This window comes from Anguilla rostrata, chromosome 13 (genome assembly GCF_018555375.3).
Source record: "Anguilla rostrata isolate EN2019 chromosome 13, ASM1855537v3, whole genome shotgun sequence".
NCBI lineage: Eukaryota > Metazoa > Chordata > Actinopteri > Anguilliformes > Anguillidae > Anguilla > Anguilla rostrata.
This window is the reverse complement of record NC_057945.1, coordinates 32,650,551-32,721,664: the sequence shown is the minus strand read 5'-3', so window position 1 is coordinate 32,721,664 and position 71,114 is coordinate 32,650,551. Positions and strand designations below refer to the sequence as shown.

Below are 71,114 nucleotides of genomic sequence, written 5' to 3'. Positions count from 1 at the left end.
GTGGACAAGGAAGGCAAGACAAAACTAAAGAAGCACCTAAAATCTGAACCTGGAACTGATAGCAGTAACTCTTCCTTGGATATTGACAAGCTGGCTGCAAGAAAGCGGCGTTTTGGAGAGGCGAGCGGGAAGTCTGATCGACCTAAGAGAATCAGCCAAGAGGAAGAGGAGGGGAGGTTTGGGCTTAAGAAACTGTCAGACATTGGGGCCAGTAATGCGGTGGCAAAAGAGAATGAAGTTGACAGGAAAGTAGTGCGGAAAGAGGCACATAAAAAGGGACCCCAGAAGCCTAAAACAGAAAGGCTGGTTACTGTCTGCAGTCCCAAAGAAAGACAGCTGAGTATGGACCTTAAGGCTCGACTAGGAGAACCCACAGAGGAGACCACAGACCTCTCGGACATTTCTGGTACAGTAGCGAAGTCCCAATCGCATCCCAATACGGCGCTGATGTTCTCAGAAGAAGGGAGCTTAGACCATAATGACACGAGGCAGCCAGAGCAACAAAGCTATGTAGAGCTCTGTGAACAGGCCTTAGTAGAAGAGAAAAGCACAGGGGTGGGGCAGGAGCACGCGTCCCTGGACATTGACCACTCTCAGAGCTACCGCAAACAGATGGAGCAGAGTCGGAAGCTCCGGCAGCAGCTGCAGTCTGACAAGCCAGACAAACCTGGCAGCCCTAGAGGCACCGATACAGAGGACTTTGAGCACCGAAGCCTGGTGCATGAGGTAGGCAAGCCTCCTCAGGATGTCACAGACGACTCCCCGCCTAGCAAACGCAAAAAGGTGGAGGCCTTTGACTACGATCTGACCACCAAGCGAGAACGTAACTACCGAAGTTCCCGGCAAGCGAGTGAAGATTCCGAGCGCAATATGGCTTCCCCGCCAGGGCTGCGGCCCTTTGCCTACCATGAGGAGGAGGGTGCAGCTAAGGAAACTAAAGAATCGCCAAAGATGGAAGATAAAGTCTACCCACACTTGGATCTCTTGAAGTACAGTTTAGACTCAACAATTAGCAAGGCTCGGACCTCACATCAAGAGCTGCCTAAGCTGAAGGCAGCATCCCTGGGTTGTGAAGAGGAATTGCAACAGCGCTGGGAGAGCCGAGCGAAGCAGGACCCGCGTCTCCCAGACATGAGCTTCCCTGGCAGCCTACTGAAACGCGAGAGTCTCCGCCATCGTCTCTTGATTGATTTGGAGCCCGGGGAGGTGCCGTCTGACCCTGAAGAGGATGGAGAGCGCAAGAACCACTCCCCGAAGCCCTCCACCTCCCTCAGCTATTTTCTCCGGGACCGGAGGTTTTCAGAACTCAGACTGCCCACTTCCCTGGAAAAGAACAAGTTTTACTCGTTTGCACAGGAACAGACTATCACTCCAGATACAAAGGCCTTGCTAGAGAGAGCTAAGTCACTTTCCTCCTCCCGCGAAGACAACTGGCCCATCCTCAACCGAGATTCGCACGTTTCCAGCTTCCGCAGCAGCAAGGACAAGGACAAGGTGGAGTCTACGCCACGGCCAATTCCCTCCTGGTACATGAAAAAGAAGAAGATCCGCACCGACTCGGAGGGAAAGCTGGAAGATAAGAAAGAAGAGCCGAAACCAGAGGAACACGAGCGACAGGAGTTATTTGCCTCCCGTTTTCTTCACAGCTCTATCTTTGAGCAGGACTCGAGGCGCCTCCAGCACCTGGAACGAAAGGAGGAAGACATTGAGCTGGGCTTCGGCCACCAGTCCGGCAAGCTAGGAACAATGGAAGGGCAGCCTGGTCTGGGTGCAGGTGACCTACAGCAGGAGCCAGTGGTACTCTTCCACGAACTCTTCCTGGAGGTGATAGGACAACAACAGAAGGAGAGGGAACAGCGTTTGCGGGAGACGGAGAAAGCAAGCAGTGCGTATGGAAATGTCGGAGAGAAGCAGCACGAAGGAGAACAGCAGCCACAGCAGCAGTTGTCCAGCAATCCAAAGGCGGCTCTTGAGCCTGACCTGAAACGAACCAGCCCTAATCCTGTTGTTCCAGATGTCGTTTCTCCCCCAGTGCCCTTCGAGGTTTCTCCTCCACACGGAAAATATGCTGTCCAGACAGTGTCCCCAGATCATTCAGACTTGCCGATGAAGGAAGACCACTTAGAAGCTGAGAAGGTGTCCCCATCACTGTCCTTGCCTCTGGTACAGGACCAACCTCTTGCCTCTATTTGCATAACCCCCCCTGAGCCCACTGCTACAGAAGTGAAAATGGAGCTGAAGGAGGAGGTGGCTGAGGTCAGGATGCTTGCTGAGAATGCTTTGAATATTGAGCACTCCGATCTTGATGTAAAGCCTCCCACTCCTGGAGCCTCACTGATCAGTTCAGAATCAGAACATGTGCTTGAACCTGACCCAGAGCCCCCTGAGTTTCATTCTTCTGTCTCTCCTAAGCCTGAGGAGGCAATGGAGCATGTTAGGGAAGAGGAAGCCCTGACAGTGAAGGAAGAGGAAGTCCCACCAGCTAAGGCAAAATCTCAGGACGGCGAGGAGGCAGAGAAACCTGAATGCCCCCCTGGGGTGCAGATGCAGACCTGTGATGATATGGAGGCAGAGCCGGTGTTACCATCTAGGAAGCTTAAGAGCAAGAGGACCAAGCTGACTCCACCAGCACCACAGTCTGATGTGGTCCAAACAGCCAATTCAGAAAAGCAGGCCATCCGCAAGAGTGAACGCATCGACAGGGAGAAGTCAAAGAGGGTGTCCTCTCCTCGAGGAGACTCCAGGGCTGTCTCAGATTCTAGAGCTACGAGTAAATCACCCATCCACGCCTCTGAGTCGGACCAAAGCTCAGAACAAAGCTTGCCCCTCAGCAGGACACGCCGCCGAAATGTGCGATCAGTCTACGCCACTCCAGTGGAGGACGAGACCCCTCAGCATCCTGGCAAGGATGTGGCGGAGTCACCCCGTTCTACACGAAAGCGCGCTGGGGACAGAGAGACAACTCAGCAGCCACAGTCTCAGCAGGATACCCCGGCCGCCCCCACCACCACACGGAGAGGACGCCCCCCAAAGACTCGTACTCGGCGAGGGGAGGATGCATCTCCTGTGAAAGGTGACCCAGCAAAAACGGCAGAAGCAGAGGAGATTGACGGCAAAGATGCGGGCTCGAGCGAAGAAGTCGTCAAGGTGGTGGAAGGGTGGCGTTCACCTCGTACACAGAAAGTACAGCAAAATCAAGGGTCCCCACCTTCTGCTCAGAATAAGAAAGGGGGGAAAGCAGGGAAAGTACTTCAGAGCGTGACTCAGCAGATGGAGCTCGTTGGAGGAGATACCACAGCAGCCCAGGATCCAGCTGTTAAGCCTAAAGATGAACCCCTAGAGGAAGGTGAGAAGCCAAAAGAGGTTGATGCTAAGCAGCTTGACAACTTTACCTGTCAGACAGAACCTGAGAAAGAGAAGGAAACAATGGAATCAGCAGAGGGGAAAGTTAGTGAGGACAAAAGTGAGAAAACGGCACTGATGGTGGAGAAAAAGCCGTCATTGGATAAGTGTGGGAAAGTGAAGGCACCAAGGTTGACACGCAACACCAAGCCTACTGAAGAAGACAAATCTCGTAGTGTGAAAAACCTGAAGAACCGCCTGAGTGCAGATGAAATGAAAGGTGCACTGCATTCTGGTGACGAAGCATGTGAGCCTGATGAGCCTGCTTTGAAGACAAAGTCGCCAAGTATGTCAATCAACGATGAGTCATCTCCTGCTCTTGAAAAGGAGGTAGCTGAGCTCAGCCCTGAGGCGAAGGACGAACTGTCTGACACTGAGCCTCCTGCAGATCCAGTTGCCACTCTGCTTGCCCAGCAGATGGAACTGGATCTGGCTGTGAAGAATATTGCTAAAATGACTGAACATCCCACCCTGCCACCTTACAAAGAAGCCCCTGCAGAGCCCCCTGTATTGCTGCCTCCAGTTGTAGAGGAACCACAGTGTGAAATCGAGGAAGAAAAGCCAGCTAATCCTGCAAGTGAGACTGAATTAGCTGCTGCTATCGACTCTATCACAGCTGAGGATATTTCTGCTGATGCTGATAGCTTTGCCGCTCCTCCTACCTACACTTCAGTTATTCCCACTGCGGAGCCTCTGGTCCTGCCTTCTGCCGGCGAGGCGATGGAGCCAGAGACGAACCTGGCTATCAGCAACATCATGGATGTTGACACCGAAGTGCAGCCTCTAAGTCCTGATTCCAAGGCTGCAGAATCAGCTCGTGGCAGCTCATCTTTGGCCCAAGGGGAGTCTTCCCCACCGGAGATGCCTAAGAAAGGAAGTAAAGTTAGATCAAAAGCTCAAAAGAAGTTAGGGACCCGGAAGGGCGGTGCCAGCAGAAAGGGGGAGACCTCAGAAGAGAGTGTGTCTGAACCTGAACCTACCCCTGTAAAAATGCCAGAATCTGTTCCTGAAGAGATACCGTCACTGAAGCCCAATGCAGCTGGCTCCTTGACAGCAGCAACAGCTGTTGCTTCTTCTACCGCCTCCCTCAAACAAGAAGTGGGGCATGTGATCGTGGGGTCCATGGACACCCCCAATGAAGCAGAGCAACCCCCTGTGGAGCAGCCTGCAGCTCAAGAATCTGCCTTCCATTTGGGTAGCAAGAGTCCCTCTCACCTCAGACTACAGCAGCCACTCTCTGAACTTGCAGCCCCTCCCCTCTCATTATCTCCAACTCGGCTAAACACCATGGCATCAGGTTCTGGCAAACCAGCATCTTCGCCTGATTGGATTAATAGATCAAATGACAGTGGAGCGCTCGCTGCCCCTGTGTCACAAGCAAGCATGCCCTCACCACCTATAGGGGCAGCAGCAGCCAATGCAGTGGCAGCTCCTTCAGGAAACCCCGCCTTGCCCCCTGACACCAAAGCCTCTGATGTTGATCCTAGTTCTAGCACGTTGCGCAAGATCCTCATGGAGCCTCAATATGTACCTGCCTCAGGCAGCAGCTCATTGTCCAGCACACTGCTCACTACCTCCCTCGGTGACCCACGTGTGTCAGATAACAAGACTCAGTCTGACACAGTGATTGCCAGACCCTCTCCACCTGAAGACAGACCATCGCCTGCGACACCTCAACCTACTGTCCAGCAACCACCTCTGCCTCCTCCTGAGATACAACAAACCTTTAGTGAGAAGATGGTAAACTCTGTCATTGCCTCCACTGTAACTTCTGTTATCAGCCGCATCCCTGTGCCCTTTGACTCAGAAGAGGCGCCACGCATCTCGTTGAGCGACCGCAACGCAGGCATGCAGCTGCCAAAGCAGAAATACCGACCAAGTGGAAATGAGACTAACCGGTACCATGGGCTAGCTATGGGTGAGGAGGGTGCTGCTGTGGGACGTCCTGGGGTTGAGAGCACAGCTTATAGCACTGGCTCCAGCCCACGTCTGAGAGTTAATACTTCACAGGGTGTGGTTGTCCTGAGTTGCTCGGGACAGAAGACCGAGGGGCCCCAGCGGGTAATTGCCAAAATCAGCCAGATCCCAGCAGCTAGTGCAGTTGACATAGAGTTCCAACAGTCAGTGTCCAAATCCCAAATTAAGCAGGAGCCATTCACCCCTTCCCAGCCAACCACCCCCAAAGGCTCCCAAACTCCCACTGGATATGGGCACCCTGGGGGAATCCTCAGTCAGGCCTATAATACACAGCATGTCATTTCCTCCATCAAGCAGGAGAGCCCAGGTTCAGATAAGACAGACATGCAGTACCACCCTGGGCCTCAGGGGAAAATTAACCAGCAGGCTGGAAGCAATCCTCAGGTCCTAGTCTACAGCCAGGCAATGATACAGCAGCATGGAAAGAAAGCGATGGGAACGGAGTCCTTGCCATTGAAAGGTGATGTGAATAAGCCGTCTCAGCCCTCTAACATCAGTCCTGGTTTGAGTCCTCACCACCCTTCCCTAGCTGGTAATTATGTCAGTTCCAGCCCTGGCACCCCAATTGATAGACCTATCCCACACCCAAGTGGCATAAAGCAGGAACCACACTCTCCTCGCACATCAGGTCACTCGCCGTCTCCATTTTCCAAAACATGCCCACCTAACACCTCTACTTCCCCTATCGGGACTTCTGTGGTCCTGGGCCCTGGTAAGCCTAGTATGTCCCAGTACACCTCTGGTGTGCATCACCAGGAGCAGTCGGTCATTATGCCTCCGCACAGTGTCAACCAGACCGTTGCCATGGGGCACCTCTCTCAAGGCGAGGTGCGCATGAACACCCCTCCACTCTCTGCAATGGGCTATGGGATTCGTCCTGAGCCTCTGGCGTCCCCGCGCCCTGGGCCTCAGCAGCGTTCCACCACGCCCCAGCCAGCTGGCATTCGGGACCTCGTCCTGCAGTCGCTCCCTGGTTCTGCTGGGTCGGTCGGAGGCAGCGGAAGCTCTGTTTCAGGGGATGATGAAAGCAGACATTATCACCAGCCCCTGTGCAGGCCTTCTGTGCCACAGCTGCAGCCGGAAGTAATGGTGATGCAGCCAGACTACCGTGCACTACATCACGGTGGTATGCGGCTGGACCAATATGGCCTCCCCCCCAGGATCCTTATGCGCCACCAGCTGGGTGAGCACCCAGCTCCTGAATCCCGACAGACTCGTACCCCGGAGGCCGCCCCCTTGTCGTCCTCCTCCAGTGGCATCCCTTCATCCTCTTCCAAAACCCCTCCAGCTGGGAAAGGAGTGTTGGGGAGGGACCCCCCAAAAGCACTGGAAGCCAAGATGCCATCATCTCCTCATGGTGAGAGCAGGATTATGGGAGTTCACCCTTCAGTGCCCGTCATGGTGTCTCCTCAAGGGGTTCAGATGATGCAGACAGGGGCTGCAGGTTCCTTCTCTGAATACTCCTCAGTGTACCGGGATATGCGGGGCTTCCACCACCAGTTCCCTGGCCACTCCCCATTAGGGATCAACTTGGCTAGTCGCAGCATCACTCCCTCACAGGTGAGTTGAAACCAGCTCCTTCATAAGCTAAAAAATGTATGAGTAATTTGTCATGAAATGTTTGCTTTGGATGTGTATTGTGACTAGTAATTTTTACTTTCTCTGCACAGTAATTTTGTGATGTCCAGTGTTGAGATGCACACCAAATCTAGCTGCTGTTTATTGTTTTTTTTTTGTTACTGCTTTGTTCTAAGTGGTGTATTCATGGTTTCTCTCTCTCTCTCCCCTTTCCTGTACTTTTACCCCTTACTGTCTATCAGGGTCTTCAGGACGGGGATCATGGGCACCGGAGCAAAACGCCCTTGTCTTCTTCGGGGGCTGCAGCAGAGCGGGGTGAAGCCAAACCATCAGAAAGCCTGATTCATGGTCAGCCCGGGTCCGTGGACCTGCCCCACCTGCCCCGGCTGGCGAGGGAGACGTGCTCACCCACATACACGTCTCCCACGGCCGTGTCCCACAAGCTGGAGCTGGGTCCTTCAGCGGCAGGACAGAAGGGCTCGCCCTCGTTCCTGTCCAGCCCGCTGCCCTCCGCCTCTGGCCCGTCGCAAGTCCGGATGGACGGCAAAGCCGAACACACCGGACACCGGCCGCTTGACATGGTGCAGCTTCTTCTGGTAAGAAAGTGAACGAGGGAAGGAAACTGAGTGAGAGAGAGAACGAGTGCAGAGAGGGTCAGAGCGGTGTGGAGAGACCAGGCAGAGGATGCAGACTGAGCATTGGACAGGAGGAGGGCTAGTGGAAAAAAAACCTGTGGGTGCTGTTCGTTTTCCTGGCCTGTGCTCTTGTGTAATTGGTTCGTCCGTGTTCTTTTTTCGAGCAGAAGTATCCCATCGTGTGGCAAGGCCATCTGGCACTGAAGAACGACACGGCTGCCGTCCAGCTGCATTTGGTCTCGGGCAACAATGTGCTGGCGCATCGCTCGCTGCCGCCGCCCGAGGGGGGGCCCTTGCTCCGCATTGCGCAGAGGATGAGGCTGGAGGGGTCACAGCTGGAGGGCGTGGCACGCAGGATGACCGTGAGTAACCAATCCCATCTTTCTTTCCTCCGATGTCTTTTCATCAGATCAGCAGAGAAAAAGACTTGAATATGGCAACACCTAAGAGACGTTAGTCAAGATGGATGCGCTTTCTTATTAATCTCCCGAATGGAAAGGAGGTCATTTACAGTTCGGCCATAAGCAGATGTTATTATCCACTACAACTTACATAGGTAACAGTTCTTAACATACAATCTGTTTATACGACTAGGTATTTTACTGAAACAATGCTAGTGGATATTTGTCACAAGCAGCATATCTTCAGCAAAGCCATTTTTTAAATTTTTGATATTAAGCACAGAGATTTATTTCTGTAATCCTTTCATTCTGCATTTTAGCCTTCTTGCTCAGTTTATAATGTCAATAAAAACAGATTTGCAATCGCCACATTGAAGCAAAGCGGCCTGAATCAGAGCAATATCCAGCTTTTGCAATTTTCTTTTTCCTTAGGTGGAGAGTGACTACTGCCTCTTGTTGGCTTTGCCTTGCGGGCGTGACCAGGAGGACGTTCTGAGCCAGACCCACGCCCTAACAGGTGGTTTCATAACCTATCTGCAGGCCAAGCTAGCTGCAGGCATAATCAACGTCCCCAACCCTGGCTCCAACCAGGTATGCATTGCCTATGCGCGACATCACCTATCCTGACAGTGCCCAGCATGTCAGTGTCCTCTCGAAGAAGTACAAAATTCAACAGACACACTCGCACGTTTTCTCACGCACACACACACACACAAAGGCAAACACGCACGCGCACACAAACGCGTGCACACACAAACACAATCATGCATGCACTCACACACACACAAACATGTGTGCACTCGCACTCAGACACGCACACACACACACAACTGAGAGGGATGCAGGTGCTCTTGACTAACCTTGAAACTGCAACCTGTAATTATGTCTCCGAATGTAGGGAAAATGATACGCAAGTGAGACGTGAAATCAAGTGACAGACGATACCCCTATTGAATGCATTTTCTCCTCTGTGTCCCTCTCTCCCTCCCCGTGCCTTAGCCTGCCTACGTGTTGCATATTTTTCCGCCGTGTGAATTTTCGGAGAGCCACCTGTCCCGGCTCGCCCCTGATCTCCTCAACAGCATCTCCAGCATCTCGCCCCACCTCATGATCGTCATCGCCTCGGTTTGAGACCTCTGGCGAACGTCCCCCCTTCTCTTCACCCCCGGCTGGCGCACCCCACCTTCCTGCCTTCTGACACCCGGAAGTGACTTTAATCGGGATACGAAGAAACCATTGGGGGGGGGGGGGGGTCACATTTTGAAGGATTGTTTATATTTGAACATTTACAATCTTGCATTCACTCACTAGTCTCAGACTAGCCCTCCGTATGCTATATCTGTTCCCTGTGAAGACTGGGAAAGGTTGAACTAGACTTACAATGGTCTGTTTTATGATTGTTTCTCTGATAAATTTTTACTTTTTTTTTTTAGGGATTTCTTTTTTTATTTAGGGATTTTTTTGTGGGGGGTGTGGGTGGATCTAACAGGGGCTTGGTGATAAACGAGGACAGTCATACTTGGGTGGCCTTTTATTTGGGACTTGTTTTCAAAATGATTGTAATTTATCTTTTAATTTTCTAACAAAGTGAACCTGAAACAATTATTGCACTATGTTGGGGACAGCAAACAAGAAAACAAGAAAAAAAAAATGAAAAAAGAACCATGGACTAAAACTGCAAATAGTGAAAATTGTCAGTGATGTGTACAGCTTTTACTCACCAACCTCAGTTGTACAGTGGAAGAGACTACATTGGTAGGAAAAATATTTTCTGAGTTTTGAAGAGAAAATCATGTCAGCCTAATCAATCATTGTTACTTCTACTGGTTCTGTCATTCTACTTTGACTTGTGCTGCCCAGTCCTGTGTTGAGGACACGGCAGGGGGCTTTTGGAGTTGCAGTTTATACTTGATGCTTCTGCAGCAGATCACTCATTTTTTTTGGATGTTTTCCCCTTGTCCGTATGAATAGGTTTGAGTAAGCAGAACTCTGTAAATATTATAAATATTTAAGATGTACACCTGGAACTTGGAAAACTTTCCAAACCTTACAACAGACTTGACTTAACTGGCAAAACGCAATTGCAAGGCAAACCGGCGCATTTTTCACGTGTTCACAAAGTGTTTTTAAAAAATTGTGCCAAAACCGCCTTTCGGAGGAAAAAAATGAACAAACAAAACTAAAATGGTATGTAAAAAAATATTTTCATACTCCACTTTTTGCCTGATTTCTCACCCTTTATTGCATCTTGGGCTCGTCTTGTAATTTTCTTTCAATTTTGAGAGATTTGAAGTTTTTGGAAGTTAATTTATGAAAGATTTGTTTTTCGGTCCCAAAAAAAAACAAAAAAAAATCTTGGCGCTTCACTCCGTATTGCTGAGCCCTCTTCCCTGCTTGTCTTTCATTTTCTTCTTTTTGAAATCAATGTGTGTCAACCCAAATCTCAAAAAGGAATGTCGTCTTAGTGACCGCTTTACCTCACTGTAGCGTGAGACCGTGACCTTGAACAATGTTGTATATAATATTTTTGGACATTTTGTTCATTTGGATTATACTTTCTTTTTTTCCATAGTAGTCATTTAGAAAAACAGACGAAAAAAAGGCAGAAAAAACCAACCAGGTGTAATCTAAAACACAAAGCTAATCCTGTTTCTCACTTTTGTGGTGTAAATATTTGTACGACTGCTGGTCGACAGCTCTCATGGTCATGTTGAAGGCACTTACAATTTTGATACTCAAAAACAAGTAACGGAAAGCAAATAAGAGAAAACCGTAAAAACCCACCTTTTCTTTTTGAGCTGTCTCACCCTGATGTATAATTTTTATGTGTTTGTTACTGTACCTCTATGAGGCAACTTTACGATGTGTGTAAAATAAATTCATGTTGATTTACATAAATCGTCATCGTTTGAATAATCAATCGCCACGTTTGTTTAGGATTTAGGTGTAAATGTAGGCTACATGCAGTGTAGAAGAGGTGTACAGTGTGTTAAATGGTCTCATCCCATAAATCCGCTGAAGCTTAACCCTTCATTGATTGAGCCTACTATCATTACCGCATCACTGGAGTTCAGTACCTTTTCGTGTCTATGAAGAGTTGATCCAAAATGCCTAGCTTTATTTATGTCCAACCATAGAGGGCCACTGAGGTTGAAGGTTGATTCCCAGGTAGAACACTGCTGTTGTACCTTTACGCATTGCACTTAATCTGAATTGCTTTAGTATATATCCAGCTGTAGCTACGTTAAAATGCTGAATTTGAGCAAGTTATCCTGGATAAGAGCATCTGTTAAATGCCATCAATGTAATGTAACTCATTGAGTTGGGAATGTAACTGACTGAATAACTTAAAATCTGAAGGGGTATATTGACTAGCAAGACTGAATCCATTTTACAAGGACTTTGGGGTTAGTGCACCTATGGCCTGAGTGACCAAGCATTGGTTTTCTACCCGTTCCCAGAAGTAACAGTGCCCCCTGCTGGTCATTTCCAGCAGAATGCTGCTTTTCCTCAGGAGATCCTCTGTTCAAACCCTGACCAAGCCCAGCTGCACTTACATTAAATTACCACTATCTGGAAACCCCTTGGTCTCGGGCTGTTTTTCATGGTTTGGGCTAGGCCCCTTAGTTCCAGTGATGGCAAAATATGCTACAGCATACAACCATATTCTAGTCGATTCTGTGCTTCCCCAACAGTTTGGGAAGGCCCGTTTCAGCATGACTAAGACCTCGGGCACACCGTGAGGTCCATATAGAAACAGTTTTGTGGAAATATATGACTGGCCTGCGCAGAGCCCTGACCTCAACCCCATCCAACACATTTGGGATCATCTGGAAAGCCAACTGTGAGCCAGGCCTAATCGCCCAATCTGTGCCCGACCTCACTAATGCTCTTCCGGCTGAATGGAAGCAAATCCCTGCAACAACGCTCCAACATCTATCATAAAGCCTTCCTAGAAGAGTGGAGTTGTTATAGCAGCAAAGGGTGGACCAGCTATTAATGCCAATAATTTTGAATAAGATGTTGGATGTCTGGTGTCCACATACTATTGGCCATACAGTGTATTTCAAGACACCTGGTGCTGGACAGGTTTGGCTAATTCAAATGGGTTCAATATTTCATCCACAACATTATCTTTTTGTAGTATGAGAAGGTAAAACCAGCACAATGCATTGGTTAAGGAAACAGATTGCTGGTCTGACTGCATTTTCAGATCATATGTGGGACACAGCTGTTGTACCCTTAAGCATGCTACTTGACCTCATATGCATCTATCTTTGTGTTTAAAAAAATGTAAGCTATGGAAGTTGCCTTCAGCAAATCATGGAGTTTAACTTGCAGGTGATGGCAGTTGGAAGATGTGTTTAGAAGTTGGTTTGACCTGCATATTGGGTTTGAAATGTGACTTCCTTGGGGTGTGAATTGGTGTTCATTTCTTCCAGCATTCTTGTGCATTAACTCAGTGGATTATTTTATGCCTTGAGGCAGATTTGATCAGTGCATTCTCATGCCACCTCCTCAGTCTTGGAGTTAAGTGACAAGCTTGAAGGCAAATGAAATCCATAGGCTTTTGTTCATATGTATGATAAACATTGTTGGCAGGCTACCTTGTTGTTTCCAGGCCCAGCTATGATACGGTATTACAGAAGTTCAATAGGTAACTGCTCTATAGTGTTATTCCACTGCAAAGCACTGTGTAGTCCAGTAGCTTAGTAGCTGTACTGAAGTATTACTGCAGAACAGTTGGCAGGTGAGTTGGCACCCGCTCTGTTGTATTTCTGTAGTACATATTGTACAAGGTATTGAACCACGCCTGTGCAAAGACACTTAGGGTAATGTGACTGGTATGTCCACTTAATGTGGCTGGCATGGCTTATATGTGCCATGGCATAGAGTCTACTAGAGTCTGCAGAAGAAATACTACACAACTCTCAATAAACTGTTAATCAACTCACCATTAGTTGAAGAGGAATATGCTGCATCTCAGGCAATAAATGAAATGTTTAATTACGCTGATACATGGAGAGCCAGAAGCTCACTAGAAATGGATTGTGTCTGTCTCCTTAAAAAAATAGGACATGAGGGTGTTTCCTTGAAAGACACTGTTCTGCAGGAAAGGAACACTTCAGCATGTGGTGACTCACTTGGTGTTTGAGTGCACCCAAACCGTGCCAGGAAAATACACCCCATTAAATTACCGGATTACCAGAATCCATCACTGCTGGGGCACTTCCACATCATTTTTGTTCTCTCTATGTAGCTCAATTGATGCATTACTCTAATGTATACCCATCATTTTACAGCCATGGTTTTGGAAATGAGGGGTTAAGTCAGGTTTGCACTAAGAATTTGCTTTTTTTTTTGTTGAGCTATTGGCTCACTCAACCTGCTTTACAGAAAAATCACATGAGGTGTTTTCGCCTCTGGCGTTGTAGTGACTCACTTTTCAGTCCGTGAGAATTGGGCTCGGCAAAGCAGCTCATGGTCCGCGCAGCGTCCACATTAATGCATCCAGCGACAGCTTTACGCTTCTGCAGTGTTCCTTGGTTTCTCAGCCTTACGTATACTCTGTAGCTTATTACTTATCAACATCCCTTCAGAGGGATCGCTTACTGCATGTTTTCCTCAAAAAATAAGCCAGAATTAAGCCATCAGATGTACATACACCAAGACCATGACACAACACTTCGGCTTCCCCTCCGACAGGCGTGCCTATGATTTTAACTCCCTCACAGGAAGTCATATGCAGCACTAAATGGACCTTACAGGATTTTATCAACCCTATGAGTCCCTTTCCTCCTATAAAAGCAAAAATGATTTTGAAAATAATTAGCCAGGGATGTCAGTTCAGCCATACACCATTATAAGGTCCACTCTTCCACTGGTCAGACAATTAAACTTCACTACGTCCCAGTTTACACTGGCTAAGGGGGCTTTTCCATTCTCAAGTACACATGTACTGATGCCGGCTGGATGGGTTTCTTCACCTGCTTGGCCATTAACCGGCAGACATGCAATCAGTCCTGAAACTCCATGCAGCCGAGCCCCATTTAAAATAAAAACCCTGCAGCCATGTCTGCAATGCCAAGTCATTCGTTCGTTTTTCTCGGGAGTCTTCCTTGCTGTGCTGTGCTTTGAACGCTTAACTCTAAACTGCTTTCGAACACTTCGCAGGACTCCAAGGGATGTTTGCCGATGTGAATAGATAGCCGGCTGACCGCTGCCCAAAGCGACTGCCACGAAGGCAGCGATTGTGCTGCAGACAGACGAGTATTAGCCTTTTTCATGTTGTGTTTTTTTCATGTTGTTTTGAGGCAGTTCAGTCGTATCCCGGCCTTGGACCTGGTAAACAAAAGGCTCTTTTCTATTTGAATATCGTAGAGTTTTGCGTAACTCGCGATAGCGCTGCCAGATTTTATGCAGATCTGGCACACTTGTTTGCTGTAGTCCTAGATTTGTGAAACGTATCTCATATCACATTTTTCACATATTCACATTACCCAATGCAACAAGAGTGCTTTTCACAGATTTTGATCCCACGCAAAGCACAAAATGTGATTTTTGCACAACTGCTTGCAGTATTTCTCTGTACTGCATTTGTTTATTTGTTCATTTTTAAATAACTGAAAATCTTTCAGATTCATCAAAAATAATAAATACTGTTTCTTCTCATCAGTTTCTTGTTTAGAACATGCCAATTTATTTGTGGCAGTTATTTTCTTGATGAGAAACTATGCTTCGACTAGACAGTTATACCCTTTTTAACCACCAGAAGGCAGCACAAATTCACAAATATGAGAAGAATTTTAGACTTGCCTTTCTGGTGGAAAAAGCTTGCTGATGAACACTTCCGGGCAGGTAATACGTTTTTTTTATGATAACTATGATAAATTCCAGCCTATACATGACTATCAACGTCCTATTTTCTGGTTCACTTGGTGTCTTGTTAAATCAGTGGATTTTGAGTTAATCTAACCTTTCCATGCAGGTTTTGTCCGTGACAGTTTGGGTCAGGTTTTAGTTTCTTTCACCTTTGTGTCATTTCAGGGAGCCAACATAAGATGGCAATCAAAAAGACTCAAGTGAGAAAAAGGCAGGCCCACAGACTGCTGTGAATTACACCAAAAGATCACTGGCCTTTTTAAAGAGTGAACTGCTAAAGAAGCAGATGTCAGTACAGTGGCAATTCCTCTAGGCTGATAAAAAAAAAAAAACATTTTCAGGATTTGTGTTGTATATTTATCTAGTTATAAACATATTGTCATTGTCAATTTGTATTTGGCCATATTCTGTACGCACACACACACATATGCGCGTGTCACACACATATATGGAAGAAATGGAATTAAATCTAGTGTACAGTAGACAGAATCAGCCCTACTTTGGAGCCCTCCATTTGAGGAGGGCAATGCACTGATATTTAAAGATACAACAGCAATCCAGATTTATAGCACTCCTCACTCCTATAAATCTGGATTGCTGTTGTATCTTTAAATATCAGTGCATTCTCATCCTCAGATGGACTGAGCTGATCATGATCTGATTTGAATGATGGCGGTGGCACATGTCATTGGGTGAAGTGAATGAGAATTCTCTGCTTAACCTTTTAAGATGTTATATGACAAATATCACGTAACAATCACTACTGGTAATGAAAAACAATGGATTTCCGGAACAGTGAATTAGAATTTTGAAACATTACAAAAGACCTACTCTTCCAAGGGTGACGGCATTTGATGTTGGTCAGACACAGTAGCGTGGAACAGGACCGTGTAAGGGTAACAGACTCTACACAAAAGGGGAGGAGGGATTACCTTAGTCAAAGGTGGTTTGCATACATCCGCGTATGGGTGTGTGGCATACCTGTGTGTGAAGGGCATGTATTTGCCTTTATGTCTTTAGCTTGTGAGTGCATGTTTGCGAGTCTGCGGCAGCAATTTAGTCTAACCGCATTCAATCTAAGCTGCGTGGCATTCGCTCATCCATCAAAGTCTGCAGGACAAAGAGCATAATGGGAAGCCTGAGAAGTCAACAGTGTTTGTGTGGGGATGTCCTTGTTATTCTGCTGAAGCAGTGCCCATCAACACGGATCAGTCATCAGACATCCAGGGCTGTAGGTGTCACTACCAGAACGCTCCCGCCATCCAATGCCGTATTATTCACACGAGAATTAAGGAATAAACCGTGTAATGATGGGCCAATGAGCGTACAAACGTGACTGATCTAATACTGGGCCAGTGAGCTGAAACGAACCGGACCCTCCCTGAGGTTTCTGGGTAGAGGTCAGTGTTGACGTCTGATGGAACGTGGGAGAAAAGCCTCAAGAGCTTTATGCCCAACCGTGCGGAACTCGGTTCGAGACACCTGAAACCTGCCCCCTGAAAAGCGATGCTGTAAATTTGAGCACGCATCAGAGGTCCCCATCTGCCCCCCTACCCCCCACCCCGCGCCTCCACCCCCGAAAGAATTCTAATGGAAGCCTTTGGCGTTCGTGTCCACAGGACGCTGCTGTGAGCGGCCTGGGAAGCGTTCAGAAGACGATGCTGTTTTTCTCAGCGGTGGTCTGAGAGAGGTTGCCGGTGTCATCTGCCTGTCCGTTCATTCGTCGCACAGCGGCTCTCTGTGCGTGTCCACTCCCCCGGAGAGGGTCTGATCAGGCGACGCAACATTCCATTAAAAAGCCTCACAGAGTGCTTCGCTATTCCTCCAGTAATCCTCTTAGACTCCGTTGCAGGCAACGGCAAGTTCAAGGGCTTATTGTTCTTATTACAGCATCGGCTATCCCTGATTTTAAGCTTTTTTCCCCCCTGCGTTATTACGTGCGAGCGTCTCACAAATGTCTTTAAGCTCAGCGGTTTAGCACAAGATGGAGTGGGAGTGGGAGTGGGTTATCCCCGGCAAGTCTTCCATAGTCTCTCTCAACTCAAATGTTTTTTTTATTTTTTATTCTTTAGAAATATATCTTGGTGTCAAACAAACATGGTGCATTGCGCTGCATTGTTAGTCACCACCCTGAAAGCATGTCATTTGAGTCCAAACATGAGGGCAAGGATGTAGGAACATTTGGAGAAAAACAGATGGAGAGATAGATGGAGAGAGAGAGAGAGAGAGAGAGAGAGAGACAGAGGGAGAATTCTCTTTGGATGCAGGCGAGAGAGGACACTGAGGTTGGCTGAAGAGAAAATGCGCCCGAGAGCAAGTTCAAAAGGAGAAGCCTGAGACCCTCAGAGACACGTCGCTCCTCTCCTCTGTTCTTTGGTCACAGCAGGGAGAGGGGGAGTATGACGGAGAGGCGCGGGAGATTTATAGGGCCGTGACAGGGCGGGCGCAGGAATGTTAATTGACACTCCATGCCCAAAAGAGAGGAATATTGGAACGGAGGTATAGAGACAGGCAAGATGTGAGGAAGAAGAAGATAAAAAGCTGGAACATGGGGGAAGGAAGGGGGGGGGAGAGGCTCATAGCATCTCTCCCTACATCTTTCTTTCCTTCCCTTCCCAGATTATACCCCCTACCACCCGCATCTTTCTCTCACGTCCTAATTACAGGCCTAGTCCACAAAAGAGGAGATTGAGGGGCAGCAGGAGAGAATTAGAGGACTACAGTCTAAACTGGACAGCAGGCACGCTAACACAGGCACACACATTCACACACACATGCACACACACGCACACACACGCACACACACGCACACACACCTCGTAATGAACACAAATGAAAACGCCTACAATGAATGCCGTGGAAAGAACTGGGAAGAAAATCTTTCCCAGGCAAATAAAAGCTTGAAAAGGGGAATATCACGAAGGGTTCTTCAGCCAGGATTAACATCTCTGTCCTCTTTCTCCCTTTCTCCCTCCCTCCTCCGTCCTCCCTTCATCTTTTTCTTCATTGTTCAGCTGTGTCCATAAGCCCGGCAGATTACACAGCGGTTCACGCTCAGAAACAAAAAGAAAATGCAAATCACGATGCCGCCTCCCTTCGGCTCTTCGACGGCGAATTGTTCTACGCTCCGCGTTTTCAGCCGGGCTCGCCGCTGAAATTTTTTTTATGATTTACTGAAGGCTTCGAAACCCGGCCAAAAATGAACCCACAAAAAAAAAAAAAAAAAACCAACGAAAAAAATAAAATAAAATAAAACAAATGGTTGGAAAAAAAAAAACCATATGAAAGTAAGATGAAAAAATGACAGCAACAATGGTCTGTAATTGGTTCAGATGTGGGAGCAGCAAGCATGTGAGGTTGAGGGCCAACTGCGCTCCAGGCGAGCTTGATTACAGGCCCAAACGGTGGCTTCTCCGCGTGTGCGGCGCGTCGGGGGGTGGGGGCTGGAGGTGAGGTTTCTCTGCGCGGTGCGGCGCTTCACCTTACGGCTACCGCCCGAGTGCCAGCAGCCGCCGCCTCTGAGGCTCTGCTGTGCTGCCAGGGCTGTCACGAGTTCACGAGTTTATGACTGGCTGAGCCGGGTGGAATATTCACTATTTCTGTGCATTTAAAAAAAAGATTTTTTTTTTGAGAACCATAAAAAGCATTGTGCACGAAACAGAATACACTCTGGGCTGGATTAACCTTTGACTAGCATGTTTTTTTAAATTAAAGCCCTGACCACAAAAGGGCTCTGCGGCGGAGGGTTTGTGAGGCCTGCCCCAGCGGAGGACGAGGAAACGGCTGGCGGCGGATGTAACCCCTGCATTTTTTTTGGGGACGGATCCGGTATTCGGGCCGGCATTGCCAAGGCCCGGGGGGGTGTGAGTGACCTCCGTTACCCAGCATCTCTGCAGGCTTAGCGCATTCCTGCCGGGGGGGGGAACTGGGCTCCCCCCCCCCCCCCCGCACTGTGAACTCACTGCAGCACGAGGCCTGGGGGAGGACGTGCCACGGAACACGTGCCTCTCCTCGGGGCCAGAGCGACGGGCGCTCGGCTGGATCTGCTGGCTGACTGACGCGCCGCGGGCGTCCCTTCCGGTGACATTCGCCCAGTTTACCTGCGGCCCGCCGCCCCGCTCTCTGAACTCTCTGTAAATGTTTGACAGACTTGTCATGGTTGCTTTGGAAGGAGCTCAACTTCTGGTTGTTGCATCAATAAAACAAAGTGTTTGCGTTGAATTTAGAAGCTGGTACTGCCAGGGTAAGGGAGGACGAAACTCTTTTTGAGTGGGCGGTGTGGGCGGCTCATCCTGTTCCAGTGTATTTATGGGCCCCGTGGTCTGATACTGAATTTGGACTACACCAGTGTCAATTGGGCAGCCGCCCCGCAGGGTGATATGTATTTGACTCCAGCATAGCCCTGCGATGGAAGGGTTTCCGTTGGCCAGGATGACAAAATCTCATCACGCAACAGCGACCCCTGCTGGTCGGCCGGACACCTGCAAATCTGTCCGTTGAGCTACACGTGAAGTGTCTTCCTCACACTCATGTCTGTGTGAGCCCACCCTGAGCACTGTGGTGAGATAGGGAAGTGGCGGCTGCGATAATGTGATCCGCAGGCTGCATTGTGACTGTGATTGGCCGTTCCAAATTGCAGAGGAAAGGGGGGGAAAAGGATAAAGATAAAGAATAGACTGTGGCTGACACACGGATAGAAACAGGGTCCACGTCAGAGACGGTCCCGGGACGAAACCGGATCGCTCTCTGTGATGCAGTGAGCGACACAAAGGCACTGAAAAGAAAACAGTGACTGTGGCCTTTCTGCAAAGCATCTAATCCCCGGGCCTTCCTGTTGTTTTGCTGTGGCAGCACCCAGCTGGGGACTGCTCCAGGGGCATGAGCAGGATGAGTGTGTGTCTCTGTGTGCGTGCGTGCGTGTATGCACACGCGTGTGTGTGTGTGTTTCTGCAAGAGTGTGTGTGTGTTTGTGTGTGAGTGTGCATGTGTGTGTGTGCACGCGCGCATGTGTGTGTGTTTCTGCAAAAAGTGTATGTGTGTTTGTGCTTTGGCGTGTATTAGTGTGTAATTGTTCGTGTGCAGCTGACCCTTCATCCCTATCCTTCCCTGCTTCACCAAGGATAAACCAAAAAGAGATTTTGAGAAGTCACCTGTTCAGACATGCATTTTAAAAACCCCATTACTTATCCAATCTACGCTCCTTCCTGTGTCTGGATATATAACAGCATCCGTTTTATAACACGCTTCTTTCTTCGGCTCTTTGTAATCCTGTCTCTCTGTCCATCTGACTGTCGAAGTGCCCCACCCTCAACTCACGTTGTGAAAGGGATGCGTCACCCGCGCTAGGTAAATCTGGGTGTTTTCAAAGGGCGTCTTAAGGAGCTTTTTTTATCTCTGGGAATAAGGAAGGACTGTCATAAATACCACGATAACAGGATCTATATCTGTGTAGGCACGTGTGTTTGTGTTTCTGAGTGGATATTTAGCAATTGATTAAGCAAAATATGATTGCAATATACAGTAAAGAGAGTAAAATAGACTTGTATTGAATTATTTAATTTTGAGTTGTGCCTTAAATGGAATATTCAAAGCTCCACTAATACCGCAATGCACATTGCCCTTCATTTTGTGCAGCAAACTTAGCCGAGTTGCCCTTGTTTTATTGCACAACATTTGCCTTCATTTCAGTGACCGATGGACGAAAAAATGTCAAGTGAGATAGGAAACACATTCTTAAACTCATTTCTCAAGATTAAAAAAAGGAGACATTTTTTAGTGTCGGTTGGTTTGAATGTCAGCCAGGCTGTACTGTGGAGAGTCGGATGTCTTGTTTTTTCCGAGGCTTGGTGCACACGACGGCGTTTGAAGCTTGAATGGACAGAGTGGCTGTGCACTGGGGAGGAGTGGGGGGGTGTTTAGGGGGAGGGGGTCTTAGGCCGGGCCTTTGAGGGGGCAGCTGTCACAGGTTTTAAGTTGTTCCTCAGCCCCCTGGAAGGGCACTATCCTACATTACATCACCTCCTCTGCTCGCGGGTGGGAATTTAAGATGAAATATGAGCACTCCTCGCATTTAACGGTCATTTCTCAAAACAGATTTGATATATATACATACATATATGTGTATATATACATATATATATATATATATATATATATATATATATATGTATATGTATATATGTTTTTTGTGGGCTTTCTGCAGAAGCCGTTTTGACTGGAAGTGCCTTTGGGAGTTGTCACTGGGGCGGTTTTCAGTTTGCCACAAAAGAGACGGGCGGTTTTTTGGGTTTGGCGGGTTTCCGGGCAGCTTTCTTGCCCTGACGGCCGCGATGCCGAAACAGAGTCTCTCTGGGAGCCGGGAGAGAGCGCGTTGCTCACTGCTGGTGACTGGGCTGCTGGTGACTAGGCTGTGTGGGAGCGGGAGGTACGACAGGTTGTGGATTATTATGTTCAACCAAGGATTAACACTTCCTGAGTGTCCTGCTATATCAAAAGATAAACAAATGACTTGTTGGGAAAAGTCAATGCTGGGGTGTGTACACTGGAAAAGGTGTAAATTAAAAAAAGACAATAAAAGTGAAAGAGAAAAGGAAACTAAGTGCGAGAAAACGAGAGAAAGCGAGGGAGGCTTGATCTGGAATCCACACAGAAGCTTTACTGCAGTTAAAACGGTGACTCCACCATCTTTCAGACTTTGAAGGGGAGTTTTATTTGTTATCTGTTTACTTCCAAGTACTTGGGAGTTGATTGTGCAACAGACTAAAAGGGGAAAATGTCAAGGTTGGGTGTAAGAACTAATAAAGGGATTCTTCCAGGATGAGGTAAGACAGTTGTCATGTTTGAAAGAAGTTTAAGGGTGGGGGGTGGGGGGGGGGGGGTTCGGGGGAGGTAATCTGAATCCTTGAAGGCAGTATTGTTCAGGGTTGCTAAGAGTAGAGGAGAAGGAGAGAGAGAGAGTCGGGGGTGGAACAGGGTGTGTGTGCGTCTGTGTGTGCGCGAGCAGCTGTATTTGAGTCGCTGGCAACTCCAGATCGCTGCCTGATGATATGTAACTGTCCTTTCGGGGAGGGGGGGGGGGGGGTTCCGAATTCCTGGGGCTGAGGAATCGCTTGTAAAACACAGTGACTAGGTCCTTAAAACACGGAGAGATTTTATGATGCGTCACTTGGTGCAGTATGGGTTAGAAGAGGATGGAGGGTGGTGGAGTGGGCATCTTTGCAGCTTTACTCACCTCTGTCTACACAGATGTAGGTTCCACCTCTGCAGGCAGACTTCATAAGCCCTAGCGCATTACCCGTAGGAATACTTTTAGCCTTGGCAATTAGCAATCGGAAGAGTGAGGCTTTTTGAAGCCACCCCCACTTGAAGCGATTGCTTTAAAAATCTTACAAATAGAAGCCTTCAATTTGCCTGGGAACACTACCAAACACCTATCCTCGAAAAGATTATCTTTTTGAATTCATTGCCAAGTTCTGGAAAACACTTAATGTTTCTGCCTGTTTCTAAATGTAAATTACACAGTTAAAATCACCAGTGGTCTCTCAATATGGAGAAGACTGAAGAACTGCTTACTTACTTCTTACTTGACCTATTTTTTCATTCATTTGTTCGCCTTCAGGTGAATGCATTCATTTCAACCTAATCAGCAACCATTAACCTCACTCCTCTGGACACCATGTGCCGTCAATAGCTATTAAAAATGAGAGACTCTGGAACTAGAGCCAGTGACATCATAATTCAGTACACCATTGTATCTGTCAATACAGCACTTTCCTAACAAAAATGAAATATACTGGATGTATATTGAAGTAAAATCAACATACAGTAACACACAATATTTTTATAGCTATACTGCTGTGAAATATATCTATCATTATATTTTTAAGGAAGTCTACATACACAATATATTGCAGTATATTCCATTGCCAAAAAGTTTCTGAAACCACTTGTTAAGCAATCAACACATTAATCATGTGACATTAATCATTACAATCAATACCGTAGTCATCTCTGTGAATTATTTCATTCACCTCAGCGGTGTCCAGTCCTATCAAGTGATTGGATAAGATCATTTAATTGGTCACATTCCTTTGATTGAGCCCCTGCAGTGAGGCTGGGCGGATAAGGACCGGAATCTGGAATACGGGTTAAATGTTTTCAAGCGCGTTCAGAGCCTTCTGATGCATCTGGTTACAGTAAGTCAGTGCTATGCAATAATGCACGCGGTTGCCTGGATTGAATCGGATCTGTGTCATTGCTGACCTGGTGCTGGAATCCCCACAGGGTGATGCATCGTGGGACAGCGTTACGCTCGGAGGGAGAGTCTGCGAGCTTGCGCATGGCTGTGGTTGTGCATTCAAAGTGGAGAATAACATTTCTCTGGAACATTCTGATATGCTGTGATTAAGTAGCGGCGTTAAAGAGTGTCTCTCCACAAAATGCAACATAGCTGAGGCCCAGGACATGAGATATGGATCTTGATGTGTTTTTCAGTGGTTTCGAAAGGCTCTTTTGTTCATACCCTTCATGCTGTGAAATGATACAGAGATATTCTTGTCCCATCATCACTTTTTAACCAGCGCATTTTGTGGAAACGTATAGTGCACACCGCAGACTTGGCCTCAATTCTATTCCAGTTCAAACAATTCTGGAAAGAAATGAAATGAATGAAATCTCACAGAATATTGTGGGCATTTATCAATCCATTAATTCATTTTCATTTAATTTATTTGACTGGAGTGGAATTGACCCCTGACCTGGATACCAAATGACTCAATTTTTGGGGGGATTAATGGTGTTTCCTTTTATGAAGACAAGGGATTGCTGCGATCTGCAGTTTTTCTAACATAATTTCCGCCAGAATCATGAGCAGTTTTTAAGTTTCATGAATCACAGGACAAGCTTAAAATTGGACAGCAAGCAGACGATAAAAAAATGATATTCAATGACAAAATATGCCAGCAGTTTCCTTTCAGTTTCCTTTTTCCGGCAAATAACAATGAAGTGGCTAAAGCGCTACGGAACTGGAAACACATGATGGCAAAAAATATCCGAGCAAAAACGCGAAATGCCCTGCATTGGGCTGATGTACAAAACAGGGACTTTTTGAGCCATTTATTTCCCCCCATCTGCTGAGACCCAGCACGGTAAACGTCAGCAGAATAACCGGAAATCAACAGCCAGGCGACTCGGAATGAATGTTGCAAAACATGATTTAAGAATTAAAAAAAAATGAGTGGAATGCCCTGTGCACAATGGAAGCCGTTCTCATTGTTGCAACGTCCTCTGTCAGCCCAGGGTGGTGCGCGCTAAACATGCTAGCATGCGTGCAGCCAGCAGCTGCTTCTGTTCACGCTGCAGCCCACCAGCTCAGCTGTAGAGGAAGGCTGTACAGCTAACGCAGTTGCTGGAGGCTGGTGACCTGATTGAGCGAGCGTCACTGTTGCGTGGTGAGGTGGGGACATCTCGCCAACTGGAGCCTTCCCTTCCAGGACGATGCTAATTATGCCCCCCCCCCCTTGAGGATCTCCCAGCTGCCAGGATTGATTTCTCTGGGGAAATACCCTGCGAAAGAGGGGTTGTACTTTAAGGGGAGTAGCACTGCTCTGAAAACTACAGCAGTAACTTGACACTGTACAACACCCACGCACCCCCCCCCAAAAAAGATGGTATTTTGTGTTTGCTAACATTATATTCTCAGCATTAAAACCACGGGGAGAGCTAGTAAGGAAATAGCATGCTTGGCAACACTCACAGTAATAATCATAGCCGCATCCTGAGGCGGTGGCATACCAGCGCTCCCAGATTTCAGGACGCGCGCGGTCTGTTTACCTCAGCTCTGCCAGAACTGCAGAGAGGAACCGCGGCTTCCATTGAGCGACAAGTTCACTGGCAGTACGCTGGCTTTTTTCGAAAAAAAAGAAAGAAAGAAAGAAATGAAGAAGCTGTGTGTTCTGGGCTTTAGTTGTCTCCCGTTTGAGATGCGGGGCTCCTTTGGTGAAAGCCGTGTTTCTGATGTCTGCTCCGGGCTACGTTGCGCCTCTTTTTTGTGCGCATTGTGACATAATTGCTATTCAGCTTTTCGGTTCAACTGCTCCTTATGTCAGTTGGTCATGCTTTAATAACATGTCTTCAAATTCCCAGTAAACGCTGTCCAAACACACAGACATGACATCAGAGCACCTCACCCACCTTAGCAGATATTAGGTTGCACACATGGGGCAGATTAAACCTGTGGTGAAGTGACGGTGCTCCTATTTGTGGTCGAAGCTTAAGGGTGGTTTGCGAAGTTGAACAGGCTGCCTTTTTCTTTGTTCAAAATAAACTTATTTTTGTCTCTGAATGTCACAGATTATGATCTATACCTTCATATAGTGTTGAGAAATTCAAATGCGGATGGTGTTCCAACTGACCATATATACGCATCTGTCCACTTGGGTTTCATGTATGTTTGTACCTGATAATATTTCCAGCTGTTCTGGCCTACTGTAGCCTTACTGAACAAACCTACAGGTGTGTTGGCATGAATTCAAATCTTCTAAAACTGAACATTTTGATTTATGGGATTTATTTTTCTTCCAGTTACCTCACTCTGATGGACTCTGGATAAAAGCAGTTATTTGAAATTCTTGCTCATTGCGTTCAGTCCTGTCTGTTCTTGCATAGCCTATTACTACATGCTTTCTGTCACAGCCTTGACACTAACTATATCCTGGTGTTACCGATGGCTTTTTAATATCACTAAACTACCATATTGCAATTGGTAAGCAATGTAAGGTAGGAATTTATTGCAGTTTTATTATGTACATTGACTTTGCCCTGGCTCAATAAACGAAGCCTCGGTTTCATTTGATATCTAACTCGGAAACAGGTTTGTTCAAGTTTAACTAGTGTTTTCTTTTCGCTTTTTGTGTTCCAGTATCAAAATAATAATGCCTCACCAGAGATTTAAAATAACACTGAAGTTGACAACACGAGTGTAGCACCAAGAGAACAATTTTCAATTCATTTTTTAAAAACGTGGTCATAAAGACATTTATTCTTTCTCGGTCATGTCAATACTGTTGTTCTTCAACATGAATTTATGAGTCAATGGGCAACAACCCATGTAGCTTGTAAAAGAGAATTACATTGCATTGTCCTGAATTTGGCAGTTGCCCTTACTCAGATGCAAGGTTACATACCAAGTGTACAATGTGGAAAAAAGGAAACAGATATGGGTGTGGGTGGTGAAATACAACGATTACACATTACGTGGCATAATTATACAGTAGAAAGCGGAACATACATGTTCCTTTGTCTTTCCAGGCTGTTTCTCACACGCGTCCCTTCGTGCCGCTCTGTCGTTCTCCTCCGTCTGTGTGGTCAAGTGAGCGCCGTGGGCGCGGAGTGTTAAAAACACGCCGGGACAGGCTCTGCGGGTTCATGACGAATATGACAAGTTGGCACGGCTTTCTGCAGGGGCTGCCCCCGACGGACACCCAGCAGCACAGAGCCCCCTCCCTACCCCCACTCCACCGAGTCACCTGTCTCTTTTAATTTTGTCTCTTTTCTCATGGCCCGACTAGTTCTCCTGGGTTCACACTGTGCATTGGGCAGAGTCTATGTCACCGTCTTTTCTCTCTCTCAGTTTGCTTCCATTTCAGTTTCATTTTGGTGCATTGCCATGATAAACGTGTATTTGAATTGCATTGCCAAAGAATATACAGTGCATAAAACGATAGAGGCACAAATCAACACCAGACAAAGCAATAAGAATAAGTAGTTTATCTTTCAATGCACAGAGGCAGGAAGGAAGAAAAAAATGAATTAAATTTATTCCCCTTCAGTTTCCCTGCAGTTCTTGCTCTCATTTCACATGTCCTCTCTGTTCGCCTGTGTTCTAGACCTCTACCCCTCTCTCCTTGTCCCTTCAACTAATCTCTCACTCTCTCCCACACTCTTTTTCTTTTCTCTCTGTATGCTTTCTCTCTTTCTGTCTTTCAACTCTGCATCTTTGAAGTGTGTTCTCTGCACAGCAGGAGTCCTCCAACAAACAGAGCCTCCACTGAGAAGTGTGTGTGTGTGAGTATGTGTGTGCATGTGTGTTAGTGTGTGAGTATGTGTGAGTGCGTGTGTGTGTGTATGTGTGTATGTGAGTGTATGTGAGCGTGTGTGTGTTTGTGTTTGTTTGTGAGTGCTTGTGAGTGTGTGCGTGTGTGTGCGTGTGTGTATATGTGTGTGTGTGTGTGTGTTGGGTTGGCGGGGGTGGGGGCGGGGGCGGTGGAGAGGACGGATTGGCTGCGGTTTTTTGGGTTGGCTGTGGGAGGTTCACAGAGACAGCCCACACAAGTTTGACGGGGGAAGAGCGGTCTCACTCCCCGGCGGTGTTAGCTTACACACCTCCTGCCACTGCGGCACCTGATGGGAAGTTGATGGGCCTGCAGTTCACACCACAGCGACACTAAAACTGTTTACTGGTAAACTGGGGCGGGAGGGGGGGGGGCAGGGAAGTCCGGTGGGTGGTGGGGGGGGTTTCTGTTTATCTTGCGGACATTGCTAGTCAGTGATGCCGGGCCTTTCTCTGACTTTAACAATTCCGCCATTGTTTGTGTTATGCGTTGTCGTCAGGCAGCAGCAGATGTGATTGTGGGGCTTGCGAGGGAGTTAATTGGGTCGTGGGATGAGAGGGCAGAGGGCGAGAGCGTCCAATCACTGGCTCTCAGGAATCTCATTCATAAGAAAAGGCACGCCAGTCGGCGTGGAGCAGGTTTGCGTGCGTGTGCTCTCATGCGCCCCCCCCCCCCCCCCCGGCCTCTGTGTGCATGTGTGCGTCCATGTGGCGTGAGCCTGTGTGTACGCGTGATTGGACACGCGTGTGTGCTCCGCGAGGTCATCTGATCCTGCCAACTGCTCGCCACTCTCCGTACACCGGCTGCCACTGACTGCGCATTCGTGTGCCTTCGCTGTGTAGCATGTCTGCGTGTCGTGCGCGCGCATGCAAACAGGCTGCGCGTTTGTGTGCCTTCGCTGTGTAGCATGTCTGCGTGTCCTGCGCGCGCATGTAAACAGGCTGCGTGTTTGGTACATTACGGACTTTACATGTGTGCAATTGCTCCCATTTATTTTTTCTTTCTTTCTCTTCCTGTCTGTTCTCTTCAACTCATTTTCTTTCTTCTCATACCGTGTTGCAGATCTCACGCCCCCCCCCCCGAGTTTCTGAGTGACCCGCCCTGGCAGCTTAAGATCTCTCTTCCTGCGCGTTTGTGCGTGCTTCCGTGCGGGGCTCTCCTTGGAATGCGGCGTTCTCTCGTGTCAGCAGGCACCCTGTGTGTCTCTCTCTACTGCTCCCGTCCCTGCTGCTCCCGTCCCTGCGTGCTCTGTGTGACAAAAGTGCCGGTTCCCTGACTCAGCTGGCACCTGTCCTCCGCTTCCCCACCCCCCACCCCCCACCCCTCCCGTTACACACAGCTGTGGTCTCACTCACAGCCCTCCTCTCCCCCAGTCCTCTGTGAAGCAGGAGGAGGGACAGGGCGGGCAGTACCAAGTGTGGACTGCGGGGGAGGGTGGGGTGGGGGGGGTGGGGGGGTGGGTGATGTGCCACAGGGGGCAAACAGCAGTGGCACATGCCCGACGTGCCAACCTCACCACAAGATTGAACAATGAGCTTCCTGTCATGCCAGCTGTGTGGTGTATCAGCGGCACCAATCTGGATGGGTCTGCCTTGTCTTTATCATCATCATCATCATCATCATCACCCTGATTTTTCTTCAACAATGACAAAAGGGCTAAAATACAAGACAAAAAATCCAGTACACAGAAACAGGTGATCTTCTCTTAAAATACAGAGCCTTAATAAAGAAACATGGCTTAATGCTGAATGACAAAATCCTTCAGAGGCAAATGCGAACACAAGCATGCACACACACGCACGCACACTCACACACACGGACAAGCACACATTCGCACACACATGCCCACACGCACACACACACACACACACACATGCCCACACACTCGCACACACATGCCCACACACACACACAGACACACCACACATGCCCACACACACACACACACACACATGCCCACACACACACACAGACACACCACACATGCCCACACACACACACAGACACACCACACATGCCCACACTCGCACACACATGCCCACACACCTCACACACGCACACACACACACACACACACACACACACCCCACACACACGCTCCCTCTCGTGTGGCGCTCATCTGATAAAGCGCATGACTGGGCACAGTGAATGCAGGGAGGGTCATGGGAACGGCAGCGATGAGCCATCATGTCAGGACTCCCTCCCTCAAGCACAGCATCTCGCCCCAACCCCCCCCCCCCTCCCGAAAGTCCTTATCTCCCCATCTCACCACCAAACCACACAGGGAGGGATCGCCAGCAGTGCAAACTGCGAGCGGCGTCCGCGTCCGTATACCCGTCCCCACGCACGCAGCGCGCGTTCCGCGAAACGCTGGCGATCTGCGCGTCGCATAGAGGGGCTGAACTTCTGTGGGGGCGGGCCTCGGGGGCACGCTTATTCCGTCCGGGCGAGCGCACGGAAGATCCGTGCTGCTGCCTCGCCGTCGCGTGATCCCTCTGTCTGCGTGCACGCGCGTTTAAAAAAAAAAAAAAAAAACGGGAGATATTTCTGTCTGCTGCCTCTCTGGGTAATGGAATGTCGTGACGGAGGCAGCGCGCCTTCGCCGTGCCAAGGGTAGACACGCTACACTTGACATGCCGCGATGGCCGCGCATCGTCCTCCGATAAATATTGCAGGAGGGTACATCCTGGCGCATGCCACACTCAAACACAAAAGGCTCACGCATTCGAGAGCAGCGCAGTACAGCATCCATACAGTACCGACTGGGGAAGCCCTTCTTGTGTCATTTTCATTTTTTTCTCCCATTTCCTCTCTTTTTCCATTTGTTTTATTCTTGCTTTAATTAAGTGTGTTTTCTGCATCGGTATTTTTTAAAGTCATTATGTAATGTGATAAGCGCTAAACGTTGTGTTCTCTGTGCTTTGGTACACTGTGTGTAATAGCTGGTCTGTCATTAGTTGTCTGCTAATTAGGACCTTGCACTCAGGAAACACGTAGAGATACATACCACAAACACGTAATCGCACACACATGCTCTCACACACACACAAACACATACACATTCGAGCACACACACGCACACACGCGCCTACACACACTCACACTGATACACATTCAAGCACACACACACACACACGCCTACACACACACACACACACACACTGATACACATTCAAGCACATACCACGCACACACACAACACCGCCTACACACACACACACACAGGCACCCCACAGGCTCACACAAACAGGGAGCTGGGCCGCCCCTTGTGAAAGACAAACAGTAAACAAGGTGCTGCTTCCTGTGTGAGAGAATGGGGCACTGTGAGCCTGGCTGTAACACAAGGCCGGTGCAGGCAAACCTGCGGCCGACACACTGACGCCCATTGTGTCCAGCGCGAGCCACCCTCCACTCCCCAACCCCCACCCACATCCCCCCACACCTCAGCCCCCACACCCCCCCACGCCCCAGCCCCCATGCCCTCCAGGAGGGCAGTGGCCTTACATCCTCCTCTTTCTTCACCTCCGCTGAAAGATTTCCCCAAGCTGCGCACACAAACACACACTCGCGCACACATGCATATGAGTGGCTGTTGTCGTCTTATTTGGATGCTCCCTCCCTCCCTCCCTCCTCTTTGACACACATTACACTTTTGTTTGTACATTACTTCCTTCTTCCTTCTTTAGGTCGTTTTGCGGAGATGAATACCCCAACATTTACGAGCCGTTCTGCTGGTCACTGAAGCTGAATCTGGAATTGAACATCTTGTGGGTTAAGATGTGAGACATACACACAAACTGTAAGCATATGCACACACCATCACACAGGGAAATGTTTGTTTTTTTTGGCATGAAAAATTTTGATAGCCAAGAAAATAACAACCCTTTTGGTATCATTTGGACTTTCCAACAAAATTTTTTAAACGTGCCCATAATGGCCCCCTGGCAGAAGATGCAATGATATATCTTCATGCCATACTGTCTGTGAAGGGAAGGGAGGGTGGGGTGGGTCAAATTTGTTCTGTGGAGAACATCTAGGTGAATCCCCCTGATGGTTGGAATTTACAAATTTACATTTCATTGCGTAACATTTATTTGGCAGACGCTTTTATCCAAAGCAACGTGCAATGGGCCTCATTCACAAAACATGCTTACGATGACATTTGATCTTAAACTGCATTTAAGAACGTTTCCAAGAACATTTCGGCATTCGTTATTTTTTTCCTATCCGTATTTGTTCGTGGCTGTTTCCTTATGCAAAGGAAACATGAACAAGATTGCGCATAAAATTCACAAACAGCCAGCATTCATCATCTCACACACCTGGCTTATGAATCCCATATTGTTTTTTCGTAGGAACATTTTTAAGAACAAAAGTAAGAATAATTTAAGGAAAGTTTTGTGAGTGTGGCCCAATAAGTGCATACCAAAGGTCATTGGAACAACTACAAAACACAGGTCCAATAAGGTACAATACTCATCATGTAACAGTTATTCATAGCCATGAACACATTCAGTCCACTTCACACAGTAAGCATAGGCTAGGTCAGAAAGTTGTGCTAAGTCAAATTAGGAGGTATGGCGACAAGCTGAAACATCAAGATAACGACACAAGTGCAGTACGTGCTGGATGGAGACGTAAGTGTAAACATTGTTAATTTATATTATGCCAAATGTTATCTCATGAAATATGCCTTCTACTTTGCTTAAGCCTTCACTTCAAAGAGTCCCGACTGCTAAGGGTTTATATGAAATGCGTAATAAAACGGTGCAAACAGAGGAGGCCGAGGCTCATGATTTGCACATCATGTAAAGTGAATTATGCATTGGATGTAAGCGCAGGGGACTCTGTACCCGTGCGAAGGCGAACAGAGGTATAAAAATAAAAAGGATTTTTAGCCCCAGGCCTTTAGATGACTGACGGCCATTCTCATTAAAGTCTGACAGAGCGTGGATGTCTTTATTGCGCTAACTGAAAGGCAAGTTTGGGGTTCATAGCCCTGATTGGTTGCACGTTTATTATGACTAAAATCTACATGTTTTTCCTGAGAATGGTAAGACACCGATTATACTTTTTCATAGAAAGAAAAAAATGCCACTGCAACATGACACCATGAGCAGGAGAACGGAATTATATCTCGCAACATTCCATAGCATGCCCTTCTCCTCAGTCTGGAGCCAGGCCATCGACACTGCACTCGGAATCTGAATATCCCTTTTCAGCCCTTCGTACAAAACACTTCACGTTTCGGCTCAAAACTGCAAGTCACTGGTTCCTGCTACGTTTATAGTTTTTATCCCAGCTTTATCGCAGCCTTTCCAGGGGCGGGTACGATTAAAGGCCACTGACTCACATCACTTAAGTCATCACATAAGGCTGCGTTTCCTATCGTTCGCCCCTGTCGTTTCTGAAATTCTTTACTCCACCTCTCACCGATGGCATGACTAACCGGAGCTAAACGGGGATAGCGATCGTTCTAAAGGAGGGGAAGGTCGGCTCACCACCGGTGGCGCCGGCTTTGAAGTTGTCAGTTGGCTATGACGCCGCGACTCCGAACGCTGCCGTGGTCTCTGGGCAGGTTTGCGCGTGTCATTTTTTTTGTCAGCTGAATACTGACGAAATGCTCTGACTGGTTCGCTCGAAGGCTGGGATTCACACCCTCTCTCGCTTGGATTCCCACACTGTGGCAGAAGACCGCAGAGCATTTATCAGTGGCGGCCATTTTGGTCTTCACTGAAGTGACCCTAGTTTTTATTTCGCATTTTGCCCACCTTAGTCGTGGCAGCTTCAGTGAAAAACGACAGATGGGAGAGGCTCCTGACACTGATCGAGGATGCACTGGTATGCAAATGTCTCAGAGCGCAACTATCAGTCACCCCGTCCACAACTCCTCTGACCTTATGGACACTTTATAGAAAATGCAAAGTTGAGGGGAAGAAAGAAAGAAAGAAAGAATGCTTTGTCTCAGTCTGTTAGCAGAGCGCGTCAAACACTGGCTCCAGGAACACCCAGGTCTTCAAATGCACGTGTCAGAGAAAGGGCTGCCCGCCTGCTTTAGACCAAACCAAGATATCCACGGGACTTTGATGTAAAGGAATAATCTGTGTTTGTCCCAGGAACCGGTGAAATGTTACCCACATGGCAGTTATACGTTAATGATCTGCCAATTAAATGTTTGTGCTTGAAACCCATAACGTCATGGTTACAGATAAGGCTTAAACATCTCATGTTACCCTGGCAAGTGAGGGGAAGACATTATAAATGTCAAAGTAAACACACATTCTTTCCATAACTCTGAGCGCAGCCAGTAATTTATGGGTTGGGTGTTAACAGGCTCAATACTGCTGTTTCCATCATAAACGTCTGAGAGAGGAGGGAACAGGGGGGCTTTGCGTGTGTGTGTGCGTTTGTGTGTACCTGTGTGTGCATGTGTGTGCATATGTGTGTGTGTGTGTGTGTGTGTGTGTGTGCGTGCGTGCGTGTGTGTGTGTGTGTGTGTGTGTGTGAGGGTTAAAGTGTGGGAGTTGTGTGCTCCTGTGAAGTATTCAGTTAAAAGCATAGACTCCCAATGTGACTCACTGTGCTTCACTATCAGGTTGGGTCAGTTGAGGCAGCTGCAGCTGCATTTCTCCCACCGATGGAAACAAATAAATAAAGCACGTGAGTGTGAGAGAGGGGAAGAGGGAAGAGGGAAGAGGGGCGGAATGGGATCAGGAGCGGCGGAAGATCCTGTGGACGTCTGAGGTCAGCTGGAGGAAGTGCTAAACGGTTTGAACACCACGCCAAGACCGACAGCGGTGACAAAACAATGAGAGAAAGGAAATCCCCCCCCACCCCCCACCCCCCGGGCTCTGGTATTCCCCGGCCCTCCCACAAAGTAAAGTCACATTCAGCCAAATTTAATTCACATTTTCCGATCAAATGAAAAGTTCACGATCAAGTCCAGTAAACAGTCGCAACAATGGCAAGGTTGTTTTGAAACCCCAGTGGCCAATGGAATGTCTCGGCTGAAAGGGGCTCCCTGATGGAAATGCATAATCTGATATGCCGTATGATATATGTGAAATGTTACCCTTATGACTGTGCTTGATGCCTTCAAGGTGCAGCTGGCCCTAAAAACGATCCATCAGCTCAGATCTCCGGCAGTTCCTGTGAGATCATACGATAGCTGGCGGGCAACTGTGGATTAGGCATTGGTCTCAGCCATCAAAAGGCAATGTTTCACTCACTCCAGTATTCTCATACGAGACAACATTACAGCATTTTGACCAGATTTCTACACACGCACACACACACATGAACACGCACACACGCACACACACGCACACACACACATGAACACGCACACATGCACACACACACATGAACACGCACACACGCACACACACGCACACACATGCGCGCACACATACACACAGACACGCAAATGCACACAGACAGACAGACAGACACACACACACACACACACACTCACACACCCATTCTCACGCATTGTTCACTTGTTCCTGAGAACGAGTTGCTCGGGGCAGGTTGATAACAGTGCTCCTGTGTCGTTCCCTGTCCGGCTGCTCCTCACACACACACACACGCACGCACGCACTCACACACACATACACACACACACACACTTACACACACACACACCTCGCCCTGCAGTCTCCAGCCCTGGCCCCCTCCTCTCCCTAATCCCCCCTCCTTTCTCCGCGTTCTTCTCAAATTCAGATGATCTGCTTTATTCATTTATGAGTCGGCGTTGTAAAATGCGGAGTGCTGATCTCCTGAAAGGTCTTCCTTTTTACAACGTGACAGCCGAGCCCCGCAGATGTCCTGGCAACCCTCTGTTTTTATCTGTTTTCCCCCCTTGGTTGCAAAAAAAAAAAAAAACTACAATTTTGCTGTGTTCAAAAAAAAAAAAAAACTACAAAATGGAGTCTTGGAAAAAAAAATACATATCTATGTATGTCCTCCTAAGACCCGACATATTCATTTTTGTCCTCTGCACGGTGACATGAGCCTCTGATCTCATCTAATCTCAGGAACCATATATTCTATTATGTTGAAACATACCCTACAAGGGACATTCAATAAAAATAAAATAAATAATATTTTTGGAGAATATTGTCACTACAAAATGTTTTCACACAAGACCCTTGTGTTAAAATCTGTAATTAAAAAAAATTTTAATACATAAACTATTCTCAGTGTCTCAGGACGATATGTAATTGATAACTTTTGTGCGCATTGCTGCTCAAACACTATAACTGGCACAGACTTGAAACATGTTACAAAAAGGCATTAAGGAATTATTGAGCATACTTATTTTGTACAATCTACTGTGTGTTATTGTGCTTATAAAATTACTATTTTACTATTTTAAGAAGTAAAAGCATATGCATGGAACATTTAACAGATTAAAAAATAAATAAATGTCATAACTGCTATTTAAAAAGTATTTATTATTTAATTTAATACAGGAGCATGCAGCAGAGCGGTGGATTTTAGGTACTTATCTGAGGAAATATGTGAAATTTTGAAATTGACAGAGTAATTTTTGCTTCTACCATTTCTTTCTATTATAAAATAGTACTTTACTAGATAGTACTAGAATTAACAAAAATTCAGGCTGGTTTATTTAATTTACCTCAGTTAGTAGATAAATTAATTGTTGAACATTCTGCTGAGAAACTAACTACTCTTTCTCAGTCAACTTGAACATGTGTCCCAAATTCTTCCTTTATTTCAGTAGATCAGTAAGTTAAAGAAATATCTTTACTTACATCTTTTTTTGTTAGCACAAACTTGCCGCCAACAATCAGCTCTGTCACAAAGGGGCCTTAAGTAAATCGCTATTTAAGTGACGTCAATTCAAGATTAATAATCAGTTAGCAGCTCAGTCAGAGTGAATTGAGCTGGAATGGAAGCCCAGCGTGCACAGCAGTACCTGGACTCGGGGACGAGTGACACGGCTTTGAGTTACTGAGTAAACAGCCGGAGGCCGTGGGCTGCGGGACACAGCCACAAACCTATTTGCAAAGGCAGCTACTGTGTTGATCCCAAATCCACAAAAACCCCACCTGCGTCTTCCAACACAAACACGCTGCATTTCTGCTACGAGAGGCTGCTCTGTCCGACGGCATCGTCGCAGAATGGAGAGCTTAAACCACAACAACTGATTTATACGTTCTTTTTTTAAAAGTTTTTTGCTTTGTTTGTTTAGGTGCAGCGCACGCTCCTACGCTGAAAAGTTTTAAAAGAAAGAAAGAAAGAAAGAAAGGAGACTGCTGCCGTTGGAGTAAGGGGGGAGGAGGGTTGGGGGGGGGGAGGGGCATTACAAGAGACGTTAGTGGCCATTATGGTGCTCAATGACCCCCGAAACTCAGAGGCTGGCCCCTGGCGTGAAGTGCTTTGTGGGGATGAATCCGGGGGCAGCAGGAAGCCTGACGAGAGGAGGTGTCGTTCCGGCTGGGAATCCTGCGGGCAGGGAGAGGGACTCGCCACTTCAGCAGTGCTGTCTGTCACTCAGGTGTGACCGGGCGCGAGCTGGATTACATGCTGTGTTGTAATGGTTATACATGTAAAGCTGCATCTGACATATGCGAGGTTGGCGTCAACTTTCTTAGTTACAAATTCCTCCCAGCACAAGGAATATGATGTATTTAAGTTATAATCATATTTTTTTTGACAGAATACCTTCATGAATCACTGCATACCCAAGTTTCAAATATACTGCAGAGTTTCAAATATACTCCTGACTTTAATTTTTATACTGCTGTGTGCCAGAGTCTCAGACAGTGCCAGGATTACATTCTCCCCAGATAAATTAACATGGACTATAAATCACACAGACATGTCAGCATGCTACATTCATCTGTCATTTTAAAACTGATCACAGCATACTTCATCTGTTTACTTTGCAGATGCTCTTATCTGGAGCAAGTTTCAAGGTAGTTACTGTGTGATATATTATTAACGCTTTGAAGAGAAGGTTTTTAGGAATGTTTTTTTTCTAAATTCTAAGTCAGTGTTCTGGAATTCCATTGCTTTCAATCACCAGTAGTGATTGTTACATCAGCATTAGAATGTTGAGTTAAGAAAATTTTAACGCCATAAAGGGATAAATGTATCTTGAAGAGGCATCCAGAACAATAATAGCTACAATATTACACTAAGTACCCATAGCTTACCCATCAAAAACAATGCCAATGTTAAAACACCACAGCAAACAAGTACTGCCAAGACAGACTCAAATCATGCTAAAGAGAACAGAAAGTCTAACACTGATTTATTAAATGCAATATTACCTCAAATTACAGATAATAGGTGTTTTGTGGTACCAGACAATGAGTAGTAGAAGAGCAGTGTAAACTTGCCTCATAGTACCCTGCTCACAGAAAACACACCTACACTGGGAACTTAGCATTTAAATGGACCCTTGGTGCTTTGGGAAATTTATAAAGAAGTCGGCGAGATGGGGTCTCTAGGTCAAACACAATTTGAGGAAAGATTTAGGGCTCTCCAAACGTCGGTGCACCACGCAGGCACGGGAAGAACAGAAGGCTTCTTCTGGGGTGAGAAGCCACCGCTGACCCTTGTTCACGGGCTCCTCACGCTGTTGTGTGTGCCATTTGAAAGGCCTCATACGAGATGCTCTAACTCCACTGGACACAATACAGACTGATCTCACCCTCTGTTACTTCCAGCATTGCTTTAAAACATTTTTACAAGTGCAGCAGGACGATGAGAGAACAACAGATAGGTGGCTGTGAGCTTTTTTGAGAGAGAGAGAGAGAGAGAGATAGAAAGAGAGTACATCAATACATCAACTGGATGTAGATCTCTTATGATTCCTGACTAGTGAGAGAGAGTGAAACAAGCCAGGGGCTTTTTGGGTCTCCGTATCTCAGCATGATCCAAACCGGCAGCAAAGTAAAAAAGGAAATTAAAACCAAATGACACCATTGAAACTGGACTCTGACCCTTTCTCTCTAAGCTCTGTCAACAAGTAAGATCAACAGTGGGCTTCACGAGCATGTGTGTGTGTGTGTGTGCGTGTGTGCGTGTGTGAGTGTGTGTATGCATGCGCATGTGTGCGGGTGGGTGTGTGTGTGCGTGTGTGTCTGTGTGTGCGTGTGTTTGTGTGCGTGCGTGTGTGTGTGTGCGTGTGTGTGTGCGTGGGTGTGTGTGTTGCGTGTGCGCATCTGTGCTTGTGCGTGTGTGTCTCCACACGGGTCATTTCTGACCAGAGAATAAATCCCTTTCAAATCTCTCTCCGTGGCTTTGTGAAGATGACTTGATGTGTTTGGTTCTCAGCTCAAGAGGCTGAGCGAGAGAAGAGGGAGCCACAGCACAAAGGCAACTTGACTCCGGAATTCCTTCCATCAGGAGTTGCTAGGCGATGCTATTGTTTATTTCTTTTTTATCCATATATTTATACGCACGCTGGAGACCCCTTTTAAAGCTCTCTCATTAGTAGTCATACATTCATACCAGCACGCCCTCCCACTTGACCCCCCCGTCCCACCCCCCCGTGGGAATAGGTACTGAGTTGTTAGACAGGGGAATAGTCTAACTGACTTTGTTAACAAGGAAAGATAATTCAGCAGCCTATTCAGTTCAAATGATGGTTTATTTTTATGCCCTAATGCAACAATGCTTTTGTGAAAATTAAATGTATTTTCCATTTGAGTGCAGGTGCTCAGATGGAAAGGTGCTATATGCGTTTCTGTTTCTTCTATTTGTGTATCCTAGTTTTATATTTTGTCAGCCGTGTGAAACAGAAGGTAGAAAAGAAGTTAATAAATTTAAAATTTTTGACAGTCATATTTTTTGAGGGCACCTTATTATAGCAAGTCAGTCAATTTCCTTTTCCACACCAAAAATACTTCTTGGTTTGTAGTGAAAATTTATTTATTTATTTATTTATTTATTTATTTATTTATTTAGTTATTTATTGCCAGTTTCTTGTCTGGTCTGCATAAACACAGCCTGGCTTACAAAACAAATAGAAAGCCATTCTCGTAGCTCTGTAACCGTCTTGCAGCAGAGCTATTTTGAGAGAAAAATTACTCATTTGGTTTCACCCCTATAAATAAGACCGGTTCCAAAGACAGCCGTAACCAAGGTGACTTTTATAGACAAATACAAACTTCCTGTGGAGTGACAGTCGTACAGGTAGTGGCACTCATGCAATTAGCGCAATCCCGCGGCCGCCCCGCCTCAACACCATATATGGAATTCGAAGGCATTCCAGCGGGCGGGATTCATGACGCCACTTATTCCTGAATGAGAGTTCCGAGAGGGACTCTTCGAGTACTCTTCAATGCAGCTCCGTACACGTTTGAGTTAGCTACTCTTCAAATTAATACCTATTTAGAGAATAATAATAATAATCGTTAAGAAATGGATTCGTGTGGGATTAAACGCTCTTTACTATTCTTTGTATTTATTAACCGTGTATTTATTACTCTGCAGTCTAAAGGTAAGCGAAATTTTCTACCATTCGGATAGTTTGAACATGCCAGCAAATCAATTACGTTCGCTAGCTACATAGACTAAACCACATGGTGTGTGGAGGAATACGTTTAGATTGCCTACGTTTTATGCAGTGGGTTTGGATCTTTGATGTAGCCTAAATGACAGTGTTTCTTTGTCTTTCGTTATTATTATTTAATGTTTAAAATGGTTGCCTATATTTTCCTTTAACGTGGCTATGGCAAACAAGAGTGAAGATTAACGAGACATCACCTATTCTCTCATTTAACACGAACAATGTGCCTCGTCCATATACATATTTTCTATTATTATAACGTGTAAATATGTAGGGCTACATAGCCTAGTTTGTCTGCTAAATGCCAAATTGTACATTAAACTACTGCAGCCGAATTCTGTCGTTAAGACATGACTCCGAAATAGTTGTCAGTCACCTTTGCCTTGCTGAAGCAATAGCCTACGCTCGATCTAGTTATTTTTGGGCATTGGGATTTTTGTACTGATGTTATTTGCATTTTAAAACGGATTGAGGCACATTTTTGAATTCGGCTTCAAGTTCATTTAGCCTATTCCAGTCGGTGTGAATATGTGGGGTCTTTAAGGTTTACCAATCAGTGAATCGAAAGAAATTGCAGTTCCAATACAAGTGCGGTGGTAATGACGGTGGCTTCTGGAACTTTTCTGCTCCCGTGTCGCAACATTACTAAAGTTAAGAGTTAATGTTCAACACACGCCCAACATCTGTCATGCCTTTTACTAATACCGGCAGTTTTGACACTCATTGCCTCGAACGTTTTGGCTATCACTTAAAATAACAGAATCACATATCTGCTCCGTTCATACATTCACAATCGTATATTAAACTACGTGTTCAGGAGGGACCGACCCGTCGCAATCTGTACATTCTACATGTTGTAGACTATATCTTTATACAAAATAAGTAACCTTTAAGTAACCCAACTTCGGCAATTTACTATTAAGTATAAGGGGTTTTCACGTAGGATTAAATAGTCCGTTATATGTCTACCCGACCCATATATCTACCCAACTTCTCAAAGATTTTTCTGGACTTGACTATAGCCCATAGTTCAAATGGGTCGATAAAAATTCGAGCACATGTTTAAAAAGCACATTTTGCCTACTTATAACTATATTATGATTCTTATTTAATGACCGCATGTATACAATTGTAGCCGATTCATTTTCATGTCAAGCTTCACATCATAGCATTTAAAACAAAGATGTGACATTTATAATTGGAGAAAATCAAATAAAATCACATTTTAATTAGTTAAAAACAGAGTTTTATTTTGTAACCAAAAGGTTGTGGCACATTTAATCTGATTTAGGTCGCTAGTTGCGCTATAAGACAAGAATATAGTCTGTAACCACACTCGTTTACTTAATAGTAGCCCAGTTTAGGCTACATTGTGAATGGCCAACGTTCGCAATTATCAAGGCACCTCGGCGTGGTAATTTTGTCATTTCACAAGGGAAACAAAAAGTGAAGTATCGCTAATATTTCCCTAGATAACTTACAATGATTCTAAAAGGTAATTTATATTGTGCTTTAAAGAACTTCAGTTTGATTTAAGAAGCTATTACGCACAGCCGATTCATTGCCTCTGACCGTCTCAATACAGTATTTAACTTGTAATCACATCCTCCATGCCGTCCTTGTAGATTGATAAGGCGCATCGACGAATGTTTTGTCATTTCTCAGCGCGTGAACTGACAATGAGCGATTTAAACATTCACGCCTGATTTAATTCCGTCAGTTCCAGTCAGTCTCTGGAGAGTCGAAGCGTGCGTTCCCAAGAGCTGAGACTGCAGTGGACAAAATGTCTAGAATGATTTATATGCTCTAATTCTGTGGCTAACAACTTAATCTCTGAACCAGGACACAAGTAATGGCGATGTGGTGACTCTCTTTTTTTAAGCAAAAACGTTGCCGATTTTAATGAATTGACACGAATTACGAATTCACGAATTAGTTTGATTTTAATTTGGCTAAATCGAAATAGAAAATAATAGCCAATGCGATTTCTGATTGTGAGGATAATTAGTCCCACGTTTAATTTCAAATCTGTCCCATATTTCAAAATGAAAATGGCACAAGACGACTTCGACCTTTGAGGACAGTCCTACATTAAAATAAAATCTGATCAATTTGCCTTTTACCACTCAAATTAACTCGGTCAGACCATGTGGCTCGTGCGTTCGCGAACGTGCAGGGCTCCGGCGAAAGGGGCCTCTGGTTTGCATAAAGATGGAAAAAATAGCTTCCTCTCCATGCTAGTGCTGTTTGCAAGCTGGTTGCCTATCTGCATGTTTCTAACACTTTAATTAAACAGACAACAACAAAAATATATGATCGCACAAACAGTTTTGCTAGCTGTTTATTCAAGTTTCAGTTACTGTAAAATATTCTGGAGGGCACGGAGATTGGACAGATTAAACTCAAAACTCTTAGAACCTTTGTACAGTTCCCCTTGAAAAAGTGCAAAACAATTTATAAATAATTATAAAACAAATAAAATAAAATAAAAATAATTGATAAAGAGCCCAGGGAAAACAATTGTTAATAGTTTCTCATTTGGATTGTGGTCATGAGTTTCATAACAATGATGCATATTTTGGTCTTAAATAATAATAAATAAAATGAATCCCTCTTTTTCCCTGCAGAAGTACTATTGGACATGAAGTCGTCTGGGGGTGAGCTTGGCTGGTTGACCTCACCTTATGAGGAAGGGGTGAGTATTGCCTAAAGTTTTAAAGTGAGATGTCGGAGAGTTTCAACTAGACCATCCTATGTTTTGAAATTCATATATATGTACAATATAAAACTACAATCAGACACTAATGTAAAATTATGTATTTGAAAGATTTTCAGAGTTTTGTATGAAGCAAGCAGGTAGTTTTAGGCTGTTTCTAAAATGTGAGGTTTCACTGGCAGACATGTATGTAGACAATGATATTGATTGTAATAAATGTAATAATGATAAGTGAATATTAATGGTAGAGACTACAATGCTAGAGACTACAATGCCCATCTAGACTAGCAGATTTGTGCTGTGTTTCTGCCTCTGGTCTGCCGTAAGGGAAAGTTGCAGTGAGCTGCAGTGAGCTCAGAGGAGGAATACTTGTGGCTTGGTGTGGGTTTTGAAGCCCTGCCTTTAAAATGGTACAACCAAAATTGCAATTAACGTGTCACGTCAAGAGCTGTGTTACACATCTCTGTGAAATGTTATTTTTTAAAAAGGTGGTTAATTTTTTTTTTCTTATCTCAAAAAGGGGCTTAAGTGTTTTGATGGAAAAAGATAAAGGGTCTCTTATTTCATTCGTTGATGTGCTTTTTCTGTGAGTAGTCGGCCTAATGCATTTGTGTTTGCATACTTAGCATTTAGCAGTGGCATAAGAACTAGTTCATTTCCATTTGAGTCTGGAGGGTGGGTTCCAAAGTGTGAGGGCCATGTTAATTGGAGCAGGGAGTCATGTGACTTTTCGAGGGGTCAGAGTCTGTATGCAAGTCAGGGCATGTTGAGCAGAAAGATTCTTCACCTGAAAAGGGGTTGATGGTGGGTATGTGGCTCGATGCTGTTGCTCAAGTCTGTACTTTTTTTTTGTGTTTTTCTGCTCTTTAAAGAGCGTTTCTCCAGAAGTTTTCCGGGTGTGGTAAACAGGGGTGAAGTGGGCCGTTTCTTCCTGTCATAATGCGGGAAGGGAGTTTGTCACTTGGTTACTGTTTTCAGAGGTGTGTGTTTTCGGACATGCAGGGGCTCACACCCACTTGTTGCACGCTTGGAGCTCCAAATTCTACACTACGCTGTCCAACTGTTCAGTCGCACACATTCGGGAAAACCCCATAAACTCCACACCACCGATGTTGGAGCGCATATTCCCGTGTGAATTTGCAGAAGGATAATAGCTGGCACAATAAAGCAGTCGAGCGTTCCCCCCTTGGCTCCGCCCAAACAAACAGGTAATTGCCCCCCAGCGTTGCAGTCAGTGATGTTACTGATAATTCAGTTATTGTTCATTGAGTGCTGCTGATTTAGAGGGGAATTGAGGTTACACTTAAGAATCCACCAGGGTTCCCCGTTTTCTATGCAATCGTGAGGGTAATACTGACAATTTAGGAATATGCTCTCTCTCTCTCTCTCTTTGGCTGTGCTCCGAACAGTGGTGCAGATTTCAAGCACTTCAAACGTCCCCCTCCCCCGTGTTGTCACAGGAGACTTGATCTTAATGGAGTGCATTCTCCACTGCTGAGAGGAAAAGAGGAGTAGAGCAGGAGAGTGTGTGATTTTAACTGCGTTTGGGGAGTGGTGGACAGGAATGCTTGTTTGCCTCCTTTGTGACTTGGATTGTGTATTATATTGTGCGCTGGATTACTGGTGTTTTCATAGATGAACTGGTGAAGTTTTTATTCTTTTTTACTTCTTGCGGAACACCTAGGTCTGCAGGCTTATTTAAAAAAAAAAAAAAAGTATGTCAGAAAGAGTAAGTTTGGTTGCCTAAACATGCAATGTGACTTTCAAGACTTAAAGATTTCTAAAGGCTTGGTGAAAGAATAATAAAAGGGGAAAAAAATTCTGTTTTATTACATAATTGAACCCCACTATAATTATGCTTCATAAAAAATGAGTAGGCTATCATCATGACAAAGCGGGTTTGTGCATACTGTACGTTCTGCTGCCCCCGTGTCTCTCAGATGGTATTTCTTAATGTTTCAGGCCTTGTATTTCATAAGGGAAAAGAGTTGGAGAACAAAAGCTTTGATGATATTTTAAATTGCTCTCAGAGATTAAAGAAAAATGTTTTTTTTACTTTTAAACAAATTGAACAAAAACGACTGTGGCAAATATTAAGCGAGCCTTGCAAATGCATTTAAGAAACACGTAGTTCTAAAACAAAATGGAATTAAACAGAAATATATCCACACTGAACCTCAAGTTGTTCTTGTGAGATTCCAATTAACATTTTTGCCCAGCACGCTTAATCAGACTAATTTACACATATTGCATTGCAGATTCCATACTCATATTTTTCAAAACCGTATGTAAAGCCAACTGTTTAATGTAGTACTCTCAATGGAAATTACTTTTATGCAGATTAAACTGATGAGTATTGGAACGAGTAATTGCGTTTCCAAAACAGGCTCCTGTTTAATTGGTGCTTTTAAGAGCGGAAAAAGTCACTGTTAGCAGTGGGGTTTTTTTTCCTTTCTTTTTCTTTCGCACGCACTTAATTGCATCCAGATTTATTGGCGTCTCTTTAATTGGCTTATAAACCCGATTTAACAGGCTGACGAATTTGAACGGTTTTCACGGTGGAGTTCGTTCCCCCGTTGCGTGCCACTTACTGCTCGGGAGTCCCATCCGTGCACCGCCAGGCGGTGAACCCCACCGCACACGGAGAACCGACTGTGCCTTAAAAAAAAAAAAAAATGTCTGCCAAACACACCGAAACCCAGCGTGCGTCCAGAAACCGGTCTTTTCCGTGTCAAAGCAGCAGGAGTTAGGCCCGGCAGTGCCGCCCAGAATCTTCAGCTCAAAGTCGCCTAAGCCTCCCCGTGCGTTAGGCGAGTTTCAGACCACGGAATTTGGATGCCCTTCTCACGTTTAACGACGGTCTTTGCTAAATAACCGGTCTTTCAGCGCCCCAATCAAGCTCAAACTGTAATGACTTCTCTCCGAAAATTGAGCATGTGTCTGTGACAGCTAAATCGCAGTAAAAATGGTGCAGTGTGTGGTAGCCATTAAGCAATTACGCGAACAAAGAGCGCTGTGAGGCGGTGGCGAGAGCTCCCGGCCCCTGAAATTCAGTAAGACTTCGGGTCTGAGCGCCGCCTATCAGCCAGCAATTGATTGACATCTGGAACTACTGGAGATTCCGGCCAATCGGTGGCTTCCACTTACAGAATCAACACCCGGTTTGGCACGAACGGCGGAATTCTGTGGGTTTCCTTTGGCCGTCATTACTCCGAGTGCGTTTGTCAGTTTTTATGAACGCTTCTCTCTCTCTCGCGGTCTGTGCCAGGTCTGTGGCGGGTAAGATTCGCGCTGACTTGCTGCTCTCCTGTTTGGCAGTGGGAGATCGTCCAGACCGTGGTGAACGGCTCGCTGCTGTACACCTACTCCGTGTGCAACGTGGCGGAGGGCGAGCAGGACAACTGGCTGCGCACCACCTTCATCCAGCGGCGGCCGGCGGCCTCCCGCGTCTTCGTGGAGCTGCAGTTCGTGGCGCGGGACTGCAACACCTTCGACGGCGCCTCGCTCACCTGCAAGGAGACCTTCAACCTGTTCTACGCCGAGTCGGACGCCGACGTGGGCACCAGCTTCCGCAAGACGCAGTTCCGCAAGGTGGCCACCATCGCGCCCGACGAGATCACGGTGCGCGGCGAGGTCAACGTCAACACCGAGACGCGGACGGTGGGGCCGCTCTCCCGCAAGGGCTTCTACCTGGCCTTCCAGGACATCGGCGCCTGCGTGGCGCTCCTGTCCGTCAGGGTGTACTACAAGACCTGCGCGGCCACCGTGCAGAGCCTGGCCGCCTTCCCCGAGACGGTGGCGGGCGCGGAGAGCCAGGCGCTGCAGGAGGTGGCGGGCGCGTGCGTGGAGAACGCCGTCAGCCCGGAGCCGCCGCGCATCTACTGCACCGCCGACGGCGAGTGGGTGGTGCCCGTGGGCCAGTGCCAGTGCCGGGCCGGCTACGAGGCCGTCGGAGACTCCTGCCGAGGTAAGGTCTAGCCCCTCCCTCCCCCATGATGCTTTGCTGCCGCGTCGGCCGTCTCTCTCTCTGGACGTTCCCGCTCTCCGTGACTCGTGTCGCCCCTTCGGCGCTGCCTGTGGAGGTCGGGTTTTTGTACGAGGGGTTTTCGTAATGTTTCAGAACTCCTGCTATACTGTCGGAAAGGCCCTTGTTCTATTTTCGGAGGTTTGGCTCAGAGCTCCGTGACACAAGAGGAAATGGCTAATGTGTTCATTCACTGCGGCCGACACGATGAAAAGGGCTCGGTGTTGAAATTTGGCCCCCAGCCTTCTCTGGACTGTGTGATATTCTAGCTGTGTGCGTTTGTGTGAAGTGTGCGTGTGTGTGTGCGTGTGCGTGTGCGTGTGTGTGTGAGAGAGTGAATGAATCAGTGTGAGGGTGTTGGCATGTTGGAGCCTGAGGGGAGTACCTGCTGTGGAGGCTGCCACCTGTTTTGACTAGGGTACACGCACACACACACACGCGCACACCCAGATGTAATATAACAGGCACGTACCACTGGAAAATGGCACATACCACAGGTTTATTGACACACACGTAAAGTTGGAGGCTTAATTCTCACCGGTCCTCCCTTGACTGTGTGTGAGAGAGGTAGTGAAGGAGGGAGTGAGGGAGAGAAGGAGAAGGAGGGAGGGAGAAAGGTGGGGAAAGGACGGCGCGGAGGACGGAACAATGAGCCGCTGTGCTCGTGGACGTGCTGTCCTCTCTCTCCGTGCATTCCTGCTGGATTTATCGAGGATCCTCCCAGATTACCACAGGACTGAGGAATTCTCTAGGGAGCGGTCTGGGTCAGCGACTCAGTCAGTGCCGGATGGGAGAGAATGACAAGGTTTGGGTGAGGGGGAGGGAAGCGGAAGAACAGGAAGAGGGGACCGGGTGTGTTTGTGTGTGTGGTATGGGGACCGTGTGTGTGTGTGTACTTTATGGGGACTGTGTGTGTGTGTGGGATCAGGGACTGTGTGTGTGTGTGTATGTGTGTGCTTTATGGGGACCGCGTTTGTGTGGGACGGGGACTATGTGTGTGTGTGTGTGTGTGTGTGGGACGGGGACTATGCGTGTGTGTCCCGTATGGGGACTGTATGTGTGTGTGTGTGTGTGTGTGCGGTATGGGGACTGCATGTGTGCGTTTGGTGGGGACTGCGTGTGGCTCATTCTCTTGCGCTGACATTGAGGTGTGGCGGTTACTGCAGGTGACTCACTCCTGACACCGTTCCTGTGACACAGTTCTCCTGACCTGAGGCCTGTCCCAGTCACCAGCAGCCTGTTTCACAACTGACCCCAATACACCGTCTGAACAGGAAAGCAACTGACACATTTACACAGAAGTGGGAGAGGGAGAGGAAGAAGGAGGAGAGAGAGGGAGAAAGAGACGGAGAGAAGAGGAAATAGAGGGAGAGAAGGAGAAGGGGAGGGAAGGCCAGGAGGGTACAGTGGCTGTAAAAGTGTATCACATGTATTGCTAAAGTGCTCGGCGTAGCAGAATGTTTAATGTTTAATTATACTTTCCCCTCTGCCCCCCGCCCCCCCCACTCTCTTAAGAGTGCGGCTGTTCCGTTGCTTCTTTGTGGGTGGCCAGAATCGCGGGGGGCTGAGGGAGAACCTCGCTGCTCCTGCTCTCACCTTTCCCCCCCTCCGTTCTGATGAGGGAGACGTGGCCATCGCTGCGCTCAGAAGTGAATGAAACCAGGAAGCGCCCCCCCCCACCCCCCCACCCCCCTGTTTGTTTGTGTGCGGTCGTCTGGACCGTTGGGAATGCGTTCGCTTATTGCCTCTGTCTGCTGGCTGCCACGGTGACACTTTTCGGGAGTTTGGACATCCCGTTTCGCAGGGCCGCCATTAGAACCATTTTGGTGCCGCTTTAAAAATGCTGTTTATTCTCGGCAAATAAATAGATTTTTCTCCGAGGCACCATCAATCTGACCAAAAAAATAAATAAGATACAAACGCAAACACTGGAACAAAAAAAACACAGAGGCATAACAACGTCATTTAAAAAAATCCCATAAGTTCTGTTTACTGGAACGGTTTATTTTTATTAGTTTAGGAGCGAGACAGTGAGATTTAAAAGGGCGTAAATAAGAGGTCTTGGAAAAAATAGGTAAGTGGTGCGGAAAGGAAAGGAAAGGAAAGGGGGGCGTGGGGTAGGCAGTAAGTAAGTGTGGCGTTTGTTTGTGGAGACGTGTGGTGTCTGACGCTGATCACCGTGTAATTGGCATAATGTGGCGAGATTAAGCCAGAGACCGTGACTGTCAGGGCGGGGAGGGGGGGGGGGGTGAATTACTCTGAGGGGCGGATCCAAAGGGTGACGGTGGAGTCAGAGCAGCACTAGAGAACAGAGCGCCTGATAAAGTGGAGAGGAGAACACCCGCCTTTTCACTGGAGTCGAACTTTCGGACCGGTTTTAAGATACACCTCTCTGTGTGATGCTAGTGCTGGCTGTTGTTTCAGTTCTGTGTGAGATGCTGTATCTGGCAGGTCCCAGCTCCTTCCCTTTTGTAATGCACCTGGCTGCAGGATGTGCGTGAAATAGTACAGCTGACAGTTAGTGGAAATGGGCAAAACCAGAAGCTTGTAGTTTTGTATCTTGACTGGAGCGAATCTGTTTTGTATCTTTGCCCCATGCACATAACCTGAATGTACTTAAGGGCTATATATATATATGTGTGTACACATGTGCTTGCCTGTTTGTGTGTGTGTGTGTGTGTGTGTGTGTGTGTGTGTGTGTGTGTGTGTGTAAAACGTACGCACCTCACATCTCTTTGAACACTAGTCGTCTGGTTGGGGTAATTCGATGTGAAGACATCTTATGCCCCTGGGCTGTTGCCTCCCCAGTTCCAGACAGACGCACCCGGCCCCATTAATTCCTGTAATGTGATTGTGTAATTAATCTGAGTTCCGTGATCTGGTGTGTGTGTGTGTGTGTGTGTGCGCGCGCGTGTGTGTGTATCTGCAGTCATTCGAAACCCGGGTCCTTGGCCCGGCTCCACTTAAGGATGAAGGGAAGGTCTGACAGATTGGAAAATGATCCCACTCCCCTGGGGTAATTACACGACTCTCCTCACTTTGTAATTAGGAGGGATTCGGCAGCCCACAGAGCGCATTATTGTCTTCAGGTGGAGTGAGACGCTGTGTGAGGAAAAGGTCTGAGCGTGGGGTGTGGGTGAAAGAGGAGTGGAGTGGGGGTGGGGGGGGGAGTCATAAGTGCTTATAAGAAATGATGTGCAGGCTTAAATGCCATAATACCTTAAGCCCATAATTTTCTCACTCTGTGGCAATTTCTGTATCCGTGCGTGCGTGCGTGTGTGTGTGTGTGTGTGTGCGTGCGATTTGCGTGCCTGTATGCCTGTGTGCGTGTATGTGTGTGTGACTAAGCATACATATGATTTGCGTGTATGTGTGTGACTAAGCATACATGTGATTTGTGTGACTGAACAGAAGTGTGATTTGCATGAGTGTGTGCCTGTGTGCGTGTGAGAACGGCTCGCTCGTGAGAAACTGGGTGATGTAGGTGCACATTTGGTTAATGTTTCGCCATCTTACTGTACCTGCCGGCACATTCTTTCCACAAATGCGCACTCTCTCAGGGTTCAGGAATGCCGTGTGTGTGTGTGTATGAGTGTGTGTGTGGGAGGGGGGGGTGTGTGAGAGGTACAGAGAAATGGAGAAAGGGTGGTAAAAGGGAGAGATGACATAAACGAGCATTCAGAGCTGTAAAAATGACACATACGCACACAACTGACACATTTAAACACTTTTTAAAAGTAACAACAGCCACTACAGTACATTGGTTGCTCCATAAGGTAGCCTTGTGTTAAAAAACTGATGATACCGAAAGACAAAAAAATTAAGAAGAGCCTTTTGTCCAAAAGAAAAATGTAGGGGGGGCATTTCTATTTGGGGGGGGGGGGGGGGGGGTGGTTGGAGCACGCAGACATAAATCGCTCAGCTGCCAAACTGAAATGGTGTACTTGAAAAGAACGATGAAGAGTTGGTAGCGACCGTGCACTGGGAGGGGAGGGGGGGGGGGGGGGGAGGAAGAGGCGTGTTCTTTGAGAGGCCTGCTGTGCTGTTGCCAGGGCGGCAGCCCCTGGTAATTCCGGAGCGGGGTGGAGGAATGCGCCGGAGGAGGAAGTGAGCGGGAGGGAGGAGAGGGAGGGGGGGGGAAAGGAAGGAGGGCCAGAGCGGTGACTTAGCGCTCGGAGATCCCCCGTCCTGTCGGGTGTTTCTCCGCCGCAGCTGATTCCTGCTCCTGGGCCCGGGAGGCGAGTATCGATAGCGCGCTCGCGACCGCCGTGACTAGCTCTGACTTCACCTGGCAGCCACCTGCCCGTTTCCAGTTCTCAGAGGCGCTTTTTTGTAACCGTGACGATGCTCCTCTGGCAGTAGGTCAAAGCTAACCTCAGACCACAGGCATGCTGTACACACACGGGCCCCGTTTCCCAGCGCAGGGGGTCAGTTTAGGGCTGAGCAGTGCCCTGCTGCTTTCCTGAAACCCCCTACTGTCTGCTGCTTTGGGCCACTGAATTTGACCAGCTGCTGATTGGCCCGTAGGCTGGCTGGCCTCTACCCTGATTGGCCGATACTCCAGGAATGTCAAACACATTTTGGGGTGGACTGCTTTTCTGGTTTTGGTCCCTTGGCTAACTCTCGCGGCCTCATTTGACCAGCTATTTAATTGGCTGTGTATATATAGACCTCCCCACATTGCCCAAACCAGCCGGTTCAGTGGCCTTGTGGACATTCTCTGGCCTGAACCCGGATGTTTGTGGGGTTAAAACCCAAGAGAGTCATTACCGTAGCGATTCCGCTTGGTGCTCAGCTGTGATGGTGATGGTATATTTATCCATCGAGTGCTTCGTTTCAAAGAAATGAAAACAAACACCGGTCCCGTGCTGAAGGGAGCGGAAATATCATTGAAATATCAGTGATTTGCAGAGAAAATGGAGGAACTGAGGAAAAGAAGTGTGTAATTAAATGGGAGAAGGGGGGGGGGGGGGTCTGAAGATGAGCCAAAACACAGGGCCTGGGCTTTGTCCTGACACCCCAGCTGTAAATCTGTCTGCGGACGCAACTGCTGTCGACATCCAGCAGCACCACATCCTCACCCCAGGAGGAGCACTTCAAAGTGGGGGGGTGGGGGGGGGGAGCCCGGGAGCCCAGGAGGGGCCAGGAACCCGAGTGGCTTTCCTGACCGCGGGAGAGGGGGGGGGGGGAGGGGGTGGGGCGGAGAATTCCGCACCTGAAGCGGAAACCAAACGGGATCCGGAAGCGGTCTGTCGTCACGGCTGAAGAATGTGTCTGAATCCCAACCCTCCGCACTCTCCAGCGGAGCAGAGAAATGTTTGCGTTTGGCTACTTATCTCTACGACAGCTTCTTTCTGTGTGACAAAGATAAAGGGGGAATGCTGATTTTTTTTTTTTTTTTACATTTTAGGCATACTTTTTTCCAGACATAGTACGTTCTCCCACATCTACATGTTGAAGTATTTAAATTGAGTTTTACTTCTGTTATTGTTTATGGAGATAACGTTCAGCACAAAATCATGGGTTTTTGCTATTTTACGCCTCAAGGCCTTTGTGTGCTGTGCTTGCATTGCATTGTGGTCTGGTCACTGCCCCCCCCCACCTCCCCCCGAGCAGGAAAACTCCAGCGGATGCTGGACGGTGGCTAATCCTGACCGGCCCGCATGACCCCGGCCCACATACAACCCCCCCCCCCCCCCCCCCCCCCCCACGCTTCCATCCCGTCTACTCAGGGATTTCCATTGTCCTCCCATCTTCGTCCATTGATTTATTTACTCGCTCCCTCGCTCTCTCTCTGTCGATTTTGCGCCGCGCGCTAACGCGCCGCCGGTTCAGCTCGTGGCCCCGGAATCCCTGCGCCCGTCGATAAGCTCGGCCCTGAGGCGGGAAAAACAAAAAAAGAAAAAGTCCTTCAGAATATACGCCGACTGGGGACTTGTGTTTGTTCAGCAGGGGGGAGATACCCCCCGCAGCTAATGAGCAGGGTATCGAGCGCAGATGTAGCGGTCTGAACGAACGTTAGCCTGTCGATAAGCGCGAGCGCGGCGCGGTAGCGCCTCGGCTGGCGCTGGGAGAGCTGGGCGAGGGCTTGCCCCGGGGAATGTAAATACAGGAAGGCGCGGTTCTTTGTCCAAAGTCTCTGGAACGAGTCTCGTCGGACTCGCTGTCTGGAGTTGGAAGGTTGATAGTCACCTTGAAACTTAACTGCAAAGTCTGCTGTGGTGACGTACTGCTACAGCACATACTGTATCCCCTTCTGTTACGCTTTCTTTTTTTCTCTCCGTTCTGCTCTCTTTCTCAGTTCAGTTCCGAGTTTGATGATTGACATTTGTGCAACAATGTATCATTTGTTCAAAATATTTCAGACAGTACTTTCTGACAAAAAAAAAAAACAGAATTGAAAGGAATGATGCAAACAAGCTAATTGCTTTTACTCTGTTCCTCTCTGTCTCTTCCTCTCTCCACCTAACACTAGAATGGGGGGGTCGGGGGGGGGGGGGGCAGCGGGGATTACAGAGGTTATTGTGCACATGAACGACCAGATGAAAGAGTGAGCGGAAGTGTATAGTGAGCACGTAATTCCCTCACAGCTGTTCTATTGGTCTGGTAATCCTTTTGACTGATGTCCTCCGTCCTCCACACACCTTCCCCACCCCCTCACCCCACCACATTCCCCCACATCCCACCTCCCATCCCCCCTGTGACCTCCTGGTTTCCTGCTACAACTACAACTGCCCCGTCCTGCTCAGAGTGGCAGAGGTTAGCAACATGTGGCCGGACGGCTCTCTCTCTCTCTCTCCCTCCTCCACCCCCCCCCCCTCTCTCTCTCTCCCCCCCCTCCCCCCCCCCCCCCCCCCCCCCCCGGCCCCGTTCAGAGGCTAGGCCTTAAACTATGCACACCTGGGGCACACGGGCAGGAGTCGGGGCGTGGGCAGAAAGCTGGGTGGTCAGGAAAAAATGGGTAGAAAGGAAGCGGGAGAAGGAGGAGAAGAAAGAGAGCGGAGAAGGAGGAGAAGAAAGAGAGCGGAGAAGGGAATGAGGGTGAAAGTCGGTTTCTCGGTTCCCTCCTCTAATGCGTTTATGCTGACGATGAACTTTCTGGTTTTCCTCATGTTTGTTTTTTTTACTGTGTGGCCTCAGCTGTAACCCCTTGGCCTTACATGAGTTTCTGGCCCTGATGTAGTCCCTCGCTGCCCCTCTCTCTCTCTCTCTCTCTCTCTCCTCTCTCTCTCTCTCTCTCTCTCTCCTCTCTCTCTCCTCCCTCTCTGCCCCCGTTTGTTTTTACTGTCGGTCGTCCCCACCAATCCCTGCTCTGCCCTAGAGGAGCGGGGTTAGGAGGGTGAGGGGGGGGTTCCTGCCTGCTTCTGCTCAGGGTAAAATGACATGGTTTGTTCCCTGCCCTTGTCCTAATGCCCGCGCTACCCCCCCACCCCACCCCCAGTCTAACTCCAGGGGGAGTTTGTGTTGCCTCTACAAGAGTCCCCCCCCCCCCACCACCACCACCAGATCTCTCTCTCCTTCTCGATCTCTCACTCCCTCATTTCCGCCCCCTCACCAAACTCATTCCCCCCCCCCACCGTGGGGACCCCCCACCCCTGACAGGTCACAGTAGCACAGAAGTCCCACAGCTAACATGGTAAACAACCAGCGCTAAATTAGAAAAGCCCCCGGAGAGGCATGAGAAAGGGGAAAAGGGGAGAACTTTAAAAAAGAATCATTTTTCACACGCTGCGAGTGTAAACACATCTGTCTCTCCTCTTCCTCGAAGCTCGCGTCAGGTCTTCATCTGCCTGCCAGATCACACCCATTTCCCAAAACCGTTCTGTCACCTTATATTTCTCTTTCTCTCTTCCTCTTTCTCTCTCTCTCTCTCACTTTCTCACTCTCTCCCCCTTTCTCCTGGTCAGCCAGACTTGTGCTCTTCAACAGCCTCTGATTTTCCTAGTCTTTCTCTCTTTCTCTACCTCCCCCAATCTCCTCCTCTCTTCTGTGTTTTGATTGGCCCCTTAAAAAAGAAAGGAAGCACAGCTCTGGTCTTGTGCTTCTGCTTCCTGTTCCATCAGGCTGACAGGATGAAACCCCTGAATCTGATTTAAAAAAAAAAAAAAAAAAAAAAAATCTATAATGCACAACTAAACGCAACTAAATTGCAGGCTTTCAAAAACTGCTGCATTACACAGTAAAGAGGACACGAATGTATTTTCTTTGGTCAAACATTCTATATTTGCAGATTTAAAAAAAAAAAAAAAAAAAGCCCTAAAACTCAAACTTTCACAATGATTAAAAGCGGCAGTTAAATAAACAAAGAGACGGTGGTGGTGCTGGTGCCCGTGCGCTGGGGGCTGAAGGGCCGAGGCGGCAGTGCTGTTGATCTTCGGGGCCCCGCCGAGCTCCGGGGTGGGGGGGGGGTGAGGGGGGCGAGGGGGGCGGGGCGGGGGCATATTCTCGCTCGCTCGCTCGAGTGCCTGAGTGGCCATTCAGAGTGACATCTCTGCCCCGAGCGCCAAGTGTCTCTCCCCCCCGGGCCCTGAATGCAGAGGCATTCCCAGCACTGCTGTCCGCTCTCCGAAGAGCCCGCACACTCACAGGTGGTGCGGAGGGGGGACGGGAACGCAGTTTCTTTGAGGGTGGGGGGGTGGGGAGTGGGTGGTGCGGAGCGGGGACGGGAATGGGGCTGGTTTGAGGGGGGGGGCGGGGTGGTGGTAGTGGGGTAGCAGGATTAGGGGTAGGGGTACAGTACAGCAGCTGTGTGCCACCCCCCCCCCCTTCGCCCCCATATGAATGGGGCAATTCTCTCTCCTCTTTTCTGCCTCCCAGCAGGGATCTCTCTCTCCCTCTCAATCTCTCGCTCCCTTCTTTCCTGTCATACCGACTGTTAATTAGTTGCTGTAAATGTTCAAGGGAACAGCTGGTGGAGAGAGAGAGAGAGGGAATGAAAATGAAAATGGGTTTGCAGTGCTTATCCACTGGGTGCATTCCTGTGCCTAAATGTGTAATGTAGGGGGTTCCCTAAAAAAAAAAAAAAAAAATATTTGGAAATATGGAGTAATGTTGTTTATTCATGAGACGCAGCTAAATATGAAACTGAATGTGGCTGCTCAGACGATCTCAGGTCAAAATCACGACCTGTGATTCTCTGTTCCTCATTCTCCTTCATTGCTCTCTATCTCTTTTCTCTAGTCTTTTCTTCCTCCGTCACATTTCCCCTCATTTCACCTGTTCCAGTAAAAAAGAGACGAGTTTAAACTCGATAATCGTTAACAGAAAGCACAGCTGAAAGGCTTATTAATAAATTAACCGAACAAATTGCTGAGTAATATAATTAGGATTGTCGCGTGGTAATCTACAGCTGGCCTACTGCTCAGAGATGTGTGGGCAGAGTTTGTCATCTGGTCCGCAGCCACACCTGCAGCTGCTTCGCCATGGAAACAAACAAAAAAATATGGCTGCCTGGAACTCAAAGTATGTTGTAACATTGCCCGAAGAAAAAGGGCTGCTTATCTCTTCAGGTTACAGAACGCTGAGTTTTTATGCCTACAGATCTCAGGTATACATTCCCCAACCTCACTCCTCCTCCCCTATCCCCCCCCCCACCCCCCCACCCCCTCCGAAAAAAGGAAAAATACAGTGGAGTGGGCCGTGCCGCTATGCTAATTGGGCCGCATTGTGAAGCTCAGGCTCAGGGTGATCCATTCTTTGGGCCCTGTGGGGGGGGGGTATAAGCATTTGAATGGGGAATGGACTCGGAACACCGGAGGCGGGCGAGTTTGAGCCGGAGAGCGAGGGGTCCCGGGGTGAGCTATGGGAGGGAGCGAGAGAGCGGGAAAAAGAGGAGAGCGTGCGAGCGAGAGAGAGGGGAAGAGAGAGAGAGAGAGAGAGAGAGAGAGAGAGAAAGAGCGAGGGGTCATGCGGAGAGAGGAGAACAGAAGGAGAGACGCCGCGGCAGGAGAGAGGAGAGCTCCTGGGCCACGCGGTCGCATGCTGGGGGAAGGCTTTTGGGAGCTGAAGAGGGGACGTCTTCTCTTTTCTTCTTTTCTTTCATCGCCATTGTGGAGCATTGTTTACCAAACTCCTAATCCCTTTTTGACAAGGGTGAAGAGGTTTCACGCGAAACAAAATACCCCCTACCCCTTCAGTGTCCCTCCCCAACAAACCACTCTTGGTACCCAGACCTTTCCCACAAACCCTTGCTGGAAAGAGGACCATGGCTAATTATTGCCAAACTAGCCAGGGATATAAGCTTCAGAAAGCCTATTCTAGGATTATGTTTTCATGTCTGGGTTCGTCTATGCCTCCATGATCAAAATCTGTTTACAGATGACATATTTGAGGTGTGTTTTCCTGGAAAAAAGTGGACATTTCAACTTAAAAGAGAAGTTTAGTCACTGTGTTATGGTAATGACATGGTATGGATAATCATATGAATGGTAACGAAAGCTAACCCAAGACTTGCTTTCCAAAAAGATTATACATCGTTTTAACAGACTGATAATGGTTGGGGGGGGGGGGGTGTAGGGGGGGGTCGATGAGTATCAACTATTTGAAATGAGAAGTTATGAACTAATGGCTTTTAGTATAAAGTAATGGCTTTTGGAGATCCATTTAGCCTTTACTCATGGTAGTCACCACTGTTCTGGAATGTTGGATGGCTGGTCTTGTGTGAAGAGTGCTTGTGTAAAAGGAGAGAGAGGAGGAGCGCGCTCGCCCGCCCGCCCTGCGTGCGTGTGTGTGGCTTCGGAGTTTAAAGGGGCCAGATTACCATAATAACACTTTGCGCACGCTCAGTCATGTGTGGAAAGAGGGGGTTGACACCACAAATAATGGTGCATGCAGATGCACACAGAAATATCCTCTCGCATGTGTTAGTGTTTTATTGGGAGACACCAGCAGGATGTAAAAAAAAAAAAAAGACGTTTTGGAGATGTAATTATACATCGAAAATGATGCTGTGAGTAATTCTAGCTGGGCTGGGTGCTTTTTGTGTTGTGCGCTGATGGTTCTTTATGGTCCTATGATCCTTTATTACCCTGCGTTTGTGTGTACCCAGTGAATTCCTGATCCAGTGGCTTATGACTGTCTTATGATCATTTATTATCCTTCATTTTTGCGTCCATTCCAGATTCAGTGTCATAGTCTTGTGATCCTTTGCTATCCTGCGTATGTGTGTGTCCAGTGTGATCCCGACGCAGTGCCTTATGGGTAACGCTCCCTCTTTCAGCGTGTCGTCCCGGGTACTTCAAGGAGTCCGAGGCCGGCAAGCGGTGTGAGCCGTGCCCCAAAAACACCCAGGAGTCGCCCTCCGGCAGCCTGTCCTGCCTCTGCCAGGAGGGGTTCTACCGCACCTCCACCGACCCCGTCACCACAGACTGTTCCGGTGAGGCCCATTTCCCGAAATCTGCGAAGGTTCAGATTTATGCCGGCACGAATGCAGGGGATTGGTCAGTCTTCATTTCACGCCTGTGCGTAACAACCGATCCCTCCCTTCCAGCTCCGCCCTCTGCCCCTCTGGACCTGGTTGCCACGACGGCGCTGAACGCGGCGGGGAAGCTGGAGCTGTCGTGGAGCCCGCCGGCGGAGACGGGGGGGCGGAGCGACCTGGAGTACGCCGTGACGTGCGAGCGCTGCGACGGCGGCGCCTGCCTGCCCTGCGGCGAGGGCGTGCGCTTCGAGCCCCGCCCCGCCGGCCTGCGGGAGGCCTGGGTGACCGTCGGCGGGCTGGAGCCGCACCTCAACTACACCTTCACCGTGGAGGCGCGCAGCGGCGTGTCCCACTACAGCGGCCAGCGGGCCTCCGCCTCCACCCCTCGCCACAGGTCAGCCCCTCCTGCCTCGACTGGGTGGCACCGTTCAAAGGGCCACACCCCCCCCCCTTCCCGCCTCCGTCCGGGGTTCGGCCTCACTTTCAAAATGGGCCTCGTGTGGGTGGGGGAGGTTGTGAGTTCGGGTTTTTAACGTTCCGCCCCCTCACCTCCAGATCCGCCCAAGGTGATGTCGATGCGGCTGGACGAGCGGAGCGCCACCAGCCTGTCGCTGTCCTGGGCCGTGTCCCGCCGAGCCCAGCCCCATAACGGCCCTCGCTACGAGCTCATGTACCGCAAGAAGGTGAGCGAGAGGGCGAGAGAGAGGCCATGTTCAAACGCGTTGAAAGGAACGCCGGTTCATGGAAACTAATTTATGACAAGGTCTTCAGGTCATCTTGAAAAACAAATTTAGAATCTCAGAAGGCTCACCTGTATAAAATAAAGGATAAACTTATAAATAAATAAATATGTTCAGATATCTGTTAAAGACGTATGTAGGGCCTAGTTTTGGCCAGTTGTGTGTATCAGGAGGGCACCATGGTCAGTAATCCCCACCCACGCCACGCTACCCCTGCAGGAGAACGACGGTGAGAAGGACGTGACCACGTACACGGTGCTGGTTCTGGAGAAGAGCTCGGTCCAGATCGACGACCTGGCGCCGGGCACCGTCTACGTGTTCCGGGTGCAGGCGCTGAGTCCGGAGGGGAACCCGGGCAGCAGCAGCATGGAGCGCGAGTTCCAGACCCTGCCCGAGAGTGAGTGAGGAGGAGGAGGAGGGTGGCCCGGTGCTGGCCCAGTTCTGGCCTGGTTCTGGCCTGGTGCTGGCCTGGTGCTGCGCAGCGTGTGCATGCTGATGGGTTATGGTTAAAAAGTTGACTTACAGAAAATGTTTCTAAAGCAATTACATAAGCAATTATATAAAATATCGTATAGATCTTATGGGTACTGTAACTTGATAAAAGTACTTCTGAAAGTGTACTTTTAGAAGTCTATATATCTAAGTGTCCGCTGTGTCACCCCATGCCATGTTCCTGCTGGAATGGAAGCTAGAGGAGATAGACTCCAGCTGTGGTATATATCAAGTGCTTTAGGGGACCTCTAGGCCTGCATGATCAGCCTTGGTATGGACTCCCTGATCCTAACTGATGATTGGCTAAATGGAATCTTGACATATGGTAGTTAAATGAATCTCATAGGCTGGAAGAACAGTTCTTTGTCTCTGAAAACTATATAAACTTGTGTATTGGACTTCATGTTTTTGAAGACTGTACTTGAAATTCCTATAGTGTGCACTTTGGTGCGTGTGCGTGTGCGTGTGTGAGCACCCCTGTGTCGGAGACGACTGACTCATGTTGCTTATGTGTTACAGTGGAGGCCCAAACGTCAACGCCCATCATCATGGGGGCCGTGGTGGGGGGAGGAGTCATGCTGCTGGTTGTCGTGGTGATCCTGCTGCTTCACAGACGGTCAGTTGCCACTTTGTCTCCTCTCCTTTTCTGTCTCTTGCGTCTTTCTCCTGCACTCAGTGATTGGAATTTAAATGAAGCAGTATTCCACGTAAATATATTGGAAATGCAAACCAGATACTACATACACGGACAGTGACACTAGGTAACGTTGCTACAACATGTAATCAAATTTTCCTCTGTTAATACACAGTATCCATTACACACCAGACTGTATAGTAATGTTAAAAAATTTTGACTGTGGTGGGAGCTTTTTTTTCATTTTTTTCTCTACCTCTCTTACCCTCTCTCTCTCTCTCTCTTACGTCTAATTTACGTATCCCCTCTTCCCTTTGCTGACCCCCTCCTCTCTTTCCCCCCCTTTTCTCTTTTTCTTTCCTTATTTCTTTCCATTGTCCTGTCTTAAATGCCCCCCCCGGTACACATTTCCTCAGCCTCAGGAAGAAGAGTGGGTGTTTTAATGCAACCTGTCATTGCCCAATAACTATACTTTAGCAAGCGGCGCGGCTAAGGGGAAATGAATCAGTAGGACGCATTGTTTCTAGATGAAAGGCGGCAGCTCGTTCCCCCCCCCCCCCCACTCCCCCCACCCCCTCGAGTCGCTGCAAAGGTGACCCTGCCCTCCGCTATCGCCGTCTGTCCGCGATAGTGCCGCCGTGGTCACGGCTGGGGGGGGGGGGGGGCGCGGCCACCCCTTTTTATCAGCCTGCCCCAGAACCCAGCGAGCTCGCGCGCTCTCTGACTCTTCAGAGGAGGGGGGGGGGGGGGCAATAAAAGCTTTCAGTTTCTATATGTGTCTTTGCTTAAACCCGATTTCCAATTATAGTCACACAAGGAAAGGTTTCAGTGTTCCGAGGCTACTCAGAATACTCTTCTTTTTTTTTTTTTTTAAACACATGAATAGGATTGTGATAATCGTATTGTGAAATGGCGCTTGTGAATGCAGAGTGGAGAATGAATGATTTATGAATAATAAAAAAAAAATTTTCTCGCCCTGACAGGAGGAGGAACCCTCACGCCCGTCAGGGTCCGGAGGACACCTACTTCTCCAGCTCAGGTGAGCCGGCGTTCCGGCCGTGACGATGTGTCTCGCCTTCTCTCTGAGCGGCCGTTAATGATTCTCCCTGCCCTCCCTCGCACCTCCAGAGCAACTGAAGCCCCTGAAGACCTACGTTGACCCCCACACGTACGAGGACCCCAACACGGCCGTCCTCAAGTTTGCCAGCGAGATTCACCCGAGTCATGTGGTCAAGCAAAAGGTCATCGGAGCTGGTGAGTTTTAGGGACGTTTAAGGAGTAGAGTGTTTAACTTCTGACTCTCTTACACCCGTCCAATTCTGATTGGAGGGGAGAAATATTTGTTCCTTCTTTTTTTTTTTTGTTTTTTTTTACTTCAAGTTGCCTTCAAGTCTTGAAGTACAGTATTATCTGACATGCTTAGCTCAGGGCAATATTCCAAAGCGCTGTTCTGGTCAAGCTGATTAGATTCTTTCCAAAACCCATTTAAACTTGTATTGGCATGGTAGTACATTTTTTTAGAGTAAAAAAATTCAAGGATCAAACACTGCTAGTCAAAACTGGGATTTATATACCTATAATTCCACGCTGTCCTGTCTGGTCATGCTCTGCTATGCGGGTTATTTGTGTTTCAGGCAGACATTCACTGTTTGTCTTTGTTTCAGTTACCAATATTTGTTATTTTTAGGAAAACGATCAAGCTTTTCAGGAGGGGAAATTTAATTTACATATAAACATCTTTCAGACCAGACAGTTTGGCTAATAATTCCCATGCACCCTCCAAAAAAAACAACAAAAAAAACAAAGACCAAGACTAGTGTTTTTCACATCCCAAAGTCTCTCTAATTATTAACCCCTAATAGCAGATCCATCCATAACTACTTGTGACTACATTTTTTAAACGAGTTAAATTCATGAACGCTTGCTTGACCTTGCATGTCCTTGATGTCGCCGCCCTGCAGGCGAGTTTGGGGAGGTCTACCGAGGGGTGCTGAAGGCGCCGGGGCGCAAGGAGGTGGCGGTGGCCGTCAAGACGCTGAAGCCGGGCTACACGGAGAAGCAGCGGCAGGACTTCCTGAGCGAGGCGAGCATCATGGGACAGTTCTCCCACCAGAACATCATCCGCCTGGAGGGCGTCGTCACCAAGTGTAAGCGTCCCCTTTTCGACGTCGCCCTTCCCCAACCCCTGTGCCCTAACGCCTGTCCCACCCCGAGACCGTTCGACTGTCCTGTCGTCCTACAGCTCTGCCTCTCCCGTCTATCCTCTCGCATTCAGCTTGTCATCTGTTCATTGGTTGATTTCTGGTCAGTTGCTCAGGCGCCTGCTGGTGATTGGTGGGCTAAACTACGTCTTTCTTTCCCCTTTCAGTCAAGCACGCCATGATCATCACGGAGTACATGGAGAACGGGGCTCTGGACAACTACCTGAAGGTAGGTGCCACGCCCGCGTGCCCCCGATACAGGAAACGGCTGTGAATGTGGTGCATAAGATGGCGGGGATGAGTGAGGAATCTGATAATGGGGGAAAAGCCATGAGAAGGGGAAGCCTGTACGCATTGGATCAGTTGTTACATTACATTACAGGCATTTAGCAGACGCGCTTATCCAGAGCGACTTACACAACTTTTACATAGCTTTCACATTGCATCCATTTATTACAGCTTGATATATACTGAAGCGATGCAGGTTAAGTACTTTGTTTAAAAGGTACAACGGCAGTGTCCTACCCGGGAATCGAACCTGCGACCTTTAGGTTACAAGCCCAGTTCCTTACCCAATTATACTACACTGCTGCCCACCTCTAGTTCAGACTAGAGGTCTATGGGCTCCTCGTCCTCACTCATAGTTGTCTTAGTCACTCAAGCGGACCTTTTAATTTTTAATTTTTAATGGCAGATTGTTGTTCATTAATCAGTCACTGTTAGTTGAATGGCTCTGGCGTAGAACCCCAGCACTCTCTAAAACACTGTGGATCTCTCGGACGGTATTGGACACCAGTGCGTTTTGATTCACCGACGTGATCTCGTGTGTGTCCCTTTGCGTAGGATCACGACGGGGAGTTGACCTCGTACCAGCTGGTGGGCATGCTGCGTGGCATCGCTGCGGGCATGAAGTACCTCTCCGACATGAGCTACGTGCACCGCGACCTGGCCGCCCGCAACATCCTGGTCAACAGCAACATGGAGTGCAAGGTGTCCGATTTCGGCCTGTCCCGCGTGCTGGAGGACGACCCCGAGGGAACCTACACCACCAGCGTGAGTCTGCAGTAGGGCAAGGGGAACTGTCATAGGTCATAGGTTTTTGGGGTTCAGTTGACATATAACGTAAAAAAATCAATGAAGTAGTTGTTTTTTTTTTCTTGAAATGATCATGATGTGTTTGATTTGAAAGCCACTGAAGCTAAAGAGGTTGTGAGACCAAAACAGAGGCCTTAAATTTGTTTGTAAAATCGGGACAAAATGCCTTTTGCCAGAAGGTTGCTCTCACTGGCAGCCTTTTCAAAGCGTCCATGTCTGTTTATCTGAAAACAAATTTTTGTGTTCCCCCGCCCAGGGAGGAAAGATCCCCATCCGCTGGACGGCTCCGGAGGCCATCGCGTACAGGAAGTTCACCTCGGCCAGCGACGTCTGGAGCTTCGGCATCGTCATGTGGGAGGTCATGGCCTTCGGCGAGAGGCCCTACTGGGACATGAGCAACCACGAGGTGAGGCCCGAACCGAAACCACACGGCCCAGTTTGGGCTGCCTGCGCAGAGGCATCTGGGCCGTGCGCTCAGCCGAAAAGGCCCGAAATTAGACCCACTTCCCGTCACCTCTCTGAGCGTGTGAAGGGCCGCCAGAGTGAACCCCCTTCCCTTAAGTGGCTTCTGTCGCTTGCCAGGCCGCCGTTGCAAATAAGAATTTGTTCTTAATGACTCGCCTGATGAAATGAAGGTGAAATAAAAAATAAAATGAAGTGAAGGCGGCGGGCAAACAGGTCCGCTGGCGCCCAGCATTCCTCTGCTCCCAGTCTCCCAGCTGCTGGGCTGGGGCCTTTTGTGTCCAGCGGTCACTGGCTGTGTCCACATGTTATGTAAACACGTTAACGGGCCTGGCACCATTACCAGCTCGCTCGCAGCCAGACTGCCTGCCCCCCCCCCCGACGCCGCACCCCCCCCCCCCCCCCGGCCCATGAGACACAAAGCCTGTTATCACGCGGGCAGGTGCGACTCAGCAAAAAAAGTAGTACCAGGCGCGCAACATGCCGCCACTCCTGTCCGCCGGGGTCCCTTTGATCAGCCGTCGCCACGGTAGCGCCGACGTAGCGGGAAAGTGGGAAGAGGTGGGACTGGAGCCGGGCCGCGTGAGGCGTGACGCGAGGTGTGACGCTCCCTCCCTCGTCTCCCTCCCAGGTGATGAAGGCCATCAACGAGGCCTTCCGGCTGCCGGCGCCCATGGACTGCCCGTCGACGGTGTACCAGCTGATGCTGCAGTGCTGGCTCCAGGACCGGTCCAAGCGGCCCCGCTTCGCCGACATCGTCAGCCTGCTGGACAAGCTGCTGCGGAGCCCCGAGTCGCTCAAGACCATCGCCGACTTCGACCCCCGGTAAGGGACGCTCCCGCGAGGCCGCTCGGGTGGGGGGGTGGGGGGGGGGGGGGGGTGGCAGGGGGGCGAGGAGCGGAAACGAAGGCGCGGGCGTAGATGAGTGTACACAGGGCGGTGCTCTGTGGTAGCGCTCCAAGGCACCGTTTGATATTTCCACACCTGAGCCTATTACGCTCTTGCTAACGGGTCACTTGGTGAGTCTCAGTCAGTCCAAATTTCAAGTAATCCTCTGGCCACTGAGGGTTGGGTGTCCCCTGGAGTGAACAGCAGAAGTTTCCAGAGCCAGGATAAGGGGCACGCGTGCTCTTTCACTGCCCGGCAGTCTCAGCTGATCTGGCTATGAAAGGGTTAACCTGGAGGTGGAAAGGGTGAACGTGTGTTTGCGTGTGAGCTGTCACTCTGGTTCTTTGGGTCCTGCCTTTGCTCTGACAGGATTACTGGAAATATGACTTTCCTGCCATTAGTAACTACGCCAGAGGACAGAGCAAAAATAAAAAATGGCCAAGCCAGCGTGCCAAGTTTATTTGTGTTTCCAGAGCCCTGAGAACCATTTATTTCTGTGAAAATGTGATTCTGTGTGATGCCAGCCAAGGCTGTGGCCAGTGCCCCAGGAGCACTGCAGTGCTTTTTCGACCAGCTGTGGGTGTGTGTGTGTGTGTGCTTGCGTGTGAGCGCTTGCCTGCATGCATGTATGTGTGCGCTTTTGTGCGTGTGTGTGTGTGTGTTTGCGTGCATGAGTGTGCATATATCGAGGGAGAGAGAGAGCGGATGACTGGTTTTTATGTACACAAAGTCACGAGAGAACTCAGCGACGGGGCTGACCGTGATTTCGCTCTCCTTCTCCTCAGCGTGTCCATCCGCCTGCCCAGCACCAGCGGCTCTGACGGCTCCCCCTTCAGGTCGGTGTCGGAATGGCTGGAGTCCATCAAGATGAGCCAGTACAGCGAGAACTTCGCCCGGGCGGGCGTCACCTCCATGGAGCAGGTTCTGCAGATGAAGAACGAGTGAGTACGGCCGGGAACGCCCCCGCGCTCTTCCTCAGAGGCGTCGCTGCCAGAGCCGCCTGACCTCGTACCGCATTCCTCAGGAATGGCCCCAGCTAGAACCAGAGGCCACAAAAAAGTGACTTAAAAACCCACCCCTGCTCACATCCTGTTTAGTATACACACGAGTCATGAAATATGACTGGAAACACCTGGCCTCTTCAAAGAGCTGAAGTTAGTTCTGGTGAATATTTTTTATTGTTTCCTCCTAAATAAAGCTGTTAAGGGAGAAAATGATTAGTGAACTGGACCAGGCCCAGATTTATGAGGCTTGTGCATATCTACTCTGTTTTGCATCACATACTCAGGCAGAACAGGTGCGCTGTTTTAAATGGCTCAACTTCATTTCTTTAGGAAAACAGAGAAAATAGAATAATTTGTTTTACATTAGTTTTCCGATTAGATTTTCACTGGATTGGCAAATTCATGCTGTTTGCTCCTATTAGATTGAGTGTGTGTCTCTGTGAGTATGTGTCTGTGAGTGTGTGTGCGTGTGTGTGTGTGCGTGTAAATGTGTCAAATGCTGTTAGCACACCAGTTCATGTTAAATGAATTGGGTGGCGTTAAAGCACTTTTCTTCCCTGTCTAATTTCACTGGACAAGGATCAAATTCCCTTGAGGAGGGTAACATTGCCTCGGTGATGTGATTTAAAAAAAAAAAAACTAATTGTTTTTTCAAACCACCTCATTGCTGCTCAGACAAAATGAAGGCCAGACAAGCAGAAGAGTTGTATTTGAGCGCAGCATTATGAATGGATACAATGAACTTTTAAAGGGCAATGTGTAGGAAGGTCTTTTGTCTTTCTCCACCTCCCTCCTGCGTCCTCTCTCTCTCACCTCATTTGTCCTCCTCCACTCTTTCCCTCCTGCTTCCCACGTGTCTCTCTTCCTTCCTCCTTCTTGTCTTCACTCTTTCCCACCCTGACTTCTGTCCTTTTGTCGCTCCCCCCCATCCCACCATCTCTTCCCCTCTGCCCTCCCTCCTTACCCTGGGCCCTGTTCTCCAATGTTGCTGCTATCAGGAAGTCAAAGGGGGGAGGGGGAAGGGGGTAGAGGGGGGCAATATTAAAAAGTGTTAGGAGAGGCAGAGCAGATTTTGGGCAGGGGAATGATGGGACAGGAGTGAATGATGGCTGGCGAGGGGACACAATGCGGGCCTGTCCCGGTGCAGAGATTTTGGGCCCGTGTGCTGGAGGCTGGAGAGGAAGTGAAATGGGAGAGGTGAAAGGGTCCGTAGGATCACGGCTGCCTCTGGCAAAAAGCCCATTCGCTTCCATTTAAATGTTTTTATATGGCACTGCCCATAAATCAAGCCCGGAGGACCGGGGGGTGTAGAAGACATAAGGAAACAAACAAGAGAAACGGCCCAAAATGCCATGAAACGTCTTTGGGACGTTTGTCATTTTTAGGGCCCTTTTTATAATTCCTGTCCCGCGTCCGTGGCCGTGTGGGAGCGCTCCTAAAAAACACAGAAAATATTTAGGGTTCTCCCAAACGTGAGCTTGCTTGCCAGACAGCTGAGATTCATGGTTAGGCTGGAGAACGCTCATTAGGCAATTAAGGCCGTAATTGAAATCGTCTGTTTTAACTGCGCATGTGGCGTCCGACATCTGACTGCCGTTTTGTGTATTGTAACGAACTCGACGGACGGCAGCAGCGACTCAAAATCTCTGCTCCCCCTCTGTGTCTCGCAGGGACATTCGGAACATCGGGGTTCGGTTGCCGGGACACCTGAAGAGAATAGCCTACAGCATTCTGGGCCTGAAGGACCAGACCAGCACGCTCAGCGTCTTCGCAGTGTGAGCCGAAGCCGACGGCACTCTCCGGAGCTGCAGCTCTTGCACTGAACTGGGGCCGTGGGCCGGCCGGGCAGGGGAGGAACGGAGCTACGGGGTCCAGTTCTGTTCACTGGAAACGAAAACATCGCCCCTGTGAAAACTGACTGAAGAGGCCCCGCAGAGCCCGCTACTACGGACTCCGACCAGAGACCTCAGCCCGACTCACTGTACTTATAAAACGGCAAAGGGAGATTAAAATGCCTCAAAAAGGACAAAATAAGCTTTTATATATCAGACTTTTTAAAAAATATTAACTGACTATATTTGCTATACATACCTTTTTGTAGCTGTTGTACAGTTCTTTTCTCCTTGCGCGGTTTTCTTTTTATTTTTAAGCATGATTTGCGAAAGATGAGTAGATTGTAAACGCTACATAGGTTATTATTCTGGCAGCCCAGGAAGATGAAGTTTGAATGTGGAGTGATTTCAGATGCCTTGGGGGACTTGCCATGTTTGTGTATTTATTTATTTTTTTAGACTGGGAAGCTGCAGCCTTGAAGGGATTTGCTGATTTATGCTGAGAGCTGTTTGTTCGTAATTCTGCAGATCATTTAAACAATGACTCACCAGGCAGTAAGGCTAGTTGCGAGGAGATTCAGATGTTTTTTTTTTTTTTTTTTTAGCCCTGATGGACTGTTAACCTGAGACTTAAAAAAGAAAACCCAGCACAGACTTTTACCTACAATCATAAAATGTAAATTCTTCCTTCTTAGCTGTCGAAGGTGCTCAGCTGCACGAGACCGCCCGTGTTGAACACGAACCGCGTTTGTGTGTTCGTGTACAGCTAAGCACCTTCAGCTTCAGCGGAGCTCCTGTGGGCTTCAGACCCCTGGTGTGGGCTGTCCTCATTGGCTCCCTGCTGTGCTGCTTCCTGACGGGGTGATCATGAATTCTTTCACTCCTGTGTATCCCGCTGTGTTTGTGGGAGCAGGGGGAAAAAAAGCATAGTTTTCTGATATTTTAATTTAGAAAACTTGGGGGGCAAGCGTTTACATGGTCTCCACATCTCAAGTAATGCAATGCGATCAGAGCCAGACTGCAGGTTTCTTGAAGCTCTGTAAGCACTTACCCTGTTGGCTCACGTCCTCTCAGAAAACATAATTTATTTGCCCTGACGTTCAAGACATCTGGCGACTTACCTGGAGCTGAGAAACTACGTCCTTCCATCTGAAAATTACCGGCGTTCGCCCAAAATTTGTCTCGCGGCGAATGGCTGGAAGCTTTTAGGACTTGAAGAAGCGAATCTCGATTTTTGGTGTTTCTCATTACTTCCCATTGTTCCCCAGTATCAGTCCGAATGTCCTCTGCCAGAGGACATTTTTTGGGATTTTTACTGAAGGGCAGTTACATTTGTTACTTTGTATGAGAAATTCACTTTAAAAAATCATTGGTGGCTTCCCCTCTAAAAATTTTGCAGTTGTATGATATAATAACACATTATCTTTCTTGACAGGATGGTGTGGTTGCTCCTTCCATATGTACAAGATTTAAATCAATATTCCAAACTGAAAGAGAGTAGCCCATTTTTTTGTGTTAACTTTATTTAATATTTATTTCTTTTTTTATTTATTGTTTAAAAAACACTTAAGTTGGGACTTGTTTTGTAATGAAATTTATTTTTCTGTTCCAATAAAATCTTTTGTCTAAACTTTGTACTCGTTGTCTTTGGATTTTTGCCCCTTTGAACACGTATTTTATAAATGTACACTATATGAACAACAGTATATGGACACCCCTTGGTCTGGGGTTTTGGGCTAGGCCCCTTGGATCCAGTGAAGGCAAATATTAGTGCTACAGCATACAATCACATTCTCCATGAGTCTGTGCTTCCCCTGCAGTTTGGGGAAGACCCTTTCCTGTTTCAGCATGACAATTGAGAACAGTGTGGAAGAACTTGACTGGCCTGCACAGAGCCCTGACCTCAACCCCATCCAACACATTTGGAATCATTTGGAAGAAAAAATGTAACATTTGTAAAAATTAAAAACATTTTATTGAACAGAATGTTACAATTGCTTACCTTCATAATTAAACGGGGAGCATGAGTCTAAAGCAATTTCATATCACACAGCAACATTGTTAATCAACCCATTCAAACTGCAGGAGTAAGAAATTATTTTATTTACCTGTTGGTGCTACAAGAGGCACATGTTTGGGACTCTGTCTTGGGTATACACCTTCTAATTTCAGATAAATGGAACTTAACAAAGAATGGAACCACACTTGTGGTTTTATTGTTTATATTCAGAATTGAAGTTGAATAATGCAGATACCATTGTCATAAGTATATCATTATCAGTTCAAAGAAGAGAAAAAAAACACACTAAAAGGAAATGTAAATATTGATTTAATGAATAGATTAAAATAAAGTTATGGTAATTCAAAAAGCATAACGTGGAACCTCATTAAAAAAAATTGAAAGCATCTAAGTTCTGTTTCTTGATAACGAAGTTTGGAGTCACGATTCTTTGGCTGCCTTTCTGCTTTTTAATGTATGTCAGCTCTTTTAACTTTGGTTAAAAGCCGTTTCATCGGCAGGAAATGGAATTTCTCGAAATAGCCGTGGGTCTGTGTGTGTGGAAAAACACAAGTGTTTGTCCTGTGCAGTGCAGTAGCCCTTCAAAGCTTTTTAGTTTTCGTACTGTTAAATGCACTTTAAAAAAAAATAAGAATTTTCTTTCTAGTGGGGCCTAATGGTGGGGGGTGTGGGTGGGGGGAGGACGGGGTGCTAAAGTAGAAGTAGACCAAATGGACGTTTCGTGTAAATGGCAAATTAAGTGAGGGAACAGCAGGTCCTGTGAGCTTCAGCGGGCTGCCCCCGCTGTTTTTGGTTGACTGCAGGCATCCACAGGTGGGTGTTTAGCTGGGTATGAATCTGGCCGGATTCATTTCAGCAAATGACATTTCATGTAGCGCTCTGGGGTCATTCATCTTTTAGCTTGTATGTTTTTGCAAACCTCTGTATAGTATTCTGCCTCTGTGTTTATGGATGCAAGTCTATATATGCACAGATAATGTCCGTTTTTATTTTTATAAAGATGACTGAAGAATTTTTATGGGTTTATTTGGAATGGAAAACAAAACAGGAGATAATTGAGACATGTTTAAGCAAATATGTAAGCTTAACAAAACGTTAGATAAATTGTAACCATCTATTTTTAAACTAAATATGGTTATGAAGTGTGCAATATTGTGTAACATATATATATATATATATATATATATACTGTATATATGTGTATATTTTATGGTATTTCATTATGCATTTATGCATTTTTGAGTTACAATGATCTCCACATCTGTACATCGCTCTGGATAAGAACATCTGCTGTGTGGCTGTAATGTAAATGAGATGTAATGGTATTTATCTTTGAAAAATGGTATAAACTAAGAATTCAGGAGTGTCTGTATGTGGTGCACATTTACAAAGTGCAGCTGTGTTTGTTCTTGTGTGCTTGGCTGTGGATATGACAGTGCTTCTGTATGTGTGTGTTCCTGAACATGTCCAGGTGCACACTATGTGTCCAGCTTTGCATATATTGATATATATATTTGTGTTTGCATTTGTTAACATGTGCATTGTCCTGTTTCTGCATGTACGTGTGTGTCTGTCTGTGTAATGTGTGCGTGTGTGTGTGTGTGTAATGTGTAGTGTGTGTGTGTGCGTGTGTGTGTAATGCATGTGTGCAGGTGTGTGTGCGTGTGTGTGTGTGTGTCATGCGTGTGTATGTGTGTGTGTGTGTGTGTGTGAGAGACGGTCAGCTCAGGAAAAGGCTGCAGTGATGCAGTTTTACACATGGTTGTGCTTTCCGCATGGGGCAGTGGACTCGTGTGTGTAGGGTGTGTGTGTGTAATGCATGTGTGCAGGTGTGTGTGCGTGTGTGTGTGTGTGTGTCATGCGTGTGTATGTGTGTGTGTGTGTAATGTGTGCGTGTGTGTGTGTGTGTAATGTGTAGTGTGTGTGTGTGCGTGTGTGTGTAATGCGTGTGTGTAGGTGTGTGTGCGCGTGTGTGTGTGTGTGTAATGCATGTGTGTGTATGTGTGTGTGTGTGTTGTGTGTGTGTTTGTGTGAGAGAGACGGTCAGCTCAGGAA

General features: G+C 47.7%; 2 protein-coding genes and 1 long non-coding RNA gene across 4 annotated transcripts in view; all 3 read left to right on the top strand.

The window, feature by feature from the left end:
* The window catches only part of LOC135237733 (msx2-interacting protein-like), a 33,421-nt gene extending 22,530 nt beyond the window's left edge, over positions 1 to 10,891 (top strand). For both annotated transcript variants that reach the window (XM_064305124.1, XM_064305123.1), the window contains exons 11-15: positions 1 to 6,939; positions 7,200 to 7,553; positions 7,760 to 7,954; positions 8,426 to 8,584; positions 8,993 to 10,891. The exon at positions 1 to 6,939 is cut by the window's left edge and continues 1,024 nt beyond it. In XM_064305124.1, the coding sequence (XP_064161194.1) occupies positions 1 to 6,939; positions 7,200 to 7,553; positions 7,760 to 7,954; positions 8,426 to 8,584; positions 8,993 to 9,124 (7,779 nt within the window). In that variant the 3' untranslated portion in view covers positions 9,125 to 10,891. The remainder of the gene's footprint in view (positions 6,940 to 7,199; positions 7,554 to 7,759; positions 7,955 to 8,425; positions 8,585 to 8,992) is intronic.
* Positions 10,892 to 14,059: 3,168 nt separating this feature from the next.
* On the top strand, positions 14,060 to 15,288 carry LOC135237745 (uncharacterized). The gene is made up of 3 exons (XR_010324900.1): positions 14,060 to 14,338; positions 14,670 to 14,851; positions 15,041 to 15,288. It is a non-coding gene; the product is annotated as an uncharacterized LOC135237745 (long non-coding RNA).
* A 23,968-nt stretch (positions 15,289 to 39,256) lies between these two features.
* Positions 39,257 to 68,669, top strand: LOC135237744 (ephrin type-A receptor 2-like). The gene is made up of 18 exons (XM_064305145.1): positions 39,257 to 39,463; positions 42,160 to 42,227; positions 45,567 to 46,215; positions 57,491 to 57,646; positions 57,761 to 58,085; positions 58,212 to 58,216; positions 58,247 to 58,374; positions 58,651 to 58,828; positions 59,443 to 59,539; positions 60,541 to 60,596; positions 60,686 to 60,811; positions 61,519 to 61,704; positions 61,926 to 61,987; positions 62,602 to 62,811; positions 63,110 to 63,259; positions 63,947 to 64,140; positions 64,989 to 65,144; positions 66,878 to 68,669. The coding sequence occupies exons 1-18, from the start codon at positions 39,385 to 39,387 to the stop codon at positions 66,984 to 66,986; spliced, it is 2,934 nt and encodes a 977-aa protein (XP_064161215.1). The 5' UTR covers positions 39,257 to 39,384; the 3' UTR covers positions 66,987 to 68,669.
* Positions 68,670 to 71,114: the final 2,445 nt, after the last annotated feature.

Excerpts from the sequence above, each read along its gene's own strand:
- LOC135237744 (XM_064305145.1), top strand. The coding sequence starts at position 39,385 with ATGGATTCGTGTGGGATTAAACGCTCTTTACTATTCTTTGTATTTATT. Across the intron at positions 46,216-57,490 it reads CGTCGGAGACTCCTGCCGAG|CGTGTCGTCCCGGGTACTTC; the intron begins GTAAGGTCTAGC and ends TCCCTCTTTCAG. Across the intron at positions 60,597-60,685 it reads CACCTACTTCTCCAGCTCAG|AGCAACTGAAGCCCCTGAAG; the intron begins GTGAGCCGGCGT and ends TCGCACCTCCAG.